This window comes from Pseudophryne corroboree, chromosome 1, assembly GCF_028390025.1.
Source record: "Pseudophryne corroboree isolate aPseCor3 chromosome 1, aPseCor3.hap2, whole genome shotgun sequence".
Classification (NCBI taxonomy): Eukaryota; Metazoa; Chordata; class Amphibia; order Anura; family Myobatrachidae; genus Pseudophryne; species Pseudophryne corroboree.
Genome location: NC_086444.1, coordinates 1,223,122,281 through 1,223,194,369, shown reverse-complemented (window position 1 = coordinate 1,223,194,369; position 72,089 = coordinate 1,223,122,281). Strand labels below are relative to the sequence as shown.

General features: G+C 41.0%; 1 protein-coding gene across 1 annotated transcript; it reads right to left on the bottom strand.

Moving 5' to 3' along the window:
- Positions 1-30,170: 30,170 nt before the first annotated feature.
- Positions 30,171-71,576, bottom strand: LOC135052184 (vomeronasal type-2 receptor 26-like). Its single transcript, XM_063957425.1, has 3 exons — positions 71,562-71,576; positions 54,171-54,294; positions 30,171-31,199 (listed from the first exon to the last, which is right to left on the bottom strand). The coding sequence occupies exons 1-3, from the start codon at positions 71,574-71,576 to the stop codon at positions 30,292-30,294; spliced, it is 1,047 nt and encodes a 348-aa protein (XP_063813495.1). The 3' UTR covers positions 30,171-30,291.
- Between the last annotated feature and the right edge of the window lie 513 nt (positions 71,577-72,089).

Sequence of the window (72,089 nt, the reverse complement as noted above, 5' to 3'; positions counted from 1 at the left end):
GTGAACTAGTCACATTAAACAAACTTACAGTTATTACTAAAGGGAACATTACCTATAAAACATGCTATTTGGTTCTATCATTAAAAGATTGAGTCGCCCGCTAGACGCACACAAACTCTACCGTAAATGCACATACCACGCGCTCGAGCGCATGGCCGAGGCGCCATCACGCGGCTGCGTATATCCGCACGCACGGGAGAGAATGTGCACGTGCAGCAGGCACGCGCATGAGGTGAATATATGGCAACGTGTAGCGTGATATTTTTCTGACTTTGACAATATATATAGGCATGTTTGTTTCTCTATATATACAATTTATTATATATCTCTCTATTCACTTATCTGATTATAATATATATGATATAGATGTATGTGTGTAGTAACAATCGCAAACACAGATATATGATTTTCATAACTAACATCCGTCCTAAAAATGCTGTAATATATACACTCTTTAAACATATCTTTATTTATTTATGTACTTCTGGCGACCACGTCCGGGCAACATATGCAAAAAAACATCATGAGAGAACGTCACCATGACAACAGGGTGAAGCTGAGATTCCGGGACACGTGATGCGGCTCACCCGTGCGTTCCACAATGTGCCAGTTCCGGGGGGTTGAGAGACCATGTGCCGCGAGTAACCAATCAGATGAAGACGGCTACGGCTCGTGAGGACGTCACCGCGACGCTACACAAACGAAACCGGAAGCGGGGAACCATGAAAAGACGGCGCACATGCGCTCTCGAACTTTCTAGATACCGGAAGTGTGGCGGAAGTACCGCACTTCTCCGTGTTCTTCCGTTCTGATGCTCAAACTCTGCTAACAATTAATTCACACTGTTTACCTTATGCCACACATAACAATGGCGGCCAGTAAGAAGTATCAAACTTGTGCTCCAGCAAGGATAGGTTTTTCAATTAGCATAGACAGGAAGTGATGTCATCACTTAACTCCCAATTAAGGGGGTATATATAGGAGCTCTGTGATACCTTGTCACTTACCCCATGAAGAAGTCTTAGAGACGAAACGCGTTGGGCCTTCACCCAGAGACCTCCTGCTACATCAATTAAGACTCATAATACTTTTTCCACATTTGAGTAGCGTATTTTCACAGACTATCTGCACTTTACTTGAGAATTTAATTCATGTCCATTCCTGTTTTTAAAAATAGTCATCTTTTTGAGAACTGTATTTTATATAAAGGATTTTCATTATTTCTATTTTTACTTGTTATACTTATTGGTACTGTATTTTTACTACATTTTTAGTGTTGTGAAATAAATAATTAAAAAAAATAAAAATTTTGACACTTTTTTTAGACATATTTCTTATATATATTTCTATATATTTATGTATCTGTTAAACTCGGCCACATATAAACACCTAGGTCGCATAGAACCCCTATCCGGTATTCCTATTTCTCATTTGCGGCAACCTACCATTGCCGTTTTTTTAGGGGACAGCTGACGCCCAAATAACTGGGAGTGTTTTTTGAATTATTTGGGAATTGTGGTATCACAAGTGGCGCGGCATTCTCTTGAAATCACATATATGTATATATGTTTATGTAGTATTGTGTTTTTTTATGTAGTGTTAGTCATACACTTGATAAATTCTGTTGATTTAACATATGCAAATGAGTTTTAGCCCACTTATTTTGTCTTTTGTGAGGTTGTTGTTTTGTTTAAAGAAAGCAAACATTATCTATTTTATTCTTATAATGAATGTATAATTGTTTCCATCTTTATTTATTTTATTTTGTTATTTATATACACACATACACATATGCCTGGTAAATGTGTGTCTGTTAAAATGCCGAATAGTAATATAAAATAATAATCTCCAGCTGAATTGTCAGTTGGTTTTATTATATTATATTATATTATATTATATTATAATTAATTCATTTGCTACCTCTTAGGAAACATAGAATTGTGAGAGTAAATAAAATAAATATCCCCTATTGTCTCACCAGTTAGGTCTGGAGAAAACTGTCATCTCAGGTATATATATGTATATGTCTTTTAATTGGTGACCCAGTGTGACTCAGAAATGTATTAAGCATATATTTTTACATATATATTTTCTAATTATTATCTTCTTATTTTTATTTTTATTTTCATTTGTTATAAAGTATATTTTGTTTATATATATATATATATATATATATATATACATACAAATAGAGATCCCTGCACTCTTACAAACCACAGTCAACTACTAGGGTGCCAATCAAAGTCCAACCCCCTTAGGAGTGTGACCCAAAGTACAATACAGTATTTTCCACTAGTGTGGAAAGGATAGCACTCTCTAGATTTGAATCAGCCAAGTAAAATTATATTTTAATGTAAAGGTCAATCTCACAGTTCCAAGTAACGATTCCTCCTCCAACGTTTCGGTCCACAACAGGACCTTTGTCGAGGAGTTAACAGCTTAGTCAAACAAGCAGCATAGCATCAAATATTAGTAGTGCAGACGACTGGAAACAGAGATATTGCCTCACCAGCCCCTGTTAAATACCATCACTAATTAGCCATTGGATACGCCCCCAATGTGCGGGGTGTGATGTGGAACGCACCTCAGTAGCGCTAAACGTCACTTCCGGTAATTCCGGAAGTGTGTCGCGGCTAACTATTAATGTAAACAAAGAGATGAGATTGGATATAGTGGCATACCTGCAGGTAGCTGGGGGTTCACAAAACAAAACTTCTTGCCCTCCCCCAAACCCTAGATGATGTCCTATTGGCAACGATGGATGTCTGCTCACTCTACACTATTATCCCTCATGAACATGGTTTACAAGCATTGGCAAGAGCCTGGCAACAACAATCAACATCTGGACCAGAGGTAGAGTTCCTCCTTGAGCTAGCAAATCTAGTTCTTAGACAGAACCATTTCCTTTACCAAGTAAAATACTACCTACAATGCGAAGGGACAGCGATGGGATCGAATTTGGCGCCGGCGTATGCCGAAACGTTGGAGGAGGAATCGTTCCTTGGAACTGTGAGATTGACCTTTACATTAAAATATCATTTTACTTGGCTGATTCAAATCTAGAGAGTGCTATCCTTTCCACGCTAGTGGAAAATACTGTATTGTACTTTGGGTCACACTCCTAAGGGGGTTGGACTTTGATTGGCACCCTAGTAGTTGGCTGTGGTTTGTGAGAGTGCAGGGATCTCTATTTGTATATTTAGGAACACTACAGTATACTGCATTGTTTCTTCTCCTGCACCCACCTTTGATTACACAATTTGTTTAGCAGTACCAGTACTTGAGATTCATCACTTTTTAGGGATTTACATACTGTGTGGCATTGTGTACGGTTGTTTGTTAAGTTGGGACATGTTCAGTCGTTCATTCATTGGTGCACTTACGGACATACTGCACTGGGCAAGCCCGATACCATCCAAACTTGGAAGCTAATCAGTGCTGGGCCTGGCTAGTACCCACAGGGAGACCATGGGGAATATCAGGTACGGTAAGTATTTATATGAATTATAGCATTCTTCTGTCTGGGCACAGGCAGTGTTATGGCATAGAGCCAATTGGGATTTCTTGACGACAGCCTGCTTGCACAAGCTGAACATGGTGTTATTTCCCTCACTGACGTTGACGCAGAGAAAGTCCTATTTGATCAACTAGATTTTAGTACACTACCTGCTGAGACACCAACAGACCTATACCATCAACTCCTTAGACTAAAAAGGAGAGAGGTTGATTTAACCCTACATGGGCAATTCCTTTCTGAGTATTACAGAAAAAAACAAATACCCCAGGGATTTAGAGTCAGTAATATCCCCACACTAGGCAGAAATAACCCCACCTTCTGTAGTAGTTGGTGTGGGGTCTTAAACAAATACAAATAGATACCTTCAGTAGTACGTATCTGGCCATCATCAGGAGCGACAAAACCAATAATCTCATTGACAAGCTACAGGCACAGTTGGATACTTATAGCAAGGTGATTACTACCTTTAAACACAGTAAACTTTCCACGGTCGCCTCAGACTACCAAAACCATACGGTATACAGGTGGCTGATTTGTGACTCTAGACCCAGTAGACCTCAGAGGCCGTACAGAACCCGACGCCAGGGTCGTAGACAACCATACATTAATGATACAGGATCTTCGGCTTCAGCCTCTGATATTGATTTATCTGATAGCCGTCCACTATCCCAACCTTTTTTAGAACATACCATTACCCCCAACCTACCCCCAGCGGTAGGCCACGGAGACCGCACCCAAGGAAGGGGAGACAAATGGCGCAGGTGCAGGGACAAGAGCAAAACCTAATCTTTAATTTGTCGAATAAGAAACTAGATGAAGCCACAACAAAGCTTCTCTCTAGGGGTCTCTCATTTGTTCCAACATCGCCTCACCGACAGTTTGACATTATGGTTGATATTAATAAATTCGGATGTAAGCTTAGATAACGCGAACATTTTGCATCTAGCCCAGGCATAGAGACTACACAATTCCGCAAACCATCTACATTCGATCCAACCTCCTCCAACCCGAGCATAAAGACTTTCACTTGCCTTATTGTACATGACATCCACATGCCCTTACCCACTAAATGCTTTGACAACCTCTCTGTCGCTGAACGCAGGGCACTTACCTCTTTGAAACAGGACACTAGCCTTGTGGTTAGACCTGCGGATAAGGTGGGTGCAGTTGTTGTACAGAACTGGGTTGACTACAATGCATAAATACTGCAACAGTTAACTGATGAAGCCACCTACACCAGTCTGCAATATAACTCAATCCCAGAGATTAAACTCATAGTAGATCGCCTACTTGAAACTGGATACAGGGAACATTACATTGATAAAAACACATATGATTTTCTTACAGTTGAACACCCCGTCTGCCCTATCTTATACACTCTTCCCAAAATTCACAAAACTCTCCTGCACCCACCGGGTAGGCCAATCATTTCCACCAGAAATTCACTGTTACAGCCACTAGCCATCTACGTTGATGCTTTTCTGCAACCAATAGTACAACTGGGGGATAGTTATGTCCGAGACTTATCAGATTTCCTACGAAAACTTCTTGCCCTCCCCCAAACCCTAGATGATGTCCTATTGGCAATGATGGACGTCTGCTCACTCTACACTATTACCTCATGAACATGGTTTACAAGCATTGGCAAGAGCCTGGCAACAACAATCAACAACATGACCACCGGTGGAGTTCCTCCTTGAGCTAGCAAATCTTGTTCTTAGACAGAACCATTTCCTTTACCAAGGAAAATACTACCTACAATGCGAAGGGACAGCGATGGGATTGAATTTGGTGCCGGCGTACACCAATATCTTTATGGCTGAGTATGAGCAACAACACATTCTACCTGGATATGACACTCAGATAGTGTTCTACAAGAGATTTATAGATGATATCTTCCTACTTTGGAAAGGGACGATTGATTAATCAGATGGTTACTTCACTGAACAGCCGGACAACCCGGTAAGATTTACCATTTGATTGACTCACGGACTATTGACTTTTTGGACATCACGATCACTTTGGAAGGAGGTCGAATTAGCACAAGCCTTTATAGGAAGCCAACTGATCGGAATACTTTACTACTCCCAAGTAGCCAACATCCACCAGCCCTTAAGGGCATTCTACCAATCTCTCAATTTCTGAGAGTCATGCGTAACAACTCCAATAAGGACTAAGGACACTATGGAACTACAATTATCAGAGATGGCCTCTAGATTCTTGGAACGGGGGTATGAGAAGAAAAGCGTACTGAGATGCCTGAATAAGGCGAGGAACAATTTTGAATCTTCTGACGGTGATATACAAGCGGCCTCTACAATGAACAGGATGGCCTTTACGACAACATATGATAATTTCTCTAACAGATTAAGGGGTGCCATTCGTAAGAATAGGCCTATCCTCGCCACCGATGATCATCTGAAATTGAAAAAGAGCCCCCCACCAATGATGGCTTACCGAAAGGCAGCTAACCTTAAGCAACTCCTTTTAAGACCAATGGCTGGCAATGAAGGACCAACCACCACAACATGGTTGCATGAAAGACGACCTGGATGCTTCAGATGCACGGGCTGCACCACATGTAGGGGCATGCTAACAGGCCCCACATTTCCGCATCCCCATTCAGGAAGACCCATTGCTATTAAATATAAACTACACTGCTCTATTGACCATCTAATATATATTTTGACATGCCCATGTGGACTATATTATGTCGGAATGACCACCAGACGGTTCTGAGACAGAATGGCTAATCATAGAACTTCGATTCACCAAGCAATTACTTCTGGGACTGTGGTGTTACCAGTAGCCCGACACTTCCTGACATTGCGCACCAAGTTTCTGACCTGAGGTCCAAGCTTACAGACTGGATTCCACCGCTACCATGTGGTGGCGACCGTGCCCTACTGTTGAGGAAAAGGGAAAGTCTCTGGATATATAGACTTGATACCATTGCCCCGAGGGGCATGAATGAACATAACCCATTTTCCATCTTTCTGAAATAATTCTAGACTTTACCTGTATGACAGTATGTCTATTATAGGTCTAAGTTACTGATCAATACTCAGATGAGGGACATGATGGGAATGCCCTACGTTGGGGGATTGTTATTCTGTCTCTGTTATGTGTATAAAATGATTTATTTTTCTCCCCTTTTTCTAATATACTCCCCTTTCTGTTAATCCCTGATTTGTGACCTCATAGGCCTCTGTTATACCATTTTATATAACTATATGTGACTGGCTTATTTATTACTGCACCACTTATATTGTCAGATGGTGTACATTTACTTCTCACGGCACTGCTTACACTATGAAAAATTGACTATGTATCAATATTTCTTATTTTGCTTTAATTGCAGCTTTTGGCCATTCAAATACGCCCCCACCAGAGATAGATATGCACTGCTACATTTGTGCATATATAAGTTAATATACGACCTAACAACGGAAGCGCAGCTCCGTGTGACAGACACACTTGTTTGCTATGGACGCGGCGGACCTCCAGTGAGGACTGGAAGTGACGCTCGTGCACTGCATCATATGTTGTCACCATGGTACCATGGACGTGGCATACTTCTGGTTGAGACCGGAAGTAACCCGCCGCAGTCCAAGATGCCCGCGGCTGATAAGTGAGTGCATTATAGACCTTGTTTTGTGAACCCCCAGCTACCTGCAGGTATGCAACTATATCCAATCTCATCTCTTTGTTTACATTAATAGTCGACCGCGACACACTTACGGGATTACCGGAAGTGATGTTTAGCACTACTGAGGTGTGTTCCACAGCACACCCCGCATGTTGGGGGAGTAACCAATGGCCAATTAGTGATAGTATTAACAGGGGCCGGTGAGGCAATATCTCTGGTTCCAGTCGTCTGCACTACTAATCTTTGATGATATGCTGCTAAGCTGTTAACTCCTTGACAAAGGTCCTGGTGTGGACCGAAACGTTGGAGGAGGAATCGTTACTTGGAACTGTGAGATTGACCTTTACATTAAAATATTATTTTACTTGGCTGATTCAGATCTAAAGAGTGCTATCCTTTCCACACTAGTGGAAAATACTGTATTATATATATATATATATATATACAGATGTAGCCACCTTTGTCTTGACCGATTCTCCGCCTAGACGTCCGTTTAGTCACGCTAAGGCGATAGCTGAGTTTAATCACAGGCAGGCGCGTTGAGGCGATCTAGATACTCAGCATGCATTACACATCTCCACCACTGGGTGGCTAATGCTCCACTAATCCAGTACTTTCGATCGTACAGTATAGCGGCGGATTGATCTACCTGTACCTGTACAGCTCTGGCAATTGGTCAGTGACGACTGTAATGTTAATACTGTAGGCGTAACGGGAGGCGGTGGAAAAAGATGGTGACCTACTGTAGAGTACTGTATGTGTATGGAGACGCAACTAATTGTGTAAAAGGAAGAATGTACAGTACAATGTATAAACGCTGTGCTTTTAAAATACATGAGCGTCTGAGTTCCCTAAGGCATAATGGGAATGGAGGGCTAGCAGGAGGCGGTGGAAAATACCGTGCTTTACAAATGCGAGTGTCCGAGTCCTCAGAGGCATAAACCAACACCAATGGGGTGGGGGCCGGGCGCTGTTTGCAGTACTTTTACACATGAAATTGGGAATCTCTCATGAGGCATCGTGGGCTAGGGGTGAAGGCTCCCACCTCCCACGCTGAGGGTCCAGGGTTCGAGACCTGATGTGCCTTCTTTTTTTTTTTATTGTAATAATACACAGTATTATTTTATTTTCATTGTAAGACAGTCAATGGAAGGATACACACAAGTTTCATATAAATCAGAGTAGATCTGCAGGAGCGATTCTTTACGCTAAATGCATCTACACAGCGGTAATGAGAAGAAATGAGTGTATTCTGAGTGAGCAAAACAGTACAGTAGATCTTCGGCGTTTGTGTATTGCACAGGACCTGATTTCCCTCCCTGTCCACTGCATGATCTGTGCAGGCTCCCAGGGGGGAAGGGCGATGGGCTAGCAGGAGGCGGTGGAAAATACTGTGCTTTACAAATGCGAGCGTCTGAGTCCCCTAATGCATAAACCAACACCAATGGAAAGGAAGGGCCAACCTTTTTTTTTAATGTGTTCCCGTGAACAAGCACAAACAGCTAATTAGTACCCTAATAGAACATACTGTACAGAGATACTAAGTACGGTGACTTGGCATCCGGTAAAACAGCTGTTCATGCTAATTAGTACACTAGTAGAACATACTGTACAGAGATACTAAGGATGGTGATTTGGCATCTAGGAACTTTCAGAGGAGCTTTTATCTCTCTCCATTATACATACAAAGATTAAACTTGCAACTGTACGTTACAAGCTGTTCGTGCCAATTAATACACTAGTAGAACATACTGTACAGAGATACTAAGGATGGTGATTTGCATCTAGGAACTTACTGAGGAGCTTTTATCTCTCTCCATTATACATAGAAAGATAAAACTTGCCACTCTACGTTACAAGCTGTTTGTGCTAATTAGTACACTAGTAGAACATAGAGTACAGAGATACTAAGGACAGTAATTTGGCATCCAGGAATTTAGGGAGGAGCTTTTATCTCTCTCCATTATACTTAGATAGATTACAATGGAGAGATTAAAGCTCCTCCCTAAATTCGTGGATGCCAAATCACTGTACTTAGTATCTCTGTACAGTATGTTCTACTAGTGTACTAATTAGCACGAACAGCTTGTAACGTACAGTGGCAATTTTAATCTTTCTATGTATAATATAGAGAGATAAAAGCTCATCCCTAAGTTCCTGGTTGCCAAATCACCATCCTTAGTATCTTTGCATAGTATTTTCTATTAGGGTACTTATTAGCACAAACAGCTAATTAGTACACTAGTAGAACATAGAGTACAGAGATACTAAGGACAGTAATTTGGCATCCAGGAATTTAGGGAGGAGCTTTTATCTCTCTCCATTATACTTAGATAGATTACAATGGAGAGATTAAAGCTCCTCCCTAAGTTCGTGGATGCCAAATCACTGTACTTAGTATCTCTGTACAGTATGTTCTACTAGTGTACTAATTAGCACGAACAGCTTGTAATGTACAGTGGCAATTTTAATCTTTCTATGTATAATATAGAGAGATAAAAGCTTCTCCCTAAGTTCCTGGTTGCCAAATCACCATCCTTAGTATCTTTGCATAGTATTTTCAATTAGGGTACTAATTAGCACAAACAGCTAATTAGTACACTAGTAGAACATAGAGTACAGAGATACTAAAGACAGTAATTTGGCATCCAGGAATTTAGGGAGGAGCTTTTATCTCTCTCCATTATACTTAGATAGATTACAATGGAGAGATTAAAGCTCCTCCCTAAATTCGTGGATGCCAAATCACTGTACTTAGTATCTCTGTACAGTATGTTCTACTAGTGTACTAATTAGCACGAACAGCTTGTAACGTACAGTGGCAATTTTAATCTTTCTATGTATAATATAGAGAGATAAAAGCTCCTCCCTAAGTTCCTGGTTGCCAAATCACCATCCTTAGTATCTTTGCATAGTATTTTCTATTAGGGTACTAATTAGCACAAACAGCTAATTGGTACCCTAATAGAACATACTGTACAGAGATACTAAGTATGGTGATTTTGTATCCAGGAACTTATTGAGGAGCTTTTATCTCTCTCCATTATACATAGAAAGATTAAACTTGCCGCTGTACGTTACAAGCTGTTCGTGCTAATTAGTACCCTAATAGAACATACTGTACTGAGATACGAAGTATGGTGATTTGGCATCCAGTTAAAAGCTGTTCGTGCTAATTAGTATACTAGTAGAACATACTGTACAGAGATACTAAGAATGGTGATTTGGCATCTGGCAACTTCCAGAGGAGCTTTTATCTCTCTCCATTTTACATAGAAAGATTAAACTTGCCGCTGTACTTTACAAGCTGTCCGTGCTAATTTAGTACTCTAATAGATAATACTAAACAGAGATACTAAAGACGGTAATTTGGCACCCAGGCATTTAGGGAGGAGCTTTTATCTCTCTCCGTTATACTTAGAAAGATTACAATGGAGAGAGATAAAAGCTCCTCCCTAAGTTCGTGGATGCCAAATCACTGTCCTTAGTATCTCTGTACAGTATGTTCTACTAGTGTACTAATTAGCACAAACAGCTTGTAACGTACAGTGGCAAGTGTAATTTTTCTAAGTATAATGGAGTGAGATAAAAACTCCTCCCTATGTTCCTGGATGTCAAATTACCACGCTTAGCATTTCTGTACAGTATTTCCTATCTAGCCAGAAACCCTGTATCCTGTGCAAGCTAGGCGGACAACTGGAGGGGACCTGAAACACGGTTGCTCCCCGTTTCCCTTCCCAGTGTCACATAAACTAGTGGTTGGTCAGCCCCGAAAGCCAAGAGTCTCCTCTTTTGTATGGTACAAGTCCTGATTCTCTGGTACACCCAGAACTAAAGATATCAGTACGCAAAGTGGACCCATTTTCCCATAGACTATAATGGGACCGTTAATTCAGACCCACCATAGGTTCTGACGCTTGCCATGAGCCTTGTGGGGGTCACAGAAACTTGGGGTTGGTACCCTCCGGTAGCTAATTGTCTCCCCTTCCATACCAACCTAGTGATGAAGGCTCCCACCTCCCATGCTGAGAGTCACAAAGGGCCAACCTTTTTTTTCTATGTTCCCGTGACATTCACTTTATTATTATTTTTCTTTGTTGTACATTCAATGAAAGGGTGCACACAGGTTTCACATAAATCAAAGTAAATCTGCAGCAGCGATTCATTCCGCTATATACAAATACACAGCGGTAATGAGTATAAATTAGTGTATTCCGACGCAACTAACTGAGCAACACAGTACTGTAGATCGTCAGCATTTGTGTATTGTACCTGACCTGAACTCCCTCCCTGTCCACTGCATGACCTGTGCAGGCTCCCAGGGGGGAAGGGCGATGGGGGTAGGGAGAGGCGGTGGAAAACACTGTGCTTTTGAAATACAAGTATTAACGTCCGAGTCCCCTAAGGCATAAACCAACACCAATGGGAAGGAAGTGCCAACCTTTTTTAATGTGCTCCTGTAACATTCACTTTATTATTATTATTTTTCTTTGTTATACATTCAATGGACGGGTGCACACAGGTTTCACATAAATCAGAGTGGGCGGTGGATTTTCCTACATACAGTAGTATACTGTTGCACATGTCTTGTAACCTGATCGGAACTCCCTCCCTGTCTACTGCATGTACTTTGCAGGCTCCCAGGGGGGGAAGGGGAAAGTGGGATGGGGGTAGGGTGAGGCAGTGGAAAATACCGTATTCAAAGAAAAGGCATAATCAAAACCATGGGGAACTTTGCGGTGTATCGTTATGCGCAAAGACCTCACTTATCCCTATCACCCCTGTGTATTTTAGCTAGGGGATTCTGACGCTCCTTCAGCATTGCCCCGTGACCTACCAAATCTGTGCTGTTACTTGCTCCATAGCCGAGGGCCTCCATTGGGCGAGTAGTCACAGGCGGTAGCCATTTCAATAGAGTCTGCCCTGCTACAGAATTGTATGTATACCATATGGTGCATAGACCCTAAACAGTACAACTGCTCCTGCAGCTTTGCCCTAGTTTGTGTGAATAACTCCCTCCCTGTCTACTGCATGACCTGTGCAGGATCCCAGGGGGGAAGGGCGATGGGCAAGCGGGAGGCGGTGGAAAATACTGTGCTTTTGAAATGCAAGTACTGTATGAGTCTGAGTCCCCAGTATGTTCTTCTAGTGTATTAATTAGCACGACCAGCTTGTAATGTACAGTTGCAAGTTTAATCTTTCTATGTATAATGGAGAGAGATAACAGCTCCTCTGGAAGTTCCTAGATGCCAAATCACCATCCTTAGTATCTCTGTACAGTATGTTCTACTAGTGTACTAATTAGCACGAACAGCTTTTAACTGGATGCCAAATCACCGTCCTTAGTATCTCTGTACAGTATGTTTTACTAGTGTACTAATTAGCACGAACAGCTTGTAACGTACAGCGGCAAGTTTAATCTTTCTATGTATAATGGAGAGAGATAAAAGCTCCTCAGTAAGTTCCTGGATGCCAAATCACCGTCCTTAGTATCTCTGTACAGTATGTTTTACTAGTGTACTAATTAGCACGAACAGCTTGTAACGTACAGCGGCAAGTTTAATCTTTCTATGTATAATGGAGAGAGATAAAAGCTCCTCAGTAAGTTCCTGGATGCTAAATCACCGTCCTTAGTATCTCTGTACAGTATGTTTTACTAGTGTACTAATTAGCACGAACAGCTTGTAACGTACAGCGGCAAGTTTAATATTTCTATGTATAATGGAGAGAGATAAAAGCTCCTCAGTAAGTTCCTGGATGCCAAATCACCGTACTTAGTATCTCTGTACAGTATGTTCTATTAGGGTACTAATTAGCTGTTTGTGCTAATTAGTACCCTAATAGAAAATACTATGCAGAGACCTCGCTTATCCCTATCACCCCTGTGTATTTTAGCTAGGGGAATCTGACGCTCCTTCAGCATTGCTTCAAATCTGTGCTGTTACTTGCTCCATAGCCGAGTGACTCCATGGAGCTAGGAGTCACAGGCGGTAGCCATTTCAATTGAGTTTGCCCTGCTATAGAATTGTATGTGTACCGTAAAGTGCATAGAACCTTGACAGTAGAAACTCTCCTGCAGCTTTGCCCTGCTTTATGTAAAACTTGTGTTTTGTCAGTTTGCTATACGATCGAGTCCGGTGCAACGTAATGTGCACAGACCTCGCTTATCTCTATCGCCCCTGTGTATTTTGGCTAGGGGATTGTGACGCTCCTTCAGCATTGCCCCATAGCCATCGCTGCCTGCCACGAGGTGGGGGTTCAGGGGTAATGGTCATTTTGCCAGTGTGCTATGCGATTGAGTCCGGTGTACCGTGATGTGCAGACCTAGCTTATTCATATCGCCCCTGTGTATTTTAGCTAGGGGATTGTGACGCTCCTTCAGCATTGCCCCATGCTCAAGGGTTCAGGGGCGGCGGCCATTTTGCCAGTGTGCTATGCGATCGAGTCCGGTGTACCATAATGTGCATAGACCTCGCTTATTCCTATCGCCCCTGTGTATTTTAGCTAGAGGATTGTGACGCTCCTTCAGCATTGCCCCATAGCCTTTAAAATCTGGACTGTTACTTGCTCCGTAGCCTAGGGCCTCTGTGGGGCAAGGAGTCATAGGTGGTAGCCATTTCTATTGAGTCTGCTCAGCTACAGAATTGTATGTGTATTGTACGATGCATAGAACCTTAACAGTAGAACCGCTCATGCAGCTTTGCCCTGGTTTATGTGAATAAAAAAAATAATAAAGTGTCTGGAAAAAACTAACATGCATTTGTACTTTAGGAATCGAACTCAGGACTCTGAGTATAGGAAGCGGAACACTTCACCACTTCGCCGCAGACAGATGAATAAATCCATTGGTTTTGATTATGCTGTAATGACTACAGGATTAGGACGCTAACATACTGTACAAAATTCCTAATCTCAAGAGGCAATAGTGAACTTCTAACACGTCCATTTGCGACAGTGTACACTACTGGTTTTCTGTTGTTTTGTCTGCGGGACTTGGACGCTCACATATTCATAAAGTACTGTAGACGGATCATATACTGTATGCTGTACTATCTGTGTCTGTATCGTATATACTGTATTAAATAATGCAGCGTAATGAGTATTTACTGTATGCAGCGTAATGAGACGCCTTAGTAAAGTAGTCCTTATTATATATTTCAGTATTGTATTTTACGGGAGACCACACGCATGCTCAGTGGTGATTGTAAAAAGCGACATCTGGTGGCTGATCGCAGGTATTACACGTAAAGGTAACGCCAAACGCTCTGTCTGCCTCCGTGCGATTAGGTACGCCTCTCTGTGACTAGGCGCGCCTCCCTACGCTGCGTATGCTCGATCGGGACAAATGCCTCAGCCAGTCAAGATAAAGGTGGCTACATCTGTATATATATAAAGTCAATTTGATATAAAGAAGGCACTCACCAGACTTATAGTAAATTGCAGGTAAAATTGTTTATCAAACCTCACATCAGCAGCTTAATCATGGTTGGTCGAGATTTCGGTCCCAAACCAGACCTTTTTCAAGAGCAGAATGTACAGCAATCCGAATCACAAACCAAATGACCGTCAGTGTGGAACTACAAATACCCCACAGGCCCCGCCTGTTAACTTATTAGCCAATCCGATCATTACCATAAAGATCGTTTTATCAAATAATCAAAAATACCCAAAGCACATATATCCTTATAATAAATTAATTCTAGCTAGTCACAAGAGCCACATTAGAACTAAACAGTCCCTGAAGTAGTGCTCACCTCTTTCTCTAGTAACTATTCACCGGTTGGTGGAACGCACTCCACAGGTGATCCGCATGGCACTTCCGTTAGCTCTGGACAAAATATATCAACTTCCGGCTGCACGAGTAAACAATGGAACGCAGCGTGACACGCTGCATTATGGCAAGCTCATTAAGTCATCGTTACATACAAGATAGCGGTGCCAATCAAATATATAGCATTTGCGGTATTTAACCTTATTACATCACCTACTCAGATCTTGATAAATTAGACATCCTATTATGGCACTTGCAGTTTCACACCGATTATATCACAATATAACAAAAAACAACAAAATAGAAGCTTAATAAATTTAATACATATACACAGACAAGACAATATATTAAAATATCCCTATTTATAGACTGAATCGCTGGATAGCCATGGTAAAAACCAATGGACACTACATATACTTATACAGAATATTAATGTAGTTATAGCGGGAACTATCGGAAACAAATGTCCAGTGAAAAATACTCAGAGAAAAATACTTAAATGGTTTTGTTCATTTAGTCTTCTTGGCGACACTGTTCCTAAATAGTGAATCCAATAACTTCCCTCTTCAGGAGTAGTAAACCCCTGTCACCCCCCCGTAGAGGTGGCGGAATCCAGTCAATAATCATATGACGTAAAGTTGAGACTTGGTGTTTCATCTGCATAAAGTGGAGAGCCACCGGTTTGTCAGTTTTACCGCTGGTGAGTGCCAATTGTATTGAGGACCTATGTTGGTTAATACGTTCACGATAAGTTCTCAAAGTCTTACCAACGTACATTTTCCCGCAAGGGCAAGTGAGGTAATATACCACATGATCCATTAAACACGTAAGATGGTGTCGTAAATGAACTTTTGTCCCATATAATGGATGGTTGAAAAATTGCCCAGTGATCATAGCTCGACAGGTCATGCACTGCAGGCATTTAAAGCATCCTGGATGTACTTTCAACCAAGTTGTTCCAGGCATCGTTGTTGGTCGCATATTTGGTCTCATCAGCATATCTTTCAGATTAGACCCTCTCTGTACACTAAGTAGAGGTGGTTTGCTGTCAACTCTCTTAAATTTAGGGACAGTACTGATCATAGACCAATTCTTTCTTATTGCTTTTTCCACAGTATGCAAATTGGTGTTACAACTGGTCTTAAAGATTATACGGTCACAGTTCTTATTTCTATTTTTGCTGCAGATATTTTTTGTATGCAATTTACGTGCTTTGACTAGACAACTTTCCACCACAGAAGCTGCATACCCACGGTCAATAAAACGTTGTCTACATTCAAGCAATTGTGCTTCAGCATTAGTGTTGTTAGAATTATTTCTTAATACCCGAAGGAATTGAGAAACGGGTAGACTTGATTTCAACTTATCCGGGTGGTGGCTAGACGCCCATAATAGAGTGTTTCGATCAGTGGGCTTACGGTATAGAGTATAATCAAGTACTGATGGAGAGGATGGATCTTTGTAGATAGTAATGTCCAAAAAATTAATGGTGGATTCACTTATAGTAGCAGACAGTCTAATTGGGCTATCAAGTCCATTAAGGGCATTTACCATGGAATGAAAAGATGAGGCGGATCCCCGCCAAATGATGAAGAGATCATCAATGTACCTCTTGTAGCATATAATATGCTCAGCATACTTCACAAAGATATTCTCTTGCTCATATTTCGCCATGTATAGATTGGCGAACACCGGGGCCAAATTCGAGCCCATAGCGGTGCCCGCCAATTGTACAGAATATTCGTCCTGGTATTGAAAACAGGAATTCAATTGGAGGACCCTCATAGGGCCCCTTAACCAATGCCTCTCTTACAGCGGCTATCCCTTCTTCATGAGGAATAACCGTGTATAACGATGTTACATCTAGAGTCGCCAACAAACATGTAGACACATCATCAGTAATCCGAGTTAAGACCCCCAGGAGATCGCCAGTATCACGAATATAGCTATCCATCACTTTAACGCAAGGTTGCAAAAAATGATCGACAAATCGTGCCAAAGGTTGTAAGAGTGACCCCTGTGCAGATATTATAGGTCTTCCTGGGGGTCATTCCAATGATTTGTGCACCTTGGGAAGGGTATAGATAATTGGGCACACAGGGTGAGTCACAGATAAATAACCAAAACATCGTCATTAATCCATGCACATTACAGTGCCTGTAATAGTAAAATTATCAACCTCCTTTTTGAATCTAGGAATGGGATTGTAAGGAACCTGAGTATAAGTATTGTTGTCAGACAATTGTTATTTAATTTCTGCATCATATTCAGCAAAGTCCTGGAGGACAACTGCCCCTCCCTTGTCAGCATTCCTAATCACCAGATTGATATTCTGTTTTAAATTTCTAAGTGCATGCCAATCAGCACTTGACAAATTAGAGTAACCTTCATCACCTCTATGTCCTTTCTTTATCTCATTGTCAATTACTTGCAAAAAAGTTTTCAGGCTGGCATTATTGGATACCGGGTCAAATTTGCTTGAGATTTTAAAGGACCCAAATGATCAAGCTTGCATCTCAGGATGTAACTGATTATTGGCAAACTTATTATCAAAGAATTCCCTTAGGCGTAATTGACGTCCAATCTTATATCGTTCAATCGAGCACTTAAAAGGTTTAAAGTGGCTGGTTGGAACGAATGAAAGGCCTTTATTTAACAATGTCGTTTCAGCCTCAAATAACACATGGCAGGACAAATTAAATATTAGTTTCGGGAGCCGCTCCCTCCTCATCCTCGCGCTTTTGCGCATCCCCCTCCGCGGATGGGGTCGCCTGTAGTAGCTTTGCCCTTCCGAGACCTGGTGCCTGGTCCTAAAAAAAAGGAAGAGGCACCAGCTACTGATGGAGGTATTGTATCAGTAAATTCAGACGAGGAGTATCTCTGAGGGTTATTGAACCTTTGTTGTCTTTGATTATATCTACTCTGTCGATTACGTCGCCACCTAGTGGATTGATCCTCTCCAGACAGCTATTTGTATACCGAATGCCGCTGGTAATCAGACTCCACTGTCTCCCACTTCTTCCTTTTATATGCTAACAAATCAGTTCTATATTTATCAATCTGCAACTTGATTTTTTCGAACCAATCCTCTGATTTATCAGCCTTCAGGCTCACAGTATGTTCACGTTCAAATAAATCAATGTCACCCTTCACCTTATTAAGCTCTGTCCCTACCTCCTCCACCACAAGCACCAACAAATCAGACGAGCACTCATTTAGTATTCCGCACCATTTTATGATGGATTCTTTCTACTAATAGTGGGAACATTGGAAATTCTGAAGCCCCTAGGAATCCTCTTTTTACGATAATACTCGGAGAGGAATTGCCCATGCAGGGTCAAATCAATCTCTCTCTGTTTTAATTTGTTGAGCTTGTGGAAAAGGTCTATAGGTGTTCGAGCTGGCAACTCTTCAAAGTCTGTTTGATTAAATAAAACCTTCTCAATGTCATCATCAATAAAACTAACTAATGCATTCTCAGCCTCACTTAGCAAATTTTCATCTAAAGCACCACTATTCGGAGACATTCTAAACCAGGCAGAAATATGAGCAATACTATATCCAATGATTCAGTCAATAAGCAACGTACAAAATATACTAAAAAACATATATGACATACACAAATTTAGTCATAAGACTGTAATTCCGGACAAATTGCATTGAAACATTTTTTGCACCAAGAAAATCCGTTTTAAAGTCCATAAAATATTCACCAAAGAAGAACTTATCAGTCCCAATATTCATGTAGGGTGCTCACATAAATACATATCACATTGATATTATCATATATCCAGAGAAGTTGAAGTGGCACTCACAGTAAGTCCATTAGCAGCTACTGGGGTGCCTGAATTCCAGGGAAAAACTTGCTTCCAATAGATTAGGGAAAAGGGGGACTGGGAATCCTCTGCACCAGACTATTCTCAAATAGGTAATATTACTCGATATGATTCCCCAATTTGTATATCATACATTAATTCACAATGCTTTTTTAGGGGGTGCCGCCATAGACAAAAAAGTTGAAACGAAACAATAAAAAGGAAAGGATTGTCTCTTTGTTGGCGCACTTTAGAAAGAAAGGTGAGTATATTTAAAATGTAACTTTTATTAACATGCAGTTAAAATCGCCCAATGTTGTGAAAAATTATAAGACAAACAATTACAGACCATATGAATAAAAAATTTTTAATTGAGTACTCTTGTGTGTCTTTATTTATAAAGTTGTTATGTATGTGTGATCATTTCCAATAACCACCTTAATAAATTTGCTTGAATTAAATCCCTATTTAGGGTTATCTGATCATATAGGGTATGTTAAGATACAATAGATCTGTCACTAATCCCATAAATGATACAGTGTGATTGTATTATCAAATCCTCATATAATTAAAATGGGGTTGAATGTTTTATAGTCAGTGAGCAAACATAGAGTGTTCTTTTTATCTCTATGTTAAATGTCTTTAATCGGTCTTGGAATGTTGACAGAAAATTCTGTCTTGAAATTGCTACTGATAATTCACATTTCTTATAGTGTGGTTTTTATCGTGTTTTAGCTCACTTTCAAAACCACTATTCTGTTGCCAATACCAAGATTGCAACTATAGTTGCATCTTATCATTGGGCAAAGATAAGTTGTACACTGTATCTATTTATTATCTGGATTGTTGGAAAGGTATTTGAATTGGAACTATCTATTGTACCAATATAGTACTATGGGATATAAGCATATCAATAATCTCAATTCTGGTTTGTGCTTCCCCTATGCACTACACAGGATAAGGCTGTATGAAGTATTAGTTTTATTCAGCAAAACACACTTAAATGAATATGCCTGAAATACGGCTCTCTCTCTTAGATTTAGAACATAAGAGTCTCACTAAAAAAGCGATGTCTCATGGACATTATAGCAGCAGACACTTATCATATCTATGTCTCTATTCCTTAATTGTACTTTATGTAATGCTCATCAGGAATAGCTTGATCAGTAATGCATGACATGCATATGCACTGATATGTCACGTAATTATTGCATCAGCGTTGGCACTTAATGGGTGAAACAATTATCTAGTGAAACTTCCAGCCGTTATATGGAAAATATATATTTAAAAAAAAAAACATGTTGCTCCGGGATGAACTCGTATTATTTAAAGGAGCAATTCTGGTGTTTGCATTATCATGTTAGACTGACATGTTACTGCGGGATGCACTCATGTTTCACATATCAAAGGTGCAGTTCTGGCGTTTATATTGTTTCATAGGGGTACAATTCTGACTGATATGAGTGGTTTACTATATCAATTTAGGGTCATACAGTCTCTTTGACCCAGCTAGAGGATACCCCTGTTAAACAGATGGTATCATTGATGGATTATTATGAACTGTGTCAATCCCGTTTTGCACCCTCTTCATGGGCTGACGTACTCACGCAGCTCCTGAATCGCCTGATCCCGTTTTATTGTCTTAATGCTCAGTCCTTACATATGATATATTGATTTAAATCAGCAAAATATACTTAGATTAATATACCTAAAATACGGCTCTCTCTCGTGGATTTAGCATGAGAGTCTCACTAAAGAACAATGTCTCATGAACATTGTAACAGCGGACACTCGTCACATCTGTGTTTCTATTCATTAATTATACTTTATATATTGCTCTTCAGAAATAGCTTGTTCAATAATGCATGTCATACATTTATTTCGTATCAGCGTTAGCACATAATGAGTGAGACAGTTGGCTGGTAATACTTCAAGCCGTCATAAAGAGAATATGTGTTTTAAACTGACATTGTTACTGCGGGATGCACTTATATTTTGTATATCAAGGGTGCAGTTCTGGCGTTCATATTATCATCTAGGTATTATAGGGGTACGCTTCTGGTAGATATAAATAGTTCACTAAATCACTTTACAATATGCGGGCTCTCCCCATTGCATTCAATTAAGTCATACAGTCTCGACCAAGCTGGAGGATACCGCTGTTCATTTGTGAATTATAATGAACTATATCAATCCTGTTTTGCACCCTCTCCACGAGCTGGCGTGCTCACGCCGCTCCTAGGTCGCCTAAACCCGCTTTGCAGTACTCTTAGATTACATTGATTCTCATGCACACATACATATTTGCAGATCGTTTTTAACTTTTTAATTTAGACACATAGTAAACGAGCTGGCGTGCCGCCACCGCTCTGAAACGCCCACGTGCACGTTTCACACTCGCTTCCTCAGGGCAAAAAAAACCGCTGTTACAATGTTCATGAGACATTGTTCTTTAGTGAGACTCTCATGCTAAATCCATGAGAGAGAGCCGTATTTTAGGTATATTAATCTAAGTATATTTTGCTGATTTAAATCAATATATCATATGTAAGGACTGAGCATTAAGACAATAAAACGGGATCAGGCGATTCAGGAGCAGCGTGAGTACGTCAGCCCATGAAGAGGGTGCAAAACGGGATTGACACAGTTCATAATAATCCATCAATGATACCATCTGTTTAACAGGGGTATCCTCTAGCTGGGTCAAAGAGACTGTATGACCCTAAATTGATATAGTAAACCACTCATATCAGTCAGAATTGTACCCCTATGAAACAATATAAACGCCAGAACTGCACCTTTGATATGTGAAACATGAGTGCATCCCGCAGTAACATGTCAGTCTAACATGATAATGCAAATGCCAGAATTGCTCCTTTAAATAATACGAGTTCATCCCGGAGCAACATGTTTTTAAAAAAAAAATAATATATATATATATATATATATATATATATATATATATTTTCCATATAACGGCTGGAAGTTTCACTAGATAATTGTTTCACCCATTAAGTGCCAACGCTGATGCAATAATTACGTGACATATCAGTGCATATGCATGTCATGCATTACTGATCAAGCTATTCCTGATGAGCATTACATAAAGTACAATTAAGGAATAGAGACATAGATGTGATAAGTTTCTGCTGCTATAATGTCCATGAGACATCGCTTTTTTAGTGAGACTCTTATGTTCTAAATCTAAGAGAGAGAGCCGTATTTCAGGCATATTCATTTAAGTGTGTTTTGCTGAATAAAACTAATACTTCATACAGCCTTATCCTGTGTAGTGCATAGGGGAAGCACAAATCAGAATTGAGATTATTGATATGCTTATATCCCATAGTACTATATTGGTACAATAGATAGTTCCAATTCAAATACCTTTCCAACAATCCACATGATAAATAGATACAGTGTACAACTTATCTTTGCCCAATGATAAGATGCAACTATAGTTGCAATCTTGGTATTGACAACAGAATAGTGGTTTTGAAAGTGAGCTAAAACACGATAAAAACCACACTATAAGAAATGTGAATTATCAGTAGCAATTTTAAGACAGAATTTTCTGTCAACATTCCAAGACCGATTAAAGACATTTAACATAGAGATAAAAAGAACACTCTATGTTTGCTCACTGACTATAAAACATTCAACCCCATTTTAATTATATGAGGATTTGATAATACAATCACACTGTATCATTTATGGGATTAGTGACAGATCCATTGTATCTTAACATACCCTATATGATCAGATAACCCTAAATAGGGATTTAATTCAAGCAAATATATTAAGGTGGTTATTGGAAATGATCACACATACATAACAACTTTATAAATAAAGACACACAAGAGTACTCAATTAAATTTTTTTTATTCATATGGTCTGTAATTGTTTGTCTTATAATTTTTCACACCATTGGGCGATTTTAACTGCATGTTAATAAAAGTTACATTTTAAATATACTTACCTTTCTTTCTAAAGTGCGCCAACAAATAGACAATCCTTTCCTTTTTATTGTTTCGTAAAAACTTGCTTCCACAAGGTCCCATAGCATAGTCAATTTGATATAAAGAAGGCACTCACCAGACTTATAGTAAATTGCAGGTAAAATTGTTTATCAAATCTCACATCAGCAGCTTAATCATGGTTGGTCGACGTTTCGGTCCCAAACCAGACCTTTTTCAAGACCAGAATGTACAGCAAGCCGAATCACAAACCAAATGACCGTCAGTGTGGAAATACAAATACCCCACAGGCCACGCAGGTTAACTTATCAACCAATCCGATCATTACCATAAAGATCGTTTTATCAAATAATCAAAAATACCCAAAGCACATATATCCTTATAATAAATTAATTCTAGCTAGTCACAAGAGCCACATTAGAACTAAACAGCCCCTGAAGTAGCGCTCACCTCTTTCTCTAGTAACTATTCACCGGTTGGTGGAACGCACGCCGCAGTTAGCTCTGGACAAAATATATCAACTTCCGGCTGCACGAGTAAACACTGGAACGCAGCGTGACACGCTGTACTATGGCAAGCTCATTAAGTCATCGTTACATACATGATAGCGGTGCCAATCAAATATATAGCATTTGCGGTATTTAACCTTATTACATCACCTACTCAGATCTTACTAAATCAGGCATCCTATTATGGCACTTGCAGTTCCACACCGATTATATCACAATATAACAAAAAACAACAAAATATATGACATACATATACACAAAAAAGACAATATTTGATTGGCACCGCTATCATGTATGTAACGATGACTTAATGAGCTTGCCATAGTGCAGCGTGTCATGCTGCGTTCCAGTGTTTACTCGTGCAGCCGGAAGTTGATATATTTTGTCCAGAGCTAACGGAAGTGCCATGCGGGTCACGGCGTGCGTTCCACCAACCGGTGAATAGTTACTAGAGAAAGAGGTGAGCGCTACTTCAGGGGCTATTTAGTTCTAATGTGGCTCTTGTGACTAGCTAGAATTATTTATTATAAGGATATATGTGCTTTGGGTATTTTTGATTATTTGATAAAACGATCTTTATGGTAATGATCGGATTGGCTGATAAGTTAACAGGTGGGGCCTGTGGGGTATTTGTAGTTCCACACTGACGGTCATTTGGTTTGTGATTCGGATTGCTGTACATTCTGGTCTTGAAAAAGGTCCGGTTTGGGACCGAAACGTCGACCAACCATGATTAAGCTGCTGATGTGAGGTTTGATAAAAATTTTACCTGCAATTTACTATAGGTCTGGTGAGTGCCTTCTTTATATCAAATTGGCTAAGCTATGGGACCTTGTAAAAGCAAATTTTTCCCTGGAATTCAGGCACCCCAGCAGCTGCTATTGGATTTACTGTGAGTGCCACTTCAACTTCTCTGTATATATATATATATATATATATATATATATAAATATATTAAAATGTTAGTATTAATATGTATCCTGAGACTAAGTGATTATGAGATTACTAGATACACCTGAATCCATTTAACTCATCAGTTGAGTATAAATTTGGAGCCGACAGAGAGGAGGGACTTGTCTTGAGGAAGTATCTGGTTGCTAAGAGAAGAAACGCGTTGAAGCCTACCTCTCTACACCTATACTCTCCCACTGCTGATCGACTACCAAGTAACCAACAAGCCACAGGTTATCTCAGCTCATTGATTCTGCTGTCTGCTGGCCATCCACACTCGATCTCTGCCATGAGATACGAGACGCCCTATCTGTACGGAGCCTATTGACGGCTGTACGGGGATTCAGCAGCAATTTATATACACTGCAGCACAGATTTATCTGAAGTGATTGTCAGCTTTAAACCATCACTGCATGCTCATTCCGCTGTCTGCTGGCTGTTCCACCCTCCACTGTGAGGTACGGATTTATCAACTGCCCGGCGCCGATTAACGGCTTTACTGAGATCCAGCACATATACTCACCGGAGTACAGAGACAGCTGGTGTCTTTCAGCAGGTCTGGACAATCTCATGCTGTCAACAAAGCTGCAGCTATTTCACGGAGTTCTATACCACGTGTAAAATACATCTAAAGGAACATTGAACATCAGCATAAAGGAACCAACACATTGGTAAATATATTAGAAGGCACAGTACTAACATACTAACATTGCTGTGTAACCTAGTGGAGAAGTATTATCATATATCACTGGGACACCAGTGACTTGGGTACTTGAACTATACGAGAGAGTCATTCTATATACCTCAGTTAATTATTTATACTAATTATTTTATGTATGTATTGATGTGTGTTTCTTATTATATGTTTTGATAAAATATTATATTTTATTTGAGTCTCACTGAGTCGATTTTGTTGTGACATAAAGCACAATTGGGTCCATACTGTATATTGTTTAAGCGCAGAGTTTTACAAAATCCTTGTAACATAATGGAAGTGACAAAATGACTAACAAAATATACTATTCAATTTGATATGCGACATTTGTACATCTGTGTGTGAATAAGTCTGTGAAGCTAAATATACACAACATTTAAACAAAAATATGGTAGAGTGTATGCTTCACTGGTTCAGTCACATTGCAGGTCATTGGTGTATAGATCCTAGGTGTATTATCCACATCTGTACAGTAACTGATACATTTTTTTACACTTGGTTGCATAACATAATAACTTTCTTCAGAAGTGAAACTGTCTCTTAATGGTGGCTTCCATCTGAAAACTTGGTATAATGGCACGTCAGGAGGAACTTGTAATTGTCATTGTAATTGTCAAGTAGTTTTCTGTATTTATTTTCTTGGAGTAATGAGAGCATTTTTGAGGAGTGGTTGCTTGCAGCATTATAACATAGTTACCGCCTCCTTCTTGTATTTTAATAGCCACTATGTTCCCTTAATTATTAGACATATCACTTTCCTTAATCTGCTATTAAAGGTTATTATTACAATACGAGTGGATAGACATGCACAGATGAGTTATAGTTGTGTTAACTATATTTACTGCACGCCCATATTTTCTGATATTTAATCCATTCATATCTGCATTAATCATTGCTATCTGACCTCACCTAATCTATATGTTACATAGAAACATCGAAACATAGAATTTGACGGCAGATAAGAACCACTAGGCCCATCTAGTCTGCCCCTTTTTTTTATCCTTTAGGTAATCTCAACCCTTTTTGAACCTTAATTCTTTGTAAGGATATTCATATGCCTATCCCAAGCATGTTTAAATTGCTCTACAGTCTTAGCCTCTACCACCTCTGATGGGAGACTATTCCACTTATCCACTACCCTTTCTGTGAAGTAATTTTTCCTTAAATTTCCCCTGAACCTCCCCCCCCTCCAGTCTCAGTGTATGTCCTCGAGTTCTAATACTTCTCTTCCTTTGAAGAATGTTTCCCTCCTGAACTTTGTTAAGAGCCTTGATATATTTGAAAGTTTCTATCATGTCTCCCCTTTCTCTTCTCTCCTCCAAACTATACATGTTAAGATCTTTTAGCCTTTCCGCGTACGTTTTGTGATGTAGGCCATGCACCATTTTAGTTGCCCTTCTTTGTACACTCTCTAATGTATTTATATCCTTCTGGAGATATGGCCTCCAGAACTGGACACAGTATTCCAGATGGGGCCGCACCAATGACCTATACAGTGGCATTATTACTTATTTTTTCCTACTACTGATTCCTCTCCCTATGCAACCAAACATCTGACTTGCCTTTCTCATTGCTTTGTTGCATTGCTTTCCTGCCTTCAAGTCACTTGAAATAGTGACTCCTAAATCCCTTTCCTCCTCAGTAGTTTCCATTATAGTACCCTTGATACTATATTTAGCCTTTGGGTTTTTGAGACCCAAGTGCATGATTTTGCATTTTTTAGCATTAAACTGTAGTTGCCACGTTCTAGGCCATTTCTCAAGCCTAGCTAGGTCATCAATCATTTGTTTTACCCCTCCCAGTGTGTCTACCCTGTTGCATATCTTTGTATCATCTGCAAAAAGGCATACCTTCCCTTCAATACCATCTGCAATGTCACCAACAAAGATATTAAAGAGAACTGGACCAAGTACAGATCCCTGGGGTACTCCACTGGTAACATTTCCCTCCATAGATTGCACTCCATTAACTACAACTGTCTGTTTCCTATCCTGCAACCAGGTTCTTATCCATTTAACTGTTTTATAATCCACCCCCACGCTTTCAAGTTTATTTAGCAGTCGGCGATGTGGGACAGTGTCAAATGCCTTACTAAAGTCTAGATATGCTAGATCTACAGCTCCCCCTTGATCTATTATTTTCGTCACAGAGTCAAAAAAGTTAATAAGATGTGTTTGGCATGATCTACCACCAGTAAATCCATGCTGTTTTGGATCCTGTAAGTGGTTTGATTTAAGATATTCCACAACTCTTTCTTTTAATAGTTTTTCCATTACTTTCCCCACTACTGATGTAAGGCTTACTGGTCTGTAGTAACTTGCTTCTTCCTTGCTTCCACTTTTGTGCAGTGGAACTACATTTGCTCTTTTCCAGTCCTCTGGAATGGCACCTGTATTTAGTGACTGGTTAAATAATTCTGTTAACGGTGTAACCAGCACATCTTTTAGCTCTTTGAGTATCCTTGGGTGTATCCCATCTGGTCCCATTGATTTATCCACTTTTAGTTGTGAAAGTTCTGTTAGGACCTTCTCCTCTGTAAATGTACTTTCATCTACCTTATTTTTATGAATGTCCTTGCAACTTAACTGTGGCCCCATCCCTTCTTCTGTAGCAAATACTGAGCAAAAATAATTATTTAGGTGATCTGCTATTGCCTTGTCTCCCTCCACCAAATTCTCACTCTCTGTCTTAAGTCTTATTATTCCTCCATTTGATTTTCTCCTTTCACTTATATACTTAAAAAAAGTTTTGCCCCCTTTATCTACTGACTGGGCCATTTTTTCCTCAGCTTCTGCCTTTGCACGTCTGATCACTTTCTTAGCATCCTTCTGTATGTCAAGATACACCTCTTTGTCATTATTATTTTGAGTCTGTTTGTATTTCCTAAAAGCCATCTTTTTTGCTTTCACACTAGTTGATACTTCTTTTGTGAACCACACTGGCTTCCTTTTCCTGGTGCTTTTCCTAACAACTATGATACAAAGATCAGTTGCACTTAGTATTGCACTTTTCAGTTTTTCCCACCTCTCCTGCACTCCTTCCAAGTTCCACCAGTCCGCCAATGAATCACTTAAACATCTCTCCATTTTTGCAAAATCAGCATTTCTAAAATCCAACACCTTTGTTTTTGTGTGACAGGAGTTGGATCCTGTCTTTATACTAAACCATACTCCTTGATGATCACTGGATCCCAGATGCTCACCCACATATATGTCGGATATCCTATCACCATTTGTAAGAATTAAATCTAATATTGAATCTTTGCGAGTGGGCTCCGTCACCAATTGCTTGAGAGATGTTACTGTATAACTGTTACTTTATCTTCCTATGTCAATAAAATTCTATAAAAAATAAATAAAATAAACAGTTTTGTGTTCACCCAATACCATCCGGGAATGGGGCCCATGGAAGTTTGTCAGGGTTGTGCATTGAGCAAGCATGGAGTAAGTGGGATGATGGGGACGGCAGCTTCTGGAGCCTGGCCCACCAGCCTGACTGCAGTACCATGGACAGCTCAGGTGCAGAGACATGGCCTGCAGTACTGAGTATGCCTGGGAAGTACAAAGACAAATTTCCTTGCAAGAAACTGTAGCTAGCCCTTCCTCTTACTCCTCCTCAGTGATGTCTCCCGCTTTCTGGGCTATCCTGGTATACACTCTACAGTGTGCTGCTTCCTGACTGCACTGCAGTGCTCAGCTGTCAAGTAACATCAGCTAACAGGTATAAAATATATGTGCCACAGACACCTACAGCAGAGAGATTAGTTAAATTGTACTGTAGGAGGTAGGTGACCTCCCAGTTGATGTAACTGGAGACTTTCTGTGAATGCACCAAGCAAACTGTATAAACTCTAAACCAGAGGAGTTATACTCTATTACCTCAGTAGAAAAGCTTAACTCTCTGACAGTCTACTGGTATAGGCAACAGGCTCATTACATATAGCAAAATGAAGAGAAAGTGGGTCAGATGGTAGCGCTTATGCAGAACGTATATATCGTAGAGATTACAGGGAAATAAATAAATTAATATATAAAGAAATATGACTTCCATTCATAGTATATATCTCTGTGGAATGTTGTGTCTTTTGTCAGCATACAGTATATACATTCAGAAATCCATGACATATGGCAGAACATAGTGCAATTCAACAAATTATTTATTTTTCCAAAAAGGTGCAATAAAACAATGCGATAGGCAAACAAAACACGCAAGGTGGAGGATTACCAGATTCTGGTGAAAAGTAGGCCAAACAGGTGGTTTCGGATCCAGTCTCTAGGACCTTTCCTCTTCCAGAATCTAGATTGTCCTTTAATGTATATGTAATGTAGGTTATTACTCCTGTCACCTGCTGCCGATGCATTTCGGGTAATAATTTTCTTTTCTCAAGTGTTCAAAGAAATTGAAAATAAAATGGTGATCACAGATAGTGCTGTGTCTGGGAATTTGAGAAAGTGTAAAATTATGCCATGTCCTTTATGGGATGGCCACACCCCTCCTATTTATAACCACACCTACTTAATGGTTGATCCCCTCCCTTTCAGTGGGCTCCTTCCCTTGCGTTTCCTTAGTGGCCCCTTATTGCACCAGTCCAACACTGAGTCTTATTTACCAGATTGCCAGTGATGGCTCTTAGGATCTTTCAAATTGCAAATTAAGAACAGATGTTGTTTTATGATAAACCTATATCATATGTAAATGGCCTAATAGCTCTGTCAAAGCCAACTGAAATATTTTCTTACAGTAGATTTATTTTGTATTATGTGCACATTTTATCTATTTTCTTATGTATCTATATAATGACATATAATGCTATATAATAAGATTAAATACATTAAATATATAAAATCTTGTGTGGTCATGTGACTTCTTTCATTGTTTAACTACCACAGGATATTTGTAGCACATATCTTCGGTAGTTGTTTTGTTGTTTGGATTGATAGAAATTATTGTTTTTTTATATTTATTAAATTGAAATATACCTAAAGACATACTGTATACAATTTATTTTCTAAAATAACTCCTTATTTAGCTATTTTTTTCTCTCAGTAAGTTTTTGTCTATTCATCTTTCTAATGCAAAAAGTAAAATAAAAATAAAAATTCTATACTCCTATTCAAAATCAAATGGGACATCATTTTAAACACATGTAAAATATGACACGTGTGAAACATTTCCTATAAATCTTTGTCCAACAAGAATAACAAATATTTAATGCTGTATAACCCTTTATTTGATTTACCACTTAATGACAGTTCATTCTATTTTAATAACATTTATATAGAAAAAAATATATAAAATATGTTTCACTTTTTATTGTATGTCAAAAAAAACTTTTACATTTTAACCTATAAAACAATTATTTTAATTGAAAAAGAATAATTACAACGTTATGAATAATGTTTCTCTAACAAGTGTCTCTTATTTCTCATTTCAGGTCTCAGTAGAATATTGTAGCATTTAGGAAAAAATATACAGCTCAGTATTCCAATACCTGATGCCAATATGGCAAAAATCTCCACAGTGACCACGTTTTTCCCCTTACTGCTCAGATAGGCTGGGATAGCACAGATCCATACACTGCAGAACACCAACATGCTGAAGGTGATGTATTTGGCTTCATTGAAAACGTCAGGTAATGTCCTCACCATGAAAGCCAGACCAAAGCTCAGAGCTGCCAGAAAACCCATGTAACCCAACATGAAATAAAAGCCAAGGTCAGAACCCTCATTACATTGGATTACCATTATCCCAGGATTAGCATTTGTGTCATGTTCTTGAAAAGGTGGAGAAACTAACAACCAAATAGCATTGTTGAGAACTTGAACAGATGAGCAGATCAATACTACAGAATTCGGCAATTTAACACCCAGCCATTTTCTCCAGGAACTTCCAGGTCTGGTGGCTTTGAAAGCAATGCAAACCATGATAGTCTTGGCCAGGATAGAAGACATGGCAACAGCAAAAAAAATTCCAAAGGATATTTGACGTAGCATGCAGGTGATGTCCACTGGACGGCCAATGAACATATTCACACAGAGTAGGCTCATTTTGAGAGAAATCAGAAGAATGTAGCTAAGGTTTCGGTTATTGGCTTTTACTATGGGAGTGTCTCGGAATGAAACAAATATTCCAAATATAAATAAAGTTAAACAAGAAAATAACCCAGAGATTGCAGAAAAAACTGTAGCTACTGTGTCATTATTGTATGATAGAAATTCTACTATCTTTGGAACACAAGCATCTTTATCCTCGTTAGGCCATTCATCATCAGGACATTTCTGGCAGTTTTTACTGTCTAAAAAATAAATTGAGAAAATTCAAGTTACTGTATGCAAACTCATAAAATTTGCACTATGTTTAGTTTACATATTTTTTGTAGTACATTTCACTGATTGGTCTTGAATAAGGTTTTATTTGCATCAGTAATTCTTCCAAGTACCCTAAAACAGCTGGATAATCTTTTTTTTTTTTTAAGTTTAAAAAATAATAATATTTTATTATTTTAGCAATACAACTTTGTTATTGACAAGTGGGGTTTCTGCAGCTTTTTAATTATTTGTATTGGCAAAAAGAGGTAAATTGGAAAGAAATGGTCTTAAATGGTTAACCAGACCTAGGCCTTTAAACCTATGAAAAATGAGGATTGACAAACATGTGACGCCCTCCCCTGATTTTTCACAGTCCAGCATTAAGCTTTCCCGGCCAGGACTTGTTGCAATATACTGTATCAGGGAATATTGCGGTGTCATTACTATAGTGACAACCATCCCTAGACCAGTCAGCACAGAGATGGAATCACTAGGGAAGTGGAGCCTACACAAACTTCTGTCCCCTTAAAGGCAATGAACTATGTGCTGGTTTATTCCCAACACCCCTTGGGTTGTGTGGATTGAGAAAATAAATGTTCATTTAGAAAATAATTAATATTGTACTTTACCGGTGCACCAGAGGTTCTCATTCATGTCCAGTATAAATGAAAGCCAGGGCATGCTGGAACTTGGAAAACCAAAAGTTCCAGCTTTCTCTGGTGACAGGGCACATTGGCATTTGTAGTGCACCTGTAAAAATGCTAATAAATCTACAGGAGTCATTTTAAAAAATAACCACTCCCCCACAGCTCTCATTTTCATCTGTACTACTCCTTTATAGGGAAGGGGCCTTACAAGTAGCATCCGTAATTATGACATGAAAATATATGTGTGAAACAATGTTAGAATATTATAAGAGGGTAATTTGCCATAGGAATGAATGGGAGCGATCTCTGCGGGTTGGATTATTTTGGGGGAAGGGAACACTGTCCACCACACCTACACTGTAGGTCATGGGACCATCTCCAAGCATACTCCTGTGTACCCCTTCTCCTGGAAACAAGACAAAGGTACAGGCAGAGGCACCTGATGCAAATCAAGACACAAGAGTTGTTGAAGAGTCAGCACAAGCCGTTTGTACTTGACCCTATCACTACTGGGACAGATGTATTGAAAGAAAATTGGTATATCTCCTCCAATCTCTTCTGCTTCTACTTCATTGGAAAGATGTTGAATACATTATGGCCATTTTCCGCAGACTTCTCTGGGAAGGTGGTTGCCCTTGTATTAGCATGAGAAAAATATATCAATTAAAGTCTACTGGTGTAATTAATATCCCTAACATTGTAGATTATTATCATTCTGCAATATTATGTCATTTGTGGAACTGGTTGCATGGTAGTAAATTTTACAACACCACCTCATTGGAGCAACGTTTCTTATCTGACATTGATATCACTGAACCAGATGGGTGTGGCACCTTACAATCCACAATTTGGGCCTCAATGGACACAGATCCCTTTATTCCACTGTCATTGGAAATGTTGACTTGCAGGGTGGTATGGCTCCCATCCCTTCAATTTGAGATTAGGTTGTGTCTCCTATATCAGGCATTTGATTGATGTAATGGGTTCTAGACCTTTATCTTATACTGAAGCCTCTATGCTATACCCAGCTATTAGAGCCTTTCCATTATACTGGGAGTGCACGGTGATTCAAGGATTTTGGCTGGCAAGTATTGTCATGGCGAGAACAATTTGATTAATTTTGTCCCCCTCAGGGCTATAATGGGATGACTTCCTGTGGGACAGAGGGCTTTCAGGAGAGGCAGAAAGCTTTTGGTGGTACTTAGTGCCACAGGTAAGAAAATTACACTTCAAAATTAGATTCAGACATGTCCTGCTGCTATCCAGTTATACCACCATTAAACATATTTTCCAAATGGACTGTAAAGGCCAATTTCATATTTTACAAGGGAAAAAGGAAGTAGACTCTATTTTTCGGGACACACTTTGTTATATATGTTAAATATAAAATATAACTTTTAATTTAGGACTTTAAAATAAGAAGAGAATATCCTGATACAATTGTAAAGTGCAACGGAATATGCTGGCTATATAAGAAACATTTAATAAATAAATACATAAATAATAATTCTGAGAACCAGTGACTAACACACATGTAATAACAATGTATAAAGTCAGGCATTATATTACAGATAGGGAAGTATCCTAGGAAATACCCTGACAATCGATCAAACAGTCTTAATGGGAAGGAATGTTTCCTTCATATTTTATATTTCCTAAGAAGGTTAAGGTGGAATCCTTTTGTGTGGTCTGGGAGAGTAATACAGTATCTCCATGTTGACCTCATCTCTCCAGTATCACATTTTAAAAACTTTTCCGCGTACTAACTGTTACTCTCTTAGACTGTTTGACAAGGACACACCAGTCTTTACTCCTTCAGTGTTATATTTACAGTATTTTGGACCCTGTTTCAGCTATATGCAATGTATCCTTATTATCTGTGGCACTTCCATTCATTATCTTCCTTAAACAGATGTTTTGTTTTGAATTTTATTTCAATTGTTTATATGTCTTTTGCTGGTTATACCTTTTTTCTATATACTGTTTTTTGCTTAAATAAAAATAAATATTTGAAATAAAATACCTGTACCTTAAAAAAAGTATTCCGAACTAGCTTCTGAGATCCTGAACCTCCTCCTCTTTATTGGGCTTCTCCCTGTTTATTATGTTCCCTTGTTATTGCCACCCTGGTACTTTTTGCTAGGAATATGATTTATACATTTCTTACATGTTAACTCTTTTGTGTAGATCCAAAATATTCTCCTTACAATTTTTCAATGATGTTATCTTGCTCACAATGTTTTATATGTGCTTTCTATAGGAAAGTTGTACTGTATTTTATTTATAGGTTGGGTTTGACCCCCCCCCCCCCCTTATTAATTTGTTTTAAAAAAAATGTTATTTAATTTTCTTTCCTAACTTCCCTCTGGGTAGTTTGTAGAGATGAGCGGGTTCGGTTCCTCGGAATCCGAACCCGCCCGAACTTCAGCTTTTTTTACACGGATCCGAGCGACTCGGATCTTCCCGCCTTGCTCGGTTAACCCGAGCGCGCCCGAACATCATCATGACGCTGTCGGATTCTCGCGAGGCTCGGATTCTATCGCGAGACTCGGATTCTATATAAGGAGCCGCGCGTCGCCGACATTTTCACACGTGCATTGAGATTGATAGGGAGAGGACGTGGCTGGCGTCCTCTCCATTTAGATTATAAGAGAGAGAGATTTGCTGGAGCTTAGGACTAGGAGGAGTACTGTAGAAGTGTAGAGAGTGCAGAGAGTTTACTAGTGAGTGACCACCAGACAGTGCAGTTTATTTAATATATCCGTTCTCTGCCTGAAAAAAGCGATACACACAGTGACTCAGTCACATACCATATCTGTGTGCACTGCTCAGGCTCAGCCCAGTGTGCTGCATCATCTATATATATTATATATCTGTCTGACTGCTCAGCTCACACAGCTTATAATTGTGGGGGAGACTGGGGAGCACTGCAGTGCCAGTTATAGGTTATAGCAGGAGCCAGGAGTGCATAATATTATATAGTGAGTGACCACCAGACAGTGCAGTTTATTTAATATATCCGTTCTCTGCCTGAAAAAAGCGATACACACAGTGACTCAGTCACATACCATATCTGTGTGCACTGCTCAGGCTCAGCCCAGTGTGCTGCATCATCTATATATATTATATATCTGTCTGACTGCTCAGCTCACACAGCTTATAATTGTGGGGGAGACTGGGGAGCACTGCAGTGCCAGTTATAGGTTATAGCAGGAGCCAGGAGTACATAATATTATATAGTGAGTGACCACCAGACAGTGCAGTTTATTTAATATATCCGTTCTCTGCCTGAAAAAAGTGATACACACAGTGACTCAGTCACATACCATATCTGTGTGCACTGCTCAGGCTCAGCCCAGTGTGCTGCATCATCTATATATATTATATATCTGTCTGACTGCTCAGCTCACACAGCTTATAATTGTGGGGGAGACTGGGGAGCACTGCAGTGCCAGTTATAGGTTATAGCAGGAGCCAGGAGTACATAATATTATATTAAAATTAAACAGTGCACACTTTTGCTGCAGGAGTGCCACTGCCAGTGTGACTGACCAGTGACCTGACCACACTGACCACCAGTATAGTTAGTAGTATACTTATATTGTGATTGCCTGAAAAAGTTAAACACTCGTCGTGTGACTTCACTTGTGTGTTGTTGTTTTTTTTATTCTATAAAAATAAAACTCATTCTGCTGACAGACAGTGTCCAGCAGGTCCGTCATTATATAATATATAATATATACCTGTCCGGCTGCAGTAGTGATATATATATATTTTTTATATCATTTATCATCCAGTCGCAGCAGACACAGTACGGTAGTTCACGGCTGTGGCTACCTCTGTGTCTGCACTCGGCAGGCAGTCCGTCCATAATTGTATACCACCTAACCATGGTTTTTTTTTCTTCTTTATACATACATACTACTACGACATCTCTTTATCAACCAGTCTATATTAGCAGCAGACACAGTACAGTACGGTAGTTCACGGCTGTGGCTACCTCTGTGTCTGCACTCGGCAGGCAGTCCGTCCATAATTGTATACCACCTAACCGTGTTTTTTTTTTCTTTCTTCTTTATACATACATAGTTACATAGACATCTCTTTATCAACCAGTCTATATTAGCAGCAGACACAGTACAGTACGGTAGTTCACGGCTGTGGCTACCTCTGTGTCTGCACTCGGCAGGCAGTCCGTCCATAATTGTATACCACCTAACCGTGGTTTTTTTTTCTTTCTTCTTTATACATACATAGTTACATAGACATCTCTTTATCAACCAGTCTATATTAGCAGCAGACACAGTACAGTACGGTAGTTCACGGCTGTGGCTACCTCTGTGTCTGCACTCGGCAGGCAGTCCGTCCATAATTGTATACCACCTAACCGTGGTTTTTTTTTCTTTCTTCTTTATACATACATAGTTACATAGACATCTCTTTATCAACCAGTCTATATTAGCAGCAGACACAGTACAGTACGGTAGTTCACGGCTGTGGCTACCTCTGTGTCTGCACTCGGCAGGCAGTCCGTCCATAATTGTATACCACCTAACCGTGGTTTTTTTTTCTTTCTTCTTTATACATACATAGTTACATAGACATCTCTTTATCAACCAGTCTATATTAGCAGCAGACACAGTACAGTACGGTAGTTCACGGCTGTGGCTACCTCTGTGTCTGCACTCGGCAGGCAGTCCGTCCATAATTGTATACCACCTAACCGTGTTTTTTTTTTCTTTCTTCTTTATACATACATAGTTACATAGACATCTCTTTATCAACCAGTCTATATTAGCAGCAGACACAGTACAGTACGGTAGTTCACGGCTGTGGCTACCTCTGTGTCTGCACTCGGCAGGCAGTCCGTCCATAATTGTATACCACCTAACCGTGGTTTTTTTTTCTTTCTTCTTTATACATACATAGTTACATAGACATCTCTTTATCAACCAGTCTATATTAGCAGCAGACACAGTACAGTACGGTAGTTCACGGCTGTGGCTACCTCTGTGTCTGCACTCGGCAGGCAGTCCGTCCATAATTGTATACCACCTAACCGTGGTTTTTTTTTCTTTCTTCTTTATACATACATAGTTACATAGACATCTCTTTATCAACCAGTCTATATTAGCAGCAGACACAGTACAGTACGGTAGTTCACGGCTGTGGCTACCTCTGTGTCTGCACTCGGCAGGCAGTCCGTCCATAATTGTATACCACCTAACCGTGATTTTTTTTTCTTTCTTCTTTATACATACATACTACTACGACATCTCTTTATCAACCAGTCTATATTATTAGCAGCAGACACAGTACAGTACGGTAGTTCACGGCTGTGGCTACCTCTGTGTCTGCACTCGGCAGGCAGTCCGTCCATAATTGTATACCACCTAACCGTGGTTTTTTTTTCTTTCTTCTTTATACATACATAGTTACATAGACATCTCTTTATCAACCAGTCTATATTAGCAGCAGACACAGTACAGTACGGTAGTTCACGGCTGTGGCTACCTCTGTGTCTGCACTCGGCAGGCAGTCCGTCCATAATTGTATACCACCTAACCGTGGTTTTTTTTTCTTTCTTCTTTATACATACATAGTTACATAGACATCTCTTTATCAACCAGTCTATATTAGCAGCAGACACAGTACAGTACGGTAGTTCACGGCTGTGGCTACCTCTGTGTCTGCACTCGGCAGGCAGTCCGTCCATAATTGTATACCACCTAACCGTGGTTTTTTTTTCTTTCTTCTTTATACATACATACTACTACGACATCTCTTTATCAACCAGTCTATATTATTAGCAGCAGACACAGTACAGTACGGTAGTTCACGGCTGTGGCTACCTCTGTGTCTGCACTCGGCAGGCAGTCCGTCCATAATTGTATACCACCTAACCGTGGTTTTTTTTTCTTTCTTCTTTATACATACATAGTTACATAGACATCTCTTTATCAACCAGTCTATATTAGCAGCAGACACAGTACAGTACGGTAGTTCACGGCTGTGGCTACCTCTGTGTCTGCACTCGGCAGGCAGTCCATAATTGTATACTAGTATCAATCTCCATTGTTTACCTGAGGTGCCTTTTAGTTGTGCCTATTAAAATATGGAGAACAAAAATGTTGAGGTTCCAAAATAAGGGAAAGATCAAGATCCACTTCCACCTCGTGCTGAAGCTGCTGCCACTAGTCATGGCCGAGACGATGAAATGCCAGCAACGTCGTCTGCCAAGGCCGATGCCCAATGTCATAGTACAGAGCATGTCAAATCCAAAACACCAAATATCAGAAAAAAAAGGACTCCAAAACCTAAAATAAAATTGTCGGAGGAGAAGCGTAAACTTGCCAATATGCCATTTACGACACGGAGTGGCAAGGAACGGCTGAGGCCCTGGCCTATGTTCATGGCTAGTGGTTCAGCTTCACATGAGGATGGAAGCACTCAGCCTCTCGCTAGAAAAATGAAAAGACTCAAGCTGGCAAAAGCAGCACAGCAAAGAACTGTGCATTCTTCGAAATCCCAAATCCACAAGGAGAGTCCAATTGTGTCGGTTGCGATGCCTGACCTTCCCAACACTGGACGTGAAGAGCATGCGCCTTCCACCATTTGCATGCCCCCTGCAAGTGCTGGAAGGAGCACCCGCAGTCCAGTTCCTGATAATCAGATTGAAGATGTCAGTGTTGAAGTACACCAGGATGAGGAGGATATGGGTGTTGCTGGCGCTGGGGAGGAAATTGACCAGGAGGATTCTGATGGTGAGGTGGTTTGTTTAAGTCAGGCACCCGGGGAGACACCTGTTGTCCGTGGGAGGAATATGGCCGTTGACATGCCAGGTGAAAATACCAAAAAAATCAGCTCTTCGGTGTGGAGGTATTTCACCAGAAATGCGGACAACAGGTGTCAAGCCGTGTGTTCCCTTTGTCAAGCTGTAATAAATAGGGGTAAGGACGTTAACCACCTCGGAACATCCTCCCTTATACGTCACCTGCAGCGCATTCATAATAAGTCAGTGACAAGTTCAAAAACTTTGGGTGACAGCGGAAGCAGTCCACTGACCAGTAAATCCCTTCCTCTTGTAACCAAGCTCACGCAAACCACCCCACCAACTCCCTCAGTGTCAATTTCCTCCTTCCCCAGGAATGCCAATAGTCCTGCAGGCCATGTCACTGGCAATTCTGACGAGTCCTCTCCTGCCTGGGATTCCTCCGATGCATCCTTGCGTGTAACGCCTACTGCTGCTGGCGCTGCTGTTGTTGCTGCTGGGAGTCGATGGTCATCCCAGAGGGGAAGTCGTAAGCCCACTTGTACTACTTCCAGTAAGCAATTGACTGTTCAACAGTCCTTTGCGAGGAAGATGAAATATCACAGCAGTCATCCTGCTGCAAAGCGGATAACTGAGGCCTTGACAACTATGTTGGTGTTAGACGTGCGTCCGGTATCCGCCGTTAGTTCACAGGGAACTAGACAATTTATTGAGGCAGTGTGCCCCCGTTACCAAATACCATATAGGTTCCACTTCTCTAGGCAGGCGATACCGAGAATGTACACGGACGTCAGAAAAAGACTCACCAGTGTCCTAAAAAATGCAGTTGTACCCAATGTCCACTTAACCACGGACATGTGGACAAGTGGAGCAGGGCAGGGTCAGGACTATATGACTGTGACAGCCCACTGGGTAGATGTATGGACTCCCGCCGCAAGAACAGCAGCGGCGGCACCAGTAGCAGCATCTCGCAAACGCCAACTCTTTCCTAGGCAGGCTACGCTTTGTATCACCGCTTTCCAGAATACGCACACAGCTGAAAACCTCTTACGGCAACTGAGGAAGATCATCGCGGAATGGCTTACCCCAATTGGACTCTCCTGTGGATTTGTGGCATCGGACAACGCCAGCAATATTGTGTGTGCATTAAATATGGGCAAATTCCAGCACGTTCCATGTTTTGCACATACCTTGAATTTGGTGGTGCAGAATTTTTTAAAAAACGACAGGGGCGTGCAAGAGATGCTGTCGGTGGCCAGAAGAATTGCGGGACACTTTCGGCGTACAGGCACCACGTACAGAAGACTGGAGCACCACCAAAAACTACTGAACCTGCCCTGCCATCATCTGAAGCAAGAAGTGGTAACGAGGTGGAATTCAACCCTCTATATGCTTCAGAGGTTGGAGGAGCAGCAAAAGGCCATTCAAGCCTATACAATTGAGCACGATATAGTAGGTGGAATGCACCTGTCTCAAGCGCAGTGGAGAATGATTTCAACGTTGTGCAAGGTTCTGATGCCCTTTGAACTTGCCACACGTGAAGTCAGTTCAGACACTGCCAGCCTGAGTCAGGTCATTCCCCTCATCAGGCTTTTGCAGAAGAAGCTAGAGACATTGAAGGAGGAGCAAACACGGAGCGATTCCGCTAGGCATGTGGGACTTGTGGATGGAGCCCTTAATTCGCTTAACAAGGATTCACGGGTGGTCAATCTGTTGAAATCAGAGCACTACATTTTGGCCACCGTGCTCGATCCTAGATTTAAAGCCTACCTTGGATCTCTCTTTCCGGCAGACACAAGTCTGCTGGGGTTGAAAGACCTGCTGGTGACAAAATTGTCAAGTCAAGCGGAACGCGACCTGTCAACATCTCCTCCTTCACATTCTCCCGCAACTGGGGGTGCGAGGAAAAGGCTCAGAATTCCGAGCCCACCCGCTGGCGGTGATGCAGGGCAGTCTGGAGCGACTGCTGATGCTGACATCTGGTCTGGACTGAAGGACTTGACAACGATTACGGACATGTCGTCTACTGTCACTGCATATGATTCTCTCAACATTGATAGAATGGTGGAGGATTATATGAGTGACCGCATCCAAGTAGGCACGTCACACAGTCCGTACTTATACTGGCAGGAAAAAGAGGCAATTTGGAGGCCCTTGCACAAACTGGCTTTATTCTACCTAAGTTGCCCTCCCACAAGTGTGTACTCCGAAAGAGTGTTTAGTGCCGCCGCTCACCTTGTCAGCAATCGGCGTACGAGGTTACATCCAGAAAATGTGGAGAAGATGATGTTCATTAAAATGAATTATAATCAATTCCTCCGCGGAGACATTGACCAGCAGCAATTGCCTCCACAAAGTACACAGGAAGCTGAGATGGTGGATTCCAGTGGGGACGAATTGATAATCTGTGAGGAGGGGGATGTACACGGTGATATATCGGAGGGTGATGATGAGGTGGACATCTTGCCTCTGTAGAGCCAGTTTGTGCAAGGAGAGATTAATTGCTTCTTTTTTGGGGGGGGTCCAAACCAACCCGTCATATCAGTCACAGTCGTGTGGCAGACCCTGTCACTGAAATGATGGGTTGGTTAAAGTGTGCATGTCCTGTTTTGTTTATACAACATAAGGGTGGGTGGGAGGGCCCAAGGACAATTCCATCTTGCACCTCTTTTTTCTTTTCTTTTTCTTTGCATCATGTGCTGATTGGGGAGGGTTTTTTGGAAGGGACATCCTGCGTGACACTGCAGTGCCACTCCTAAATGGGCCCGGTGTTTGTGTCGGCCACTAGGGTCGCTAATCTTACTCACACAGTCAGCTACCTCATTGCGCCTCTTTTTTTCTTTGCGTCATGTGCTGTTTGGGGAGGGTTTTTTGGAAGGGACATCCTGCGTGACACTGCAGTGCCACTCCTAGATGGGCCCGGTGTTTGTGTCGGCCACTAGGGTCGCTAATCTTACTCACACAGCTACCTCATTGCGCCTCTTTTTTTCTTTGCGTCATGTGCTGTTTGGGGAGGGTTTTTTGGAAGGGACATCCTGCGTGACACTGCAGTGCCACTCCTAGATGGGCCCGGTGTTTGTGTCGGCCACTAGGGTCGCTAATCTTACTCACACAGCTACCTCATTGCGCCTCTTTTTTTCTTTGCATCATGTGCTGTTTGGGGAGGGTTTTTTGGAAGGGCCATCCTGCGTGACACTGCAGTGCCACTCCTAGATGGGCCCGGTGTTTGTGTCGGCCACTAGGGTCGCTAATCTTACTCACACAGCTACCTCATTGCGCCTCTTTTTTTCTTTGCGTCATGTGCTGTTTGGGGAGGGTTTTTTGGAAGGGACATCCTGCGTGACACTGCAGTGCCACTCCTAGATGGGCCCGGTGTTTGTGTCGGCCACTAGGGTCGCTTATCTTACTCACACAGCGACCTCGGTGCAAATTTTAGGACTAAAAATAATATTGTGAGGTGTGAGGTATTCAGAATAGACTGAAAATGAGTGTAAATTATGGTTTTTGAGGTTAATAATACTTTGGGATCAAAATGACCCCCAAATTCTATGATTTAAGCTGTTTTTTAGTGTTTTTTGAAAAAAACACCCGAATCCAAAACACACCCGAATCCGACAAAAAAAATTCGGTGAGGTTTTGCCAAAACGCGTTCGAACCCAAAACACGGCCGCGGAACCGAACCCAAAACCAAAACACAAAACCCGAAAAATTTCAGGCGCTCATCTCTAGTAGTTTGTTGACACTGCCCTGTAATCTCACTGGCTGTGTTTTCTCCTACCCCTCTACTACTGGGCTTCTGCATTTAAGCAATATGTTCTTTGTTGGTCCCTAGAGGCCACTGGCGTTGCTCCCTACTGCTTGGCAACATTTAATATGACCAATTGTGTTTCAACCCCCCTCCCTTGCCTCATCCCTCCCCCTTTTCCACTTCCCCTGCCATTTTGGTCATCTGATGCTTCTGGCTTGTTTGATTCCTGCCCCCTTGGTTGTCTGTTTTAGTTCTTATCTCCTGATACCTCCCCACTGACCTTTTCATGACCATGCATCTTGTGACAAATAATATTAAATAGTGTAACTGCCTTCACCCCTTTAGAGTCGACTGGATATTCATAAAAGAGACTCATTTTGTCCAACATCTTCACCCAGAACAATCTTCTCAGCCATTTAGTCAATGTGTATGCTCCTCAGTAAGAAATGGAAAAGGAAACCTCTCGTGGCGCTGCAAGATGGAGCGGCAATGGGCAGTACAGAAATAGGTCACCAACCTATGAAACGATATGTAATGGAAAAAGTACAACCTCACTTTCTGCACTCCAAATGTCCCCTTGATTGAATGGTTCTTGCCAAGATAGTGGTTTTACATGGAACAAAAAGACATAAATCACAATATAGTGTAATATTGTCTATATGAAATAGTTCTTCCCACTGTGTGGGGTAAAAGAATAAGTGATGGAGAAAAATCCCAGAGAGAGTTCCAACATCCACCTTCTTATAGGATCACCCAAAGTGATGTCATGCCAACGGAACAGGGAATTCGTACATGTATGCTTACTTGTATAAGAGAAGTAGAAAACACATAAAGGGTTCTTTAGAGATATGGACTTTCTTCTTTAACCAATGCACTCAGAATGAGTATCACTCATGTAAATGAATAAAAAATTAAAAGGTAGCCAATTAGGGCAAAGCTTAACCCCTTTATTTAAGAATAAAATACACATTAACGACCAGCCATACCATGGAAGAAAACTTGAGATGGAACCAGCTGACAAATATGACCCGGGTATCAATATGTCATAAGTTTTCCCTCATGTGTATGCCAGGTTAAAAACATCAAATAGGCACTGTATCAACGCGTTTCGACGCTCACCGTCATCTTTATCAAGATTTGACAGTGTATATGACTATAAATATACAGATATACAATAATATCAATCCAATTGCACTTATCACCATTTCAAATGGAATTATCACAGAAATTAAACAATCCTAACATAAGTATGAAGACATGTAACATACCACTGATGTACAGCCTCTTCTATATTATCAGCTGAATGAGAGGTTAAAGATCTAATATTCCTTAAATAACATGGGTATAAGTGGGTAGGGAATCCTATCAGCCAATCCACCACAATCCACTCTAAAATTACCAATGAAATTGAACAATCCTAACATAAGTATGAAGACATATATCATACCACTGATGTTCAGCCTCTCCTGTATTGTCAGCTGAATGAGAGGTTAAAGATCTAATATTCCTTAAATAGCATGGGTATAAGTGGGTTGGGAATCCTATCAGCCAATCCACTACAGTCCATTATAATGGACACCCAGACTGACCAATTATATAGGCCATCTCTATTAGAACATTTGCATATTTAGCGCCAAAGTTGAATCTGTGACGTTCCGTCCTGTCCCCATGGTTACATATCAACTTCCGGTCACAGAGTCATCTAATGATAAACAACAATCCCCGGCATATACACGCCCCCTGCGTCTCATCCCCGTGACTCCATGTCAGGCCGGCGACGCAGTGCACGTCACCCGACAGCCGCGTCACGTGATCGTATTCCGTGACACTTCACAACAAGAAACTGTCATGATGCGCATCTTCCCCATGGTTACCCGCTGGGCCCGTGACGCAATACGCCTCACCAGATAGCCGCGTCACGTGATAACAACCCGTGTCTTATTATAACAAAGACCTGGCATGTGGATAGGATGTAGTATATCCAATGTTTCCCTTCGGTTTTAGTCTATCTCCAAGTGATTAGTAAATATACATATTATAGATGGATTAGGTGACTAGTTACATATAGTAATCGAATGCCCACTACAAAGATGGCGGCCGCTAATAAAGAACAATTACCATAATATATAATTTGCCCTTTTGTATTATATCAGGCCACCCAATAATCCTAATGACAATATTAATGGATAGGGTGACTCTGCTGAAAATATATTCCCTAAAATAAATGAAACACAAGGATATGGTGAGCCTAAACAGGTCACAAGAACCACCTATTTTCAAAATCGTGGTTTAGGCCATGAGGTTTCAAACTATTGAATTCATATATGTTCCTCATTTCGGCCTTAGCCAAACTATTGTCCCTATCTCTTGTTCTCCAATTGTTTTTAATCCATTTGATTGCGCAAAACCTTTTTATACCTTTTAAGGACATGTCGTGTTTTTCTTTAAAATGCATAGAAAATGGATGATTAAGGTCAACTAATTCAATAGTTTGAAACCTCATGGCCTAAACCACGATTTTGAAAATAGGTGGTTCTTGTGACCTGTTTAGGCTTACCATATCCTTGTGTTTCATTTATTTTAGGGAATATATTTTCTGCAGAGTCACCCTATCCATTAATATTGTCATTAGGATTATTGGGTGGCCTGATATAATACAAAAGGGCAAATGATATATTATGGTAATTGTTCTTTATTAGCGGCCGCCATCTTTGTAGTGTGCATTCGATTACTATATGTAACTAGTCAGCTAATCCATCTATAATATGTATATTTACTAATCACTTGGAGATAGACTAAAACCGAAGGGAAACATTGGATATACTACATCCTATCCACATGCCAGGTCTTTGTTATAATAAGACACGGATTGTTATCACGTGACGCGGCTATCCGGTGACCCGTATTGCGTCACAGGCCCAGCGGGTAACCATGGGGAAGATGCGCATCATGACAGTTTCTTTTTGTGATGTGTCACGGAACGCGATCACGTGACGCGGCTGTCGGGTGATGCGCACTGCGTCGCCGGCCTGACGTGGAGTCACGGGGATGAGACGCAGGGGGCGTGTATATGCCGGGGATTGTTGTTTGTCATTAGATGACTCTGTGACCGGAAGTTGATATGTAACCATGGGGACAGGACGGAACGTCACAGATTCAACTTTGGCGCTAAATATGCAAATGTTCTAATAGAGATGGCCTATATAATTGGTCAGTCTGGGTGTTCATTATAATGGACAGTAGTGGATTGGCTGATAGGATTCCCAACCCACTTATACCGATGCTATTTAAGGAATATTAGATCTTTAACCTCTCATTCAGCTGACAATACAGGAGAGGCTGCACATCAGTGGTATGTTACATGTCTTCATACTTATGTTAGGATTGTTCGATTTCTGTGGTAATTTTAGAGTGGATTGTAGTGGATTGGCTGATAGGATTCCCTACCCACTTATACCCATGTTATTTAAGGAATATTAGATCTTTAACCTCTCATTCAGCTGATAATATAGAAGAGGCTGTACATCAGTGGTATGTTACATGTCTTCATACTTATGTTAGGATTGTTTAATTTCTGTGATAATTCCATTTGAAATGGTGATAAGTGCAATTGGATTGATATTATTGTATATCTGTATTTTTATAGTCACATACACTGTCAAATCTTGATAAAGATGACGGTGAGTGTTGAAACGCGTTGATACAGTGCCTATTTGATGTTTTTAACCTGGCATAGACATGAGGGAAAACTTATGACATATTGATACCCGGGTCATATTTGTCAGCTGGTTCCATCTCAAGTTTTCTTCCATGGTATGGCTGGTCGTTTATGTGTATTTTATTCTTAAATAAAGGGGTTAAGCTTTGCCCTAATTGGCTCCCTTTTAATTTTTTATTCACTTACATGAGTGATACTCATTCTGAGTGCATTGGTTAAAGAAGAAAGTCCATATCTCTAAAGAACCCTTTATGTGTTTTCTACTTCTCTTATACAAGTAAGCATACATGTACGAATTCCCTGTTCCGTTGGCATGACATCACTTTGGGTGATCCTATAAGAAGGTGGACGTTGGAACTCTCTCTGGGATTTTTCTCCATCACTTATTCTTCTACCCCACACAGTAGGAAGAACTATTTCATATAGACAATATTACACTATATTGTGATTTATGTGCTTTTGTTCCATGTAAAACCACTATCTTGGCAAGAACCATACAATCAAGGGGACATTTGGAGCGCAGAAAGTGAGGTTGTACTTTTTCCATTACAATGTGTATGCTCCTAACTGAAACCAGCATGCATTTTTTTTAAAGCCTTAAGCTCTCTCCTCTCTCAGATCCAACAGGGAGAGCTGATTGTCAGTGGGATTTCAATGCTGTTACCTCTGATGTCCAAAACTGGTCTGCTCCCTACCCAACAGGGGAATTCCTTAAACTTTAAGGTGTTACAAGAGTTCATGAAATTGTATAACCTCCATGACTCTTAGAGACTCTCTGACCCTTTAACCAGGGGCTATTATATTTATTCTACCCCTCATCACTCCTGCTCTCAGAGTCATTTGATTTTTCAATTCCCACCATGGCCCTAACTGTGCGGAGTTTGTATATTCTCCCCGTACTTGCGTGGGTTTCCTCCGGGTACACTGGTTTCCTCCCACAATCCAAAAATATACTGGTAGGTTAATTGGCTTCCAACAAAATTAACCCTAGTGTGAATGTGTCTGTGTGTATATGTGATAGGGAATATAGATTGTAAGCTCCACTGGGGCAGGGACTGATGTGAATGGGCAAATATTCTCTGTACAGCACTGCAGAATATGAGTGCACCATATAAGTAACTGGTAGTAGTAATAATAATAATAATAATAATCCTGCTCAGCCACAATCTCACCTTAAAACTGTCTGGTTGCCAGATATGCCCAATAATGTGGTCCAATCATGTGCCAGTTGCCACAGACCTCTCCTCTCTGGCTCTTCATCCTCCGCAAACCTCGTGGTACATCTCATCACTTCTAGATGATTCGTTTTCTCACTAATGACACAGCTGATATATCCCCAATGACAAACAGTCATAAGAGATCATCTTATTGTGCTCTATTGCACTAAACAAGAAATACTTGCTAAAATGATGCACCTATCTGATACTGTACCTTACACCAGCTGGAACTCCAACATAAATCCTTCCATGACCCTGCCCTTCTAATTTCCAGAGCAGACTTCCATATTCAATTCCCTGACCTCTCCTCTCTTTTGTATGAGTTCTGCACTTTCAGCTCAGGCATTTTGTGGAATCTCTCCTGTCGGATCATACTCCCCCTGTAACATCCCTGTGTCAACAATTCTGCCCATCTGATGACCTTCGTAAAGGTTTGATCTCTACACTTTATTCACTCTTCCCAGATTTTACTATTGTTTCTGGATACGGGCATGAAAGGGTTTGGGAAAGGGACCTAGGTGCCCCCCAGATGTGGACAGCTGGGAACTCATTAGGGCTGCTGTGGCATCTAATTTGATTTCTACCAAGATTAAAGAGAATGTGTATAAAGTGTATATTAGATGGTTTCTTCCTCCAGGCAGATTACCTCAAATGTATCCCTCTATTTTGACTATGTGTTGGAGGGAGTGTAGTCAGGATGGATCATTTTTACATATATGGTGGACATGTCCCAGGATTTCTCTCTTTTGGAATAAAGTCTCTTCCCTCCTTTCATCTCTCTTTCACTGTCCTGCTCAGAGAGACCCATGGACATTTCTCCTATGTTGTCCCATCCCAGAAGCTGATTTGCACTCATCTAAGTTGGCCTCTCATGTTCTTTCAGCTGCCAAGTGTCTCATAGCTAAAGTCTGGAAACTGGCGATCTCTCCAAGAATATCCTCTCTCAAATCCTACTTCTGGTTCATAGAACATATGGAGAAAATTACCTACTATCTTCATGTCCAAAATATTGGGGTGTCTATTTACTAAGCCTTGGATGGAGATAAAGTGATTGGAGATAAAGTCCCAGCCAATCAACTCCTAACTGCCATGTCACAGGCTGTGTTTGAAAAATGGCAGTTAGAAGCTGGTTGGCTGGTACTTTATCTCCGTCCACTTTACCTCCATCCAAGTCTCAGTAAATAGACCCCTAAATTCCAACAGACTTTGGCTCCATGGCTGTGTGCTTTGCAGTCTCTCCTAAATTCCCCCCCCCCCATTCCCATCTTCCTCCTCCCCACATAGAAGTATATTTTGTATACTTGTTATATTGCTATTTGTTATGATATGCAGTTACTTTATTGCCTTTCTTCAAGTTAATGAGTACATTTTTATATCCTTTTCCCAGATTGCACTTGTAACTTGCATTTGTTCTCAATAAATATATATTTTTTTCAAAATCACGTCTCTCAGTAGACACTGAGCTGTAATAGTTGAACATTATTTGTAAGATTGTTACTGTAATAGTTTGCTCTTTAATATAATGTTTGTTTTATATAACCGGTGTCTCATTCTTACTTCCAATAAATACATTATTGCATATGGATAATGCCTCTTATGGCGGTGTTAGTAATTTCTAAAATATAAATTCCAAGATCTAAAATGTAATACCAGAATTGAATGGTTGTAAAATGTTAAATATATCTACAACAATGTAACCTCTGATGATACGGTATGTTGTTCATTCACTTATTACATAGGGGTCTATCCAATTAGATGCAAGTTGATTTGTTTGAGTTGCGAGTTGCCGTATGCACAGAAATTCGCAATGCAAATTAATTTTGCAATCCAATTAGAAACTCGCATTGAAGCAGTCAGAGTAAACTTGTATTTTTTTTTAACGATTACGCTGAGGGTGTAAAAAGTTAGGGAAAATCTTTATATGGGTTGATTATGGAAAGCAGTGGTCGTGATGCCAGCTGTCAGTATCCCGACACCGGCATCCTGATCGTGAGCAATGCTGACAGGAGTGTATTAGGTACCCTAACGCCCACCTCTCCCCACTAACCCTCCCTGTCCTCAATTTAACACTTACTTCCGCTATTGGTCTATTACCATAACCTCACCCCAGTGGTGCCTAAAGCTAACCCCCCCTTTTCCCGCAAGCTAAACCTAACCTCCCCCTAAGTGCCTAACCCTAACACTCCCCCCCCCCCCCCCGGTGGTACCTAACCCTAACCCTATTCTTTACCGCCGGGATCCAGAGTGCATACCCTTTATATTGATGTTGAGTTTTTTAAGGTAAAAATGGAAGGACTTGCTTCAGAACCCCCTACCCCCACCCCTTAATGACTAAGATATAATGCCCTCAAATTACCCCCAAATATTTTTTTTATTAGATTATGTACCCCAAATTTAATGAAAGTATTAAATCAGCTAAATAATTGCTTTTGATCTTTTCTTTACATTTGATTTATTTTAAATAGCCACAAATTACACCAAAAGCACTTTTTTCTTTTTTTGCCATTTTCATTTAAATACTTTGTAATTAAACAAAATGTAAGTTTTTTACTTTTTTAAAAAAAACGCACCAATCAGCCTTTTGATATCAGTATTTTAAATTTCGCCACTAATGTCCTTCTGTACGATTCTGCTAACAAAATTGTCACTTTTCTGGGGTAAAGGAAGGTCTCCCCACTTTTTCTTCCATGTTGCATATCGTAGAGAATTCGCTCACCCCTGCCGTGAGTACAGCAAATAGGCATTTTTTATTGTATTGGAGAATTCGCAAGTGCTTACATTTGTGAAAAGTCTATGCGTATCATGAAACAAATTTGCAGATTCACACCTAATTGGATTAACCCCATAATCTCTACTGTAGATAAATCTGTAAATAATGTCTTGCTGAATATAGAGATCAATCAATAGGGATATTAATTCTAGCAGCAAACTGAACAATTGTTAGAGTCTATTCACATGGGGCCTAATTCAGACCTGATCGTAACTTTGTTTGCAGATGGGCAAAACCATGTGCACTGCAGGTGTGGCAGATGTAACATGTGCAGAGAGAGTTAGATTTAAGTGGGTTATATTGTTTCTGTGCAGGGTAAATACTGGCTGCTTTATTTTTACACTGCAATTTAGATTTCAGTTTGAACACACTCCACCCAAATCTAACTCTCTCTGCACATGTTACATCTGCCCCACCTGCACTGCACATGGTTTTGCCCAACTGCTAACAAAGTTGCTGCTATAATCAGGTCTGAATTACCCACACAGACAGGGTGTAAATCCAGTTTCATGGTATAAATGACCCATTTACAGTATTTATGTATCAAATGATGGGTACTATATAATTAGATGTTAGTCAAAATGCTAGCTCAAAACCAACTGAAACTGTATTACATACTGTATACCCATCAATCTCATGCCATAAATGTATTGCAAATATAATTTTTACTTTTTTTGCACAGTTTGAGGCAGATTTAGTCACTGCCAAAACGGTGTTAGAATCTCAAGTGCAAATGTGTTTCTCCTGTGCAAAATTGCTATAATACAAACTGCATAATGCACCCTCATGCACAATTCATTTAAATAATGACCTTTTATATGGTTGCACTTAAATACAGTGGGGTAAATTTACTAAAATTCGTATTTTTCCGAATGAGGTTAAAGTTCAAACACGAATGACATCGAAAGTGTAAATTTGCAACTTTTTTAATTTATTACGACTAATTTACTAAGCTGTCGTATTCTGCATTTTCGTATTTACCGATGTCGATGTCATTCGTATTTTTTGGCAGTGTTTTATGGGAGTGAATTGTAAAACACTGCCGCCTTTAACACAATGAATCTCGGCCGGATCTGTGAGATCCGTGCTGGGCTTCATTGTGCACCTTTCGTAAAAAATAAAACATAGTTAAAAATAAAAAAAAAATGCGTGGGGTCCCCCCTCCTAAGCAAAACCAGCCTCGGGCTCTTTGAGCCGGTCCTGGTTGAAAAAATATCGGGAAAAAAGTGACAGGGGTTCCCCCATATTTAATCAACCAGCACCGGGCTCTGCGCCTGGTCCTGGTTCCAAAAATACAAGGGACAAAAAGCGTAGGGGTCCCCCATATTTCTGAAACCAGCACCGGGCTCCACTAGCAAGATACATAATGCCACAGCCGGGGGACACTTTTATATTGGTCCCTGTGGCCCTGGCATTACATACCAAACTAGTCACCCCTGGCCGGGGTACCCTGGAGGAGTGGGAACCCCTTAAATCAAGGGGTCACCCCCCTCCAGCCACCCAAGGGCCAGGGGTGAAGCCCGGGGCTGTCCCCCCCATCCAAGGGCGGCGGATGGGGGACTGATAGCCTTTTTGTCAAAATGTGAATATTGTTTTTAGTAGCAGTACTACAAGTCCCAGCAAGCCTCCCCCGCAAGCTGGTACTTGGAGAACCACAAGTACCAGCATGAGGAGGAAAACCGGGCCCGCTGGTACCTGTAGTACTACTACTAAAAAAATACCCCAATAAAAACAGGAGACACAGTTTTTGAGTTCCAAAAAAATACGAATGCCCTCATCACTGCCGTGATTTGAGTTTAGTTAATTCCCGAGATGACACTTTGAAGAAAAAACACCATCTCGGACAAAATCGGGAGCTTAGTAAATTTCCCTAAGTGTATGTCATTATACCACTATCAGGCAGAGATCTTGCTGCCAGTCTCCAAGGCCAGTGACTATAGTCTCTCCAATTTTAAGTTCTCTTAACTGCCCAGAACCCTTTTCCCACAGGACAATCTTACCAGAGTTCACTGAAGTGTGCAGTCAGATGTCTAGGGGGTGCTATGGTGCAGTCAGTAGTTCCTCTGCCACCGGCAGCGACGTGCGGTGGGATGAGGCAGGTGAGGCAGAGCCTTTCCTGCCATACTAATGTTTCCACCAGAGTTTTTATTGTATAAAGTATATGAAAAGTACAAAGAATCTGTCAAAAATATCTTCTTTGTATTATTCTAATCATTTTTATAACCAAAACTCTGGAGTAAAAAGTCTCTGGTAGGTGAGACGGTGCCTGTAAACCACCGATATACTCAGTGTTCCTCATAATCTGATTTAACAACCTGGAGTTTGGCTTTTTTTATTTTAACAATTCTCATTTATGATTTTCTACCTGTTGATTGAGTTTTATCCACCATGTGTATACAGATGGAGCCCTGATCATCTATCCCTTTAATAGGATTAATTAAACCAGTGCTGTAATGATTTAATCCCCTGCTGTATTGTTCTCTCCGTATTGTATTGCAGCTGAGAACAATAGATGAAAGCTTATGCTAATAAACCTTGGTGCACATAGGTGCAGCAGAGAAGGCTAGATGAGCGAGGCTCCATCTGTATATGCATGTATTGAATACTATTGTACTAGTTCTATGTGATGGTTATTACCAGATTTTAACGCATAGCAATAAAAATGAGACATTATAACTGTTATAAGAACATTTATGTGTTAGAGTGCCCCAACACCAGAGTCCTTCCTTGTCTTTGCAACAATGTTCCTGACTCTTGGGAGCACCACCAACCTAGCTCAGTGACCTTGAATATAAGGCTTTATGAGATATACGTTGGTCACTGTAATATCATCTACACACTGGTGTATCTATAATGGTGCAGTATGTGTGGTGCACACGGGCCCCTGAGTCCAGCAGGGGCCCCCACTGCACACGCTGTACCCATTTTCTAAATACTCACCCCTCCATGGGTGTTAAAATTCCATGAAAATGATTCAGCGGCCATTTTCACGGAGTTCTGCGCAGTACAAATATAATATTAATAATAGCCGCCGCACCATTTTCCCGGAGATCTGTGCATGTGCAGTAGAGTCTGAGCACTCTAGTGCTCAGATTCTCATCACTGCTGGCAGAGAGGAGGGGGCCCGAATGGAGGAGGCTGCACCTGAACCTCCTCCTCTCTTAAAGCGCCCCTGCATCTACAACATATCCATATGATTACATCCAGACAAACACTGTGCAGAATGAGTCCCCTTCCCGTGATCTTATATAAAGTTAGCAGCTGTAGCCAATTGTCCCAAGTATCACGAGCAGAGAGCTTTGGATCCCTCTCTGGTATCTGTGTGCATGAAGTACTGAAGCTTCCCCACAGCATCCTGGATGGGAAGTGGTCCACTGAAAGACTTCACATTGGGAATAGCCTGTGAGGGAATTGCCTCTTTCCAGGTGTGTTGTCCCAGCTGCTATACCAGAATAAGAAGACCTGATTAATAATAAATAGGATCCTTTAGAACTAATGACTTTCACACTGTCCTAGAAGAGGAATACACCCGTACTGCCTGCACAACAGTAAGTCTGATTATTATCTAGTTACATTATACATAGTACTGCAATGCTAAATTGTAACTCAGAAAGCAACAATGAATTCAAATGTTCATGTGCCGTATATTAGCTTAATGCCTCCTGCTACTTCTGTTCATACATTAGCATAGGATGATGAGAATGGACAGAAGCTCTCAGTAATGATGGGTAAAGTATTTTGTCCAAACTAATCACAGAAGTCTATTACATCTACCACTGTGGTATTACATCTACCACATAACCGTAAACATTCAATAATAACATCATTTATACTTCTCCCTACAGCAGAGGTTCCCAAACGCGGTCCTAAAGGAACCCCAACGGTCTTGGTTTTGAATGTATCCATGCTTGCCAACAGGTGACTTAATTAGCACCCTAGTCAATTGGATTTAACCATCTGTGCTGAGCCATGGATATACCTAAAACCTGGACTGTTGGGGTGCCTTGAGGACCACGTTTGGGAACCTCTGCCCTACAGTGAACACAGAGATGCTGTAAGACAAAGTACTGTATGTACGATGATTACCAGACACATTGGATATCTCTCCCTCTGAGCAGGAAATGCAGTCATAGCAGCAGGTGTGAGAGCCTTTTCTCAGCGCCCGTCTGGTTCCTGGAAGACAGACCGCAGTGCACAGACCTTGGGGAACCTGGGAAACAAAATGATTATAAAGTCAAATCCACTCTCTGTGGATGTTCTTGATGTACAGTAGTTTCATTTTTAAATATGGGAACATTGTTCTGACCTGCACAGGTGTTACTGTACCTATCGCCAGATATATTGTTTTAAAAATTAAAATACTTAATTAAAAGTACAGTGTTACCTGTTACCAATGCAATACAGATTTACAGAGGGATTACTATAAATGCAATACAGATTTAAAGAGGGATTACTATAAATGCAATACAGATTTACATAGGGATTACTATAAATGCAATACAGATTTACAGAGGGATTACTATAAATGCAATACAGATTTACAGAGGGATTACTATAAATGCAATACAGATTTACTGAGGGATTGCTATAAATGCAATACAGATTTACTGAGGGATTACTATAAATGCAATACAGATTTACTGAGGGATTACTATAATGCAATACAGATTTACTGAGGGATTACTATAATGCAATACAGATTTACAGAGGGATTACTATAAATGCAATACAGATTTACAGAGGGATTACTATAAATGCAATACAGATTTACAGAGGGATTACTATAAATGCAATACAGATTTACAGAGGGATTACTATAAATGCAATACAGATGTACTGAGGGATTACTATAAATGCAATACAGATTTACAGAGGGATTACTTTAAATGCATTACAGATCTACTGAGGGATTACTATAAATGCAATACAGATCTACTGAGGGATTACTATAAATGCAATACAGATTTACAGAGGGATTACTATAAATGCAATACAGATTTACAGAGGGATTACTATAAATGCAATACAGATTTACAAAGGGATTACTATAAATGCAATACAGATTTACAGAGGGATTACTATAAATGCAATACAGATTTACAGAGGGATTACTATAAATGCAATACAGATTTACAGAGGGATTACTATAAATGCAATACAGATTTACAGAGGGATTACTATAAATGCAATACAGATTTACTGAGGGATTACTATAAATGCAATACAGATTTACTGAGGGATTACTATAAATGCAATACAGATTAACTGAGGGATTACTATAAATGCATTACAGATTTACAGAGGGATTACTATAAATGCAATACAGATTTACAGAGGGATTACTATAAATGCAATACAGATTTACAGAGGGATTACTATAAATGCAATACAGATTTACAGAGGGATTACTATAAATGCAATACAGATTTACTGAGGGATTACTATAAATGCAATACAGATTTACTGAGGGATTACTATAAATGCAATACAGATTTACTGAGGGATTACTATAAATGCAATACAGATTTACTGAGGGATTGCTATAAATGCAATACAGATTTACTGAGGGATTACTATAAATGCAATACAGATTTACTGTGGGATTACTATAAATGCAATACAGATCTACTGAGGGATTACTATAAATGCAATACAGATTTACTGAGAGATTACTATAAATGCAATACAGATTTACTGAGGGATTGCTATAAATGCAATACAGATTTACAGAGGGATTACTATAAATGCAATACAGATTTACAGATGGATTACTATAAATGTAATACAGATTTACAGAGGGATTACTATAAATGCAATACAGATTTACAGAGGGATTACTATAAATGCAATACAGATTTACAGAGGGATTACTATAAATGCAATACAGATTTACAGATGGATTACTATAAATACAATACAGATTTACATAGGGATTACTATAAATGCAATACAGATTTACAGAGGGATTACTATAAATGCAATACAGATTTACAGAGGGATTACTATAAATGCAATACAGATTTACAGATGGATTACTATAAATGCAATACAGATTTACAGAGGGATTGCTATAAATGCAATACAGATTTACAGAGGGATTGCTATAAATGCAATACAGATTTACTGAGGGATTACTATAAATGCAATACAGATTTACTGAGGGATTACTATAAATGCAATACAGATTTACAGATGGATTACTATAAATGTAATACAGATTTACAGAGGGATTACTATAAATGCAATACAGATTTACAGAGGGATTACTATAAATGCAATACAGATTTACAGAGGGATTACTATAAATGCAATACAGATTTACAGAGGGATTACTATAAATGCAATACAGATTTACATAGGGATTACTATAAATGCAATACAGATTTACAGAGGGATTACTATAAATGCAATACAGATTTACAGAGGGATTACTATAAATGCAATACAGATTTACTGAGGGATTGCTATAAATGCAATACAGATTTACTGAGGGATTACTATAAATGCAATACAGATTTACTGAGGGATTACTATAATGCAATACAGATTTACTGAGGGATTACTATAATGCAATACAGATTTACAGAGGGATTACTATAAATGCAATACAGATTTACAGAGGGATTACTATAAATGCAATACAGATTTACAGAGGGATTACTATAAATGCAATACAGATTTACAGAGGGATTACTATAAATGCAATACAGATGTACTGAGGGATTACTATAAATGCAATACAGATTTACAGAGGGATTACTTTAAATGCATTACAGATCTACTGAGGGATTACTATAAATGCAATACAGATCTACTGAGGGATTACTATAAATGCAATACAGATTTACAGAGGGATTACTATAAATGCAATACATATTTACAGAGGGATTACTATAAATGCAATACAGATTTACTGAGGGATTACTATAAATGCAATACAGATTTACTGAGGGATTACTATAAATGCAATACAGATTTACTGAGGGATTACTATAAATGCAATACAGATTTACTGAGGGATTGCTATAAATGCAATACAGATTTACTGAGGGATTACTATAAATGCAATACAGATTTACTGTGGGATTACTATAAATGCAATACAGATCTACTGAGGGATTACTATAAATGCAATACAGATTTACTGAGAGATTACTATAAATGCAATACAGATTTACTGAGGGATTGCTATAAATGCAATACAGATTTACAGAGGGATTACTATAAATGCAATACAGATTTACAGATGGATTACTATAAATGTAATACAGATTTACAGAGGGATTACTATAAATGCAATACAGATTTACAGAGGGATTACTATAAATGCAATACAGATTTACAGAGGGATTACTATAAATGCAATACAGATTTACAGATGGATTACTATAAATACAATACAGATTTACATAGGGATTACTATAAATGCAATACAGATTTACAGAGGGATTACTATAAATGCAATACAGATTTACAGAGGGATTACTATAAATGCAATACAGATTTACAGATGGATTACTATAAATGCAATACAGATTTACAGAGGGATTGCTATAAATGCAATACAGATTTACAGAGGGATTGCTATAAATGCAATACAGATTTACTGAGGGATTACTATAAATGCAATACAGATTTACTGAGGGATTACTATAAATGCAATACAGATTTACAGATGGATTACTATAAATGCAATACAGATTTACAGAGGGATTACTATAAATGCAATACAGATTTACAGAGGGATTACTATAAATGCAATACAGATTTACTGAGGGATTACTATAAATGCAATACAGATAAACTGAGGGATTACTATAAATGCAATACAGATTTACAGAGGGATTACTATAAATGCAATACAGATTTACTGAGGGATTAGTATAAATGCAATACAGATTTACTGAGGGATTGCTATAAATGCAATACAGATCTACAGAGGGATTACTATAAATGCAATACAGATTTACTGAGGGATTACTATAAATGCAATACAGATTTACAGAGGGATTACTATTAATGCAATAGAGATTTACAGAGGGATTACTATAAATGCAATACAGATCTACTGAGGGATTACTATAAATGCAATACAGATTTACAGAGGGATTGCTATAAATGCAATACAGATTTACTAAGGGATTACTATATATAGAAATAAGCAGTTTGGTTCTGTTGAAAACTGAGCACACCCAAACTTTCAGGAACTGCGAAAAACAAAGTCTTGGTTCGGATCAATTTTGGGGGTCCAAGTTGACCAAATCATGAGTTGATCTTCTCTCTACTGTAGTTTGGAACTCGGATTTAAAAAATTCATCTTTGGTTTTGGATTGCATGAAAGATCCTCCCTCGTGATTTCAGGTGTCACTTCACCCAGGAGAGTGCCTTGTGATGCTGACAAAATTCACTGGAAATGAATGTTATTGCTGTTAATAAAACTATAAGACAGGAGTGGACTGGGGCTGTGCAATGGTCCTGGCATAGTAGTGGTCACATGCACTACAGGTGTGCATGCGGCCCAGAGGGGCGTGGCCTTGGCTCCTGTGGTCATGGGCTTTGCATCATGCCTCCATCTATCTGAATGCCAGGCAACTGAGCAGAGTACCGGGAGGCTGCACTGCTCGACCAGCCCCACTCTCTCTGTAACCGGACTGACCCTTCAGGCCATGGGCTCTTCTGGCATTTGCCAGAAATGTCAGATGGCCAGTCTGGTCCTGAACACAGTTATAACAGCAAGTACTATTTTATTGTCGCAGAACATACAATATGAGTAGTGGACAACACAGATGGTGTAATGGTTAGCATTACAGCCTCACAGCACATATGTTTTGGGATCAGTGGTGGCTCCAGAGGTGGGATGTTAAATAGGAGATCCATACCTACTGCCACCAACTGCCACCCCGAACTGACTCACTGGCAGTTGGTGCGACTCCCCTATTTGAAATTGGGACTGCGCCTCTGGAGCCACCGCTGCTTGGGATTGATTTCCACCACAACCATAACAGTGTGGAGTTTGTACATTCTCCCCATTCTCTGGTATTTGCACTCCACCCTTGTACCCTCAGGTGTTTTAATGAACAAGGTTTTTGCATTTCAGATCATATATTGATAAGGTCGCTATTTAAAGGTAAGGCCGGGATACATTTATGTAATGTGATAGTATTAGGAATGTTAGGGACCCATGTGATGAAGTCACCTGGCTGCAGTACATAGGCCTACCGGAATACCAATTTGTAATCTCAATATTGATCACAATGCCAAGTCCAAAATCCCAAATGTAAATATGCGTGCTGGGTTAGGATTACACCACTGGGGTGTTTTAGGTGTTGGCACCACTGGGGAGATTAGTGTTATGCTGTGGGGAAGGGAGGGTTAGTGTTATGCTGTGAGGAAGGGAAGGTTAGGGTTATGCTGTGTGGAGGGGGTGTAGTGTTAGGCTGTGGGGAAGGGAGGGTTAGGGTTAGGCTGTGGGGAAGGGAGGGTTAGGGTTATGCTGTGGGGAAGGGAGGGTTAGTGTTAGGCTGTGGGGAGGGGGGTTAGTGTGATGCTGTGGGGAAGGGAGGGTTAGAATTATGCTGTGGGGAAGGGAGGGTTAGGGTTATGCTGTGGGGAAGAGAGGGTTAGTGTTAGGCTGTGAGGAAGGGAGAGTTAGGGTTATGCTGTGGGAAGGGGGGGTTAGTGTTAGACTGTGGGGAAGGGAGGGTTAGGGTTATGCTGTGTGGAGGGGGTGTAGTGTTAGGCTGTGGGGAAGGGAGGATTAGGGTTAGGCTGTGGGGAAGGGAGGGTTAGGGTTATGCTGTGGGGAGGGGGGTTAGGGTTATGCTGTGGGGAAGGGAGGGTTAGTGTTAGGCTGTGGGGAAGGGAGGGTTAGGGTTATACTGTGGGGAAGGGAGGGTTAGTGTTAGGCTGTGGGAAAGGGAGGGTTAGGGTTATGCTGTGTGGAGGGCGTGTAGTGTTAGGCTGTGGGGAAGGGAGGGTTAGGGTTATGCTGTGGGGAGGGGGGTTAGTGTTATGCTGTGGGGAGGGAGGGTTAGTGTTATGCTGTAGGGAAGGGAGGGTTAGGGCTATGCTGTGGGGAAGGGAGGTTAGTGTTAGGCTGTGGGGAATGGAGCGTTAGGGTTATGCTGTGGGGAAGGGAGGGTTAGTGTTAGGCTGTAGGGAAGGGAGGGTTAGGGTTATGCTGTGGGGAGGGGGGTTAGTAATTTCTGCTAATGACGCTTTTACTGCACAGATAATGGGTGATGGGGTGGGAGGACACTAAAATGTTGAAAGGGGGCATAGGGCTGAATGAAGGGATCCCGGTATATGACTTCCAGTGTAGTAGGGATTGTTTAATATGCAGGGTCGATAGTGGAGTAGGCTAAAAATTAATCATGTTCTTGTGGGAGGGCAGCTTTCTTGACTGCAGATATCTCCAGTTCCTGGAAATAGCTTTCAATGTGATGTAATCCTAGGTTACGTATAATTATATTATACTATGCACTTCCTAACTTATGATATACTGTGCCTCCACCCAAACTTGACTTAAGCTTTAAATTATTATACTTTTACTCTATAGGGCTGGCTTGGGACAGCAAGCTAATTAAATCTATTCCTGCTTAATAAATGTATTACCACTCTTACACTCTGCTTTCCTGTGTTTAAATGAGTGTGATAATATTTAATAAGACTAAGGTGGTACAATATTACAAAAATTGTAATATAACAGGAAAATACAATTTATAAATAACAATAAATAACAACTCCCTTCTAATCCTACCCCCTTTAGTCCTGTACAGGTCACCTGCATGCATTACAAAAAATACATTTACCTTTGAGGTAGATACCTGAGTTCACCATTGACTGTGGAAAATAATCAAAGGTGAACGATCGGGTCACTAAATTAGATGTCATGCATGACACACCTTCTCATATACATACGTTAATCGAACTTAAAGCTCAAGGATATATATCTATATATATATCTAAATATGTATATATATATATATATATATATATACACACACATTAATGCATAACTTAACGTTTGTGTCTTTTACTTAGCACTTAATGCAAGTTCATGTAGGTGCTGCAGACGCCAAGTTAATGTCCACTTTAAATGCTCATTTACACTTAGAGTGCTGTATAATAACACATGAATCTGTGTGTCCTGTACATTTGCTTTTAAGGTCAGTTTATACCAGTGGTTCTCAAACTGTGTGCTGTGGCACACTGGGGTGCCTTGGGTCACTTGCAGGGGTGTCTTGGATGGCTGGTCTGGGATTAATCCAAATTATTTATGGTCAATGTAATAGGCAAAACCAATGTTTGTGGCAGTCAGTTATAAACTATGTGGACAAACAGAAGCAAATCTTGTCCATCACCACACAACTGACCCTAAGGATGACATAAAAACAAAAAATACTTAATTTAATATATTTTTTTAAACTTCTCAATAAGAACCTTTTGGCATAGGGGTGCTGCAAAGAAAAATCTGATACTATAGGGTTCCGAGATTCAAAAAAGTTTGGGAACCGCTGGTTTATACATTCAAGTGTGCTGTCTGCAGGGGATGCGGTCAAGATGCCGCCGGCCGGAATCCCGGCGGTCGAAATACCGACGCCGGAATCCCGACCGCCACAATCCCGACCGCCACAATCCCGACATATTCTCCCTCCGTGGGTGTCCACGACACCCATAGAGGGAGAATATAATAGTGTGCCGAGCGTGGCAAGGCACCGTGCCCGCAGCGTGGCGAGCGAAGCGAGCCCGCAAGGGGCTGTGTTCCGCTAGCCACCCCTGTCGGGATTGTGTGGTCGGGATTCCAGCGTCGGTATTTCGACCGCCGGGATTCCGGCCGGCGGCATTTAGTACTGATCCCGTCTGCAGGATGGGAGGATTCCATAAGATAAAGTACTTTTATTTGCCCAGACAGTAATTGTTACAATTTTGTATTTTTTCTGTTGTAGCCAAACAACTAGACTGTCTGGCAGTGTTCCCAGAGTATGTTATACCCCTTTTACATCACCTGAAATATCCCGTGATTTTGCACAGGAGCACGCAAAATCCCGGGACTGCAGGTGGTGTAAAAGGGTCCTTCTCCTGAACCCAGGATCCACTTTCCTGGAACCCAACCCGGCTTGTACTCAGGGTTGGACATGGGTAAGACCCGGGTAGGAGGCGGTGTTGGGTAAGCCGGGTCAGCCGACCTGGCACCCATTTACAGCATGGCAAACTTCCCGTACCGCAGTGTCCGGACGGCGGTCGGGAGGCTGGGGGTCACGGCACACGCTGTCTATGCATACAGCAGCATCATGTCTGGTGCCTGGAAGCGCCGGAGGCTGGGAGAAGCACAGCAGCTTCCAGATTGCTGGGCTTGCCCCCAGCAAGATTCTCCGGAGCACCAGTCTGTAGTGTTTCCTGGCGCTTGGAAATTACATCATCTCTAAGTGCCAACCCACAAGACACTGTGTAAGCGGTGCCGATCCGAGAATATCTCAGATTGGCACTGCAGTGTAAATGGTGGGAGTCCAAGGTCTGACTTGGCTTGGAACCGTGTATTAGTTATGTAGTTTAACCAGACTGAACTATTTTAATCAATGTATCTTTAGTGTTGCTAAAGTCCTTTGTTAGCTTGTCTGGCAGCACTTCTAATGTCTGGTTATCAATTAATCCTGCACTTACTGTATTATGAATAGTGATGAGCGGGTTCGGTTCCTCGGAATCCGAACCCCCCCCCCCCCCCCCCCGAACTTCACCCATCTTACACGGTTCCGAGGCAGACTCGGATCCTCCCGCCTTGCTCGGTTAACCCGAGCGCTCCCGAATGTCATCATCCCGTTGTCGGATTCTCGCGAGATTCGGATTCTATATAAAGCCGCGCGTCGCCGCCATTTTTCACTCGTGCATTGGAAATGATAGTGAGAGGACGTGGCTGGCATCCTCTCAGTTTTATTCAGGTGGCTGCAAATATCTGTGCTCACTGCTTTATTGTGGGGACTGGAGACCAGCAGTATTATATAGGAAGAGTACAGTGCAGAGTTTTGCTGACCAGTGACCACCAGTATTATACGTTCTCTCCCTGAAAAACGCTCCATATCTGTGCTCAGTGTGCTGCATATATCTGTGCTCACACTGCTTTATTGTGGGGACTGGGGACCATCAGTATTATATAGGAGGAGTACAGTGCAGAGTTTTGCTGACCAGTGACCATTGACCACCAGTATTATACGTTCTCTGCCTGAAAAACGCTCCATATCTGTGCTCAGTGTGCTGCATATATCTGTGCTCACACTGCTTTATTGTGGGGACTGGGGAGCACCAGTATTATATAGGAGGAGTACAGTGCAGAGTTTTGCTGACCAGTGACCAGTGACCACCAGTATTATACGTTCTCTGCCTGAAAAACGCTCCATATCTGTGCTGCATTGTAGTATATAGTAGAAGTACAGTGCATCATTTTGCTGACCACCAGTATATAATATATAGCAGTATGGTACAAAAAGCCACTGCTCTACCTACCTCTGTGTCGTCAAGTATACTATCCATCCATACCTTTGGTGCATTTCAGTTGTGCGCAGTATATATAGTAGTAGGCCATTGCTATTGATACTGGCATATAATTCCAAACATTAAAAAATGGAGAACAAAAATGTGGAGGGTAAAATAGGGAAAGATCAAGATCCACTTCCACCTCGTGCTGAAGCTGCTGCCACTAGTCATGGCCGAGACGATGAAATGCCATCAACGTCGTATGCCAAGGCCGATGCCCAATGTCATAGTAGAGAGCATGTAAAATTCAAAAAACAAAAGTTCAGTAAAATGACCCAAAAATCAAAATGAAAAGCGTCTGAGGAGAAGATTAAACTTGCCAAGATGCCATTTACGACACGGAGTGGCAAGGAACGGCTGAGGCCCTGGCCTATGTTCATGGCTAGTGGTTCAGCTTCACATGAGGATGGAAGCACTCATCCTCTCGCTAGAAAAATGAAAAGACTTAAGCTGGCAAAAGCACAGCAAAGAACTGTGCTTTCTTCTAAATCACAAATCCCCAAGGAGAGTCCAATTGTGTCGGCAGCGATGCCTGACCTTCCCAACACTGGACGGGAAGAGGTGGCGCCTTCCACCATTTGCACGCCCCCTGCAAGTGCTGGAAGGAGCACCCGCAGTCCAGTTCCTGATAGTAAAATTGAAGATGTCACTGTTGAAGTACACCAGGATGAGGATATGGGTGTTGCTGGCGCTGAGGAGGAAGTTGACAAGGAGGATTCTGATGGTGAGGTGGTTTGTTTAAGTCAGGCACCCGGGGAGACACCTGTTGTCTGTGGGACGAATATGGCCATTGACATGCCTGGTCAAATTACAAAAAAAAATCACCTCTTCGGTATGGAATTATTTTAACACAAATGCGGACAACAGGTGTCAAGCCGTGTGTCGACTTTGTCAAGCTGTAATAAGTAGGGGTAAGGACGTTAACCACCTCGGAACATCCTCCCTTATACGTCACCTGGAGCGCATTCATCAGAAGTCATTGACAAATTCAAAAACTTTGGGTCACAGCGGAAGCAGTCCACTGACAACTAAATCCCTTCCTCTTGTAACCAAGCTCCTGCAAACCACACCACCAACTCCCTCAGTGTCAATTTCCTCCTTACACAGGAAAGCCAATAGTCCTGCAGGCCATGTCACTGTCAAGTCTGACAAGTCCTCTCCTGCCTGGGATTCCTCCGATGCATCCTTGAGTGTAACACCTACTGCTGCTGGCGCTGCTGTTGTTGCTGCTGGGAGTCGATCGTCATCCCAGAGGGGAAGTCGGAAGACCACTTGTACTACTTCCAGTAAGCAATTGACTGTCCAACAGTACTTTGCGAGGAAGATGAAATATCACAGCAGTCATCCTGCTGCATAGCGGATAACTCAGGCCTTGGCAACCTGGGCGTTGAGAAACTTGTTTCCGGTATTCACCGTTAATTCACAGGCAACTACAGACCTGATTGAGGTACTGTGTCCCCGATACCAAATACCATCTAGGTTCCATTTCTCTAGGCAGGCGATACCGAAAATGTACACAGATGTCAGAAAAAGAGTCACCAGTGTCCTAAAAAATGCAGTTGTACCCAATGTTCTCTTATCCATGGACATGTGGACAAGTGGAGCAGGGCAGACTCAGGACTACATAAAAAAGGGAAAGAAGGCTGCGCTGTCAGAGGAAAGAACAGTACCATTCACTAAGTGTGTAAATTTTAAAACAATTTATTAAAAAACAATAACTCATTAAAAAACAGTATTTTGTGCAAATAAGCCAATTATAAGCAAGAAGTGATTTTGCCAATTATATAAGATGGATGAAGTTTACCCCAGGTAATGATTCAGAACTGATGTTTTATATTCTATAGGATCCGTTCCACATTTTGCCCATAGATGATATGTCCAGTTAGATTCCACTGTAAAGAGTCCCTTTTAGATGATATTATAGAGAGTCCAAAAGAAAGTTCCATATGCCGCTAGAGGGTTATTGCAATGTCCCATGTATGGTGGGTACCTCATGCAGTGCGGAGATAGGATGGTGCCTCTCTAGGACTTCACTGGATAGCTGGTAAGCGATGTGGGCTGGTTCGGGTCCAATTCAGGGTTGTCCTGTTCCAAAGGGTAAATGACTGACGCGTTTCGCTGCATAGACCTTGCAGCTTTTTCAAAGGTCGAATACCCCTGGGTATTTTGTACCTTATTCCTGCAGACTCAGGACTATATGACTGTGACAGCTCACTAGGTAGATGTATTGCCTCCCGCAGCAAGAACAGCAGCGGCGTCACCAGTAGCATCATCTCGCAAACGCCAACTCGTTCCTAGTCATGCTACGCTTTGTATCACCGCTTTCCATAAGAGGCACACAGCTGACAACCTCTTACGGAAACTGAGGAACATCATCGCAGAATGGCTTACCCCAATTGGACTCTCCTGGGGATTTGTGACATCGGACAATGCCAGCAATATTGTGCGTGCATTACATCTGGGCAAATTCCAGCACATCCCATGTTTTGCACTTACATTGAATTTGGTGGTGCAGAATTATTTTAAAAATGACAGGGGCGTGCAAGAGATGCTGTCGGTGGCCCGAAGAATTGCGGGCCACTTTCGGCATTCAGCCACCGCGTGCCGAAGACTGGAGCACCAGCAAACAGTCCTGAACCTGCCCTGCCATCATCTGAAGCAAGAGGTGGTAACGAGGTGGAATTCAACCCTCTATATGCTTCAGAGGATGGAGGAGCAGCAAAAGGCCATTCAAGCCTATACATCTGCCTACGATATAGGCAAAGGAGGGGGAATGCACCTGACTCAAGCGCAGTGGAGAATGATTTCAACGTTGGGCAAGGTTCTGCAACCCTTTGAACTTGCCACACGTGAAGTCAGTTTAGACACTGCCAGCCTGAGTCAGGTCATTTCTCTCATCAGGCTTTTGCAGAAGAAGCTGGAGACATTGAAGGAGGAGCTAAAATAGAGCAATTCCGCTAGGCATGTGGGACTTGTGGATGGAGCTCTTAATTCGCTTAACCAGGATTCACGGGTGGTCAATCTGTTGAAATCAGAGCACTACATTTTGGCCACCGTGCTCGATCCTAGATTTAAAACCTACGTTGTATCTCTCTTTCCGGCAGACACAAGTCTGCTGAGGTTCAAAGACCTGCTAGTGAGAAAATTGTCAAGTCAAGCGGAACGCGACCCGTAAACAGCTCCTCCTTCACATTCTCCCGCAACTGGGGGTGCGAGGAAAAGGCTAAGTATTCCGAGCCCACCCGCTGGTGGTGATGCAGGGCAGTCTGGAGCGAGTGCTGACATCTGGTCCGGACTGAAGGACCTGCCAACGATTACTGACATGTCGTCTACTGTCACTGCATATGATTCTGTCACCATTGAAAGAATGGTGGAGGATTATATGAGTGACCGCATCCAAGTAGGCACGTCAGACAGTCCCTACGTATACTGGCAGGAAAAAGAGGCAATTTGGATGCCCTTGCAGAAACTGGCTTTATTTTACCTAAGTTGCCCCCCTCCAGTGTGTACTCCGAAAGAGTGTTTAATGCAGCCGCTCACCTTGTCAGCAATCGGCGTACGAGGTTACTTCCAGAAAATGAGGAGAAGATGATGTTTTTTCATAATGAATTATAATCAATTCCTCCGTGGAGACATTCACCAGCAATTGCCTCCAGAAAGTACACAGGGACCTGAGATGGTGGATTCCAGTGGGGACAAATTAATAATCTGTGAGGAGGGGTATGTACACAGTGAAAGGGGTGAGGAATCGGACGATGAGGAGGAGGTGGACATCTTGCCTCTGTAGAGCCAGTTTGTGCAAGGAGAGATTGATTGCTTCTTTTTTGGTAGGGGCCCAAACCCACCAGTCATTTCAGTCACAGTTGTGTGGCAGACCCTGTCGCTGAAATGATGGGTTTGTTAAAGTGTGCATGTCCTGTTTATACAACATAAGGGTGGGTGGGAGGGCCCAAGGACAATTCCATCTTGCACCTCTTTTTTCTTTCATTTTTCTTTGCATCATGTGCTGTTTGGGGACTATTTTTTTGAAGTGCCATCCTGCCTGACACTGCAGTTTCACTCCTAGATTGGCCAGGTGTTTGTGTCGGCCACTTGTGTCGCTTAGCTTAGCCATCTAGCGACCTTGGTGCACCTCTTTTTTTCTTTGCATCATGTGCTGTTTGTGGACTATTTTTTTGAAGTGCCATCCTGTCTGACACTGCAGTGCCACTCCTAGATGGGCCAAGTGTTTGTGTCGGCCACTAGGGTCGCTTAGCTTAGTCACACAGCGAACTCGGTGCAAATTTTAGGACTAATAATAATATTGTGAAGTGTGAGGTGTTCAGAATAGACTGAAAATGAGTGGAAATTATGGTTATTGAGGTTAATAATACTATGGGATCAAAATGACCCCCAAATTCTATGATTTAAGCTGTTTTTGAGGGTTTTTTGTAAAAAACACCCGAATCTAAAACACACCTGAATCCGACAAAAAATTTTCAGGGAGGTTTTGCCAAAATGCGTCCGAATCCAAAACACGTCCGCGGAATTGAATCCAAAACCAAAACACAAAACCCGGAAAATTTTCCTGTGCACATCACTAATTATGAAGGTAATTTAAATGCAGATTTTTGTCTCTCCTTATGTTAACTCTCTGCAGCTATTAGGCTGTAGTCACGTCTATATCCTTTGTAAATTAATTGAATACTATGGCTCAAGTGTTTATGGATGTAGTAGGTGAGTACAAGTTTCAATTCTCACCAATCCACGATTAGCTGGACTCCTTGCACTTTCTTTCCTGAACTGCTTCACTATGTGCTGCAATGGGTAATGCTGGTTCCGGCTCTCCCTCAATCTGCTCCTTGCTGTCTGGTACCTCAGCTAATATAATTTTCAATATACACTCAACGTTACTTGAGTGTATATGAATATTTGATCGGGCGCACAAAAGCAAATATATCTACCTGTAAACACACGGAAAAAAGGTTTTATCTTTTGTCAATACATATAATAAATAGCTTCCAATAGCAGCTCCTATGGGACAACTGGATGTCAAGATAAGATAAATATATAAATCTCTGATAAACTAGAGACAAACATAAGGAGCGCTGGTTTAAAATTCAATTCATAAATTTAATATCAATTTAAACACACATAGTATAGTAAAAACTCAATTGAGTATCTATATAAGCTGACGCTTCAATAAGCTCATAAAAGTGCACATAACTGTATTTAAAAGTTCAAAGATAGATTCCAATCATGATCTACAGCAACAGAAATCAGCTGGTAATTGTCGGTCAAAGCTTAATTAGCAATCCAGGGTTCCTTTTATCTGCCTTTCAGTTGTAATTATGTCCTCCAAGTGCGCAGATAATTAGAGAGCATAGAATGGTTTTATGATAATTCAGATTAGACCTCTATAGCAGTTCAATTATCCGTTTAGTATAATCACACAGACAATGCAGAAGATGGAATTACCAGACCAGGCTGTCACGGAAATTTCTTCACCAAATTGCTAGTATTTTTCAAGCTGACACTGCATGGATACTTAACGGTGTTGGACCCAGCGGTCAGGATGTCCCGGGAGGGCTTGCCGGATATGGCGGTCACGGCGTTCGGTCCTCACAACTGGTAGACGCACTGAAAGGTTTGCACACGGAGGAAACGAGTGGCAGGGAACCAGGCTGACTGTAGCATACACGGTGCACAATGGAGCGTCCTCTACGCGTTTCTCCGCTCTAGTGGTAAGCGGTTTCCTCAGGAGGTTAATACAGGTGTCCATAGCAGGTATGCTTATAAAGTCCATTCAGCCAATAAGAAAGTCTCATTCGTTTGGACTACACCTGTATTTAATTGATGCACCAGCTTAATTCATTCAGAGGAAATAAACCTATCTATCTTTATAGGGAAAACTCTATCAATCGATAAAACATGCTTAAGGGAGATTACATGTATCTAAATTCTTTGTTGACACATCAATAATTGCATACAGGTATATAAATTATAGTATTCTACATAACAACATTTCCTTATTTCATTATTATTTAATTTATGGCATCACAGAGAACATAAGTATCATTTAAACAGAAAATGCCTATAGCACTCCTAATATTACTAAGAGCTTTGGTTTAAGCATAAGTCTCAATAGCTCATCAGGTAAGTTCTAGGACTCCAGCTCCCAAGGTCACAGCATCGAGCCACAGCGAGACCCACAACAAAATCAGATCACAACCTTAATTTATATAGTTATTTACTTTAGCTTTTTTAAGTAGACAATATTTCAACATTGCCAGACCTAGACTAATAAAGTTTTTTTATATATATATAAAAAAAAAAAATTATAAAATATATATATATATATAACCAGACACCCACAAGAAAAAAGTAATAGTATTCTATAGATACATAGTCATACAATATTGGGCCATAGACTAATTTGTCATATGTTGTTCATTTCAATGTTTTCGTTCAAACCCATTGGAACAAGGGTATTGAGCGAACAGATCCAATACGCCTCTCGCTTGCAGAGGCGATTGAACCTATCGCCACCTCTTGGGGTCTCTTCTATGTGCTCAATGCCCTTAATAGAGATAACCTTAATGTCCCCCTCATGTGATTGAACCACATGTCTGGGCACACTGTGCGTGAGTGACTTCTTGTTAATTAGTCTTCTATGTTCTAAGAACCGTGTGTTGAGTGACCGGGTAGTACGACCTACATACTGCAGGCCACATATGCAAGTTATTACATATATAACATATGTGGTCTGACAGGTAATGGATCCGATAATACTAAATTTATAATTCCCAGTGTCTTTCGGGGCTGAAAAGTCATGGCTCTCTGAATCAATGAATCTACAGGTGATACATCTGGGTTTAAAACATTTCTTACATTATCCTCTCTGTGCCTGAGATATATGAGGCTTCTAATCATCTGCGCACTTGGAGGACATAATTACAACTGAAAGGCAGATAAAAGGAACCCTGGATTGCTAATTAAGCTTTGACCGACAATTACCAGCTGATTTCTGTTGCTGTAGATCATGATTGGAATCTATCTTTGAACTTTTAAATACAGTTATGTGCACTTCTATGAGCTTATTGAAGCGTCAGCTTATATAGATACTCAATTGAGTTTTTACTATACTATGTGTGTTTAAATTGATATTAAATTTATGAATTGAATTTTAAACCAGCGCTCCTTATGTTTGTCTCTAGTTTATCAGAGATTTATATATTTATGGTACCTCAGCTACTCAGCTCTGACTACACTCGGCCTCGGCATACAGTGGAGAAGGATGACTTCTGGGCAACCTCTGTTTTAGCTCACACTATGCAGCTACACTCACAGCTGTCCGTGGCCAACTTATTTACTTTGGTATTAACATCTAAAGGCACTCTCCACCCCTGCCGTAGAAATACCCTCAATGTGCCTAGCTCTTATGTGTATGGAGGGTAGCGTGCTCTGCCCTCCTACCACCCACTCAGTATTTACAGCTCAACATGAGTGGCAGTAGGCACAACGTGAAGAGTGCCATACAATCCCCTAGGCATGCATCTAAGGTAGCCCTTTAAGTCCCCTCTCTGCTCACTCGTGTTTACAGCTGATCTGAGTGACATCAGCAGAGAGACCTCAACAGCACTACCAGTCAATGCGCCTTTACACTGGCTGTTGCTCAGCATTCGCCACAGCCCAGGAACTGTCCTCCGCCCAATGTTACAGACAGCTTTTTTGCAGCGGGGAAGCACCCAGGTACTGTGCACTGACCGAGGGAACTGCAGACTTCTGATCAGCGCTGAAAAGCCCCCTTTTATGTCCCTACACGGATGGGCTTGTGCTAATAAGCAGGCTTCCATTGGTTCCCCTCCTACTGCTGCCTCTAATCAGCGCCCTCTCTCTCTGCAGTGGCTAGCGATCAGCGTGAGGAACCGCTTTGCCGCCCTGTAGGACTTTGTTCTAGCAGCTCACGGTCAGCTTTGCCATCCTTGCAGGCTATTCTCAGCTTTTGGCATATTTCCTCAGAAAAATGCTAAATCAAACAGAAAGTAAGATATCTGGTTGGGAAGAGCAATTTAACGGCTTGGATGGGGACCACTGCTTTGAAGTCGAATATCTCTGGTTCCGTAGGGCCGATTTTAAAAATTCTGGTACCCCTGGTAAAAGGATAGCCCCAGCTATCAGCATAGGGTCCTTATACTTCAGGGTCCCTTTTAATTCTGGGGCCCTTGGGCAAGTGCCCATTGAGCCAATACTAAAATATTGCCCTGTGTTAGGGTTTGGCTGTGGGGAGGGGGTTAGGTTTAGTCACTACCAGGGAGGTTAGGCTGCAGGGAAGGGAGGGTTTGGGTTATGTTGTGGGGAGGGGGGTTAGGTTTAGGCACCACCAGGGAGGTTAGGGTTAGGCTGAGGGGAAGGAAGCAGGGGCATTACTCCCAGACACAATGGAGACTACTGCCTCCAAGATCCAAGCCCTGAAGGAGCACCTGCATGTACAGC

Excerpts from the sequence above, each read along its gene's own strand:
- LOC135052184 (XM_063957425.1), bottom strand. Across the intron at positions 31,200-54,170 it reads AGAGATATCCAATGTGTCTG|ACAGTAAAAACTGCCAGAAA; the intron begins GTAATCATCGTA and ends TTTATTTTTTAG.